Below are 71169 nucleotides of genomic sequence, written 5' to 3'. Positions count from 1 at the left end.
GTTTGTCTCTCCGTCAGAAAATCGAGAGCTCCTCTAGTCGTAGTCGCGTGTGACGTAGTTTGATCCCTTCTTCGAAGCGCCTACGATCTAGACACAATAATGAGGCGGCTTACAATCTCAAAACCATGTATAAACTATGTCTGTCATTTTAAAAACTTCAATCGTTTTTATAAGAATTTAGGACTATAAAGAAACTTATGGCACACCGTTCAGGACAAAATTTAACCAAAAATATTTATATATGTTTTGTAAATATAAAGGTGTTTTTAAAATATAAAGGCGTTTTTGAAATATAAATTACTTTTCAAAATATAAGGCGAATTCGTCTAAGACATTCGAGGCCAGTTTAAGAAATGTACTACCTACCTGGAAGGTACAAACGCACTATAGTAACACATACCTCACAGGCAGTGGCGTAGACAAGGGGGATTTCCGTGTCACCACCCCCATTAGGCCTACGTTTGACTGTACTAAATTGTCACCCCTTCTCGACCCCCTTTGACGAATTTCTGACTACGAGACTGCTTACAGCCTACAAAGATAGTTTTTTATGTTTATTTCCTGTAGCTATGTATTAGGAGACAGCAAATAAACCAAAACTTTCTCCTACAATGCAGGAAAAATGGAGTACACCCTAAATCATTTCTCCTAAGCATACCAATGGAAAAAGGACAAAACCAGAGACCCTATATTTTAAAAACACCTTTATACATTTAAAAGCGTCTTTATGTTTTAAAAACGACTTTATATTTTAAAAACAGCTTTATATTCATAAAAATACCCCCATATTTACAAAAAAAAATTTTATTGAGTTTTGTCCTGAACAGCGTGCCATAGGAACTCTTATTTATTTACATCTAAATAATCCAAAGTTATATTTTCATAAAAACACTTTAATATAGACTAAATCCAAAAATAGTTCTCAAGTACAGAAATATTTATCACACAGGCATGTAAAATGATAAAACACCTTTCAATTAAATTATTAATACTAGTTAAGTGACACCTTGTATTAAAGCTTTTAATATTTTATACATTGAGTAACTACATGTATATAACGTAATGTGATGCCTTTAGATACAATTGTAAAAAATAGCAGTAATTAATCAAATTATAGATTTTTAGTATTTTAAAGTATATTAATTATACATATTCAAAATTTACATTAACAATCAACTAGAACTTTAATTACCAATTTTATAATATAACACCTTAGATTTAAAATTTTAACATTAGCAGAAATCTATACATTCCTGTTACTTTAGTTAATTTTAAATTTGTACATATTTAAACTTTAAATAACACGCTACTAATACTTTATCACTTTCTTTATACTATATTTCATTTCTTGATCTTTTTTGAAGGAATGGCAGTGGGTATTCAGAGCCTCTTTGTATTGGGTTCATCAATTCTACTCTCAGATCTCTTCTTCATAGAAATGTTCTGAGCAAATCCTTGCATATTTCACATTTATTTTGTCTTGGGAACGTCCGCAAGCGGTTATCCATTTTTGCCTTATAATTATTTGAGATGGGAATCGATGGCATGACAAATTCTTCTTTCGGGTGCCAATTAAGGAATTATTGCACCCGAGAACCGAGCATTTTAATCCGTGCATTACTGTATTATGTTGAGTTCATGACAACTTGACAAGCCTTTATTGACAAAATTCAAAATAACCGCCTTTAAAAAATTAAAAGTTAAGCCTCGGCTATAAAATTAATGGTTTAAAATAGTCAAAAATACTATTATTATATAACTATACTATTTAACACTAGTAAAAATGTAATACTATAATGGATCTAATTTATGGGTAAACGATTAATGCTTACCTGAATTTTAATCCACAAAGGAATTTTATAAAAAGGCGGACGCGGGCTGCCGGCCGAAGAGGAATGTTTACAGTCAGCTCTCCCGCTCGGCTGTCTTCCCACCGCGGAGTTTCTGAGATACGCGACGCCTGTTTATTTTCGTTCGCTGGGATCCAGCTACGTCACTCACCGGGAAAGCACCGTGTTTTCCCCCCGTTTTCTTCTCAGCTGATATCTCTATTCCCGACCCCGCGTTATGCGCTAACCTTATAATACACAGTATTTTTACCAACCTTGGGAAAAACCTGCTCCTCCGACCGCTGACTTCGTTCACGGCCAACTTTGATTTCTCGCGCATCTCTCGCGCTACAGCGGCCATCTCATTCGTTGACGTTTCTGTGTTAACCTATGAGCAAAAGATGTGTATGACGTCAGCGCCCCTAGCGGATTATTATTTTTAGTATAGTTTTTACATTGGGGACAATATAACCACCGAGCGTGGCGCTGAACTCCTACACATTATAGTACAGTTTATAGGGGGAAAATCCTTGCTCGCGGAATTTCGACGAATGTGTTGGCCGTAGTAGCGCGAACAGCGCGTGATCAAAGTTGGCCGTGCTTCGTTGAGCAACATGACGTAGAAACCGGAAGTTAAAAAAAGCGTACAGTAAGCTCAACGCTCAGCGCTGACCTCAGCGCTGAGTCCGCTGAGTCCCGCTGAACGTAGCCACCGTCAGGCGAGTTGTGACGTCAAAATCCGGTGACGCGCCCCTCTAATCGTCCAATAAGAATCGCACTTATTTATTTCTGTCGGCTGCTGTAATATTTTGGCGTTTGTTTAAGTTTTCGCAGTTGTCATTTTTGTTCTTCGTTGGTAGTTTTTTTTAAAATAACATTGAGTCGCGCCACTAAATTCTGCGGAAATCTAAAGGTTTTAATTTTAGAATACATGGAGGCTAATGAACGTTTCGTTAGCCGTAAGTTTGATGCAAACTGTACAAACGAGGCGTACAGTACACCGCGATGTCGATTAGTCTTGTCCAAAGGCTTAATGCTTGTGGTGGACCGTACTGGAGGTGCAGTAATTTTTTTGGAATAGAAATACTGTTACTTATACATAAATATTCCAGAGTTTGGCTGACTGGAACTTCCCAAACTAGAACTAAGACAACTGAGGAAGGTCGAGCAAATGCTGGGCAGCTCTCGTTTATTGAGCGGCCTATGGGGTACATTTGGCCACTACGAAGTACCAGAAGCTGGTTTTGGGGTAAGTATTCTTTCATGAATACATTTCATGCTAACATTTCTTGGTTTTAACAACAGATAATTGAAGAAAATGGATGCGGCATTGGCTACTTTAGATCAAAGTCCCGCAGCTTCTTCAACAATGGCTCCTCCATATTCAGTCACTATCGCCCATTCTTCTCCCACTGGCTCCCATTCCCGCAGATCTCCAAGATTTAATCATAGTTCACCAGTAGCGTCTGTGAGTTCTAATCACTACCAAGGTAAAAATATTTCTCTAGCTGCACGAGGTAAGTAGAAAATCCTTTACTTTAAAAATATTTAAAATTTGGAAAAGATAATTTGGCTTAAACCGTTTAAAGGTCGCAACCAACAAAGGCAACAGGGCCATATGCGAGGGCTCACAAATTTCTTGAGAAAATAAATTCAAATCTTGATAAGCAAACTAAGATAATGGAAGATCAGTTGGAAACTTGGTGTCGTATAGCTAGTTCTCAAAAGAGAATTTGTATTGTATAAACTATTGAGTTTCATATGCTTAGTTTTAAAACAAAGTAAGTGAAAAATTCAAATTTTTATTTTGAAGAATCTTTTACAATTTCATTAATAAAGTTTTGAAAAAAGAAATAGTTGTTTTTCTGTTGCCTATACACCCTCATACTGAGAAGTTAATACTTAAAACTTACCTTAGGAATGATCTCTAGAGTTCTTGGTTGCTATATAACTTTTTTCAAAGATATCTTGAAACCATTGTATATGTGGGCATCATGAGTACGCCCGGGAAACTTGGCTTTGACATATGTACATTTTTGAATGTACATGTATATTATTTATATATATATAAATAAAGCTTACCAATTGCACATTTAAGGAATGGTTTCTTTTCCTGTTAATGTACAAATGTTCACGATAATTTGAATCTCGTGAATTTGGAGCAACATTTGCAATGTGCGTACAATCTATTGAGCAATGGCCCCCCGGAAATCTGGTCTTCTCCATAAATCTATACGCATTGTTAAATTAATAGATTAATATTTCTCTGCTATGAGAAGATTTGATAATTACCTCATCTTTGTGGCTTCCCTTTACTCAGTGGAAATTTTATCCATTTTGGGATTAAAATGCTATTTATTGCATCGGTTTCTTGATGCAGACAGCGACTGACCATTGCCTGACTGACATCAAGAAACAAATCTTGGCCAACTGCTTTCTGGTAAGCATAAAATCTAACAGCCACTAACGCCTAATGAACCATATAATTATTAAAACGCTAATAATTACGAAATTTAATTCTTAAATTCATGGCTCACCTTTGAATCTACAGGGAGATCCGTAACTCTTATGTTAGACGCGTTTGACTCTAACGTCGCTTTTAGATGCTCACAAATCTCTATTACTAAATACTTATCTAGGTGAAATAAACTTCTAAACTAATTTTCCGAAAGTTCAAAAGCTTTTGATCTATCTCTTAGAATTCTCTCCCACCCCAAACTCTTCGTTTCTTCCATTTCTGACAGACGCCAAAACTTAAAACATGCGAGCTGTAAAGCAGCCATTTTGAAAATACCGCGATTCGAAGCGAAAAATGACGTCATAACGACAAGGAAACGCGATTCCGACATCCCACGGCCAACTTTGATTTCTCGCGCTACAGCGGCCATCTCATTCGTTGACGTTTCTGTGTTAACCTATGAGCAAAAGATGTGTATGACGTCAGCGCCCCTAGCGGATTATTATTTTTAGTATAGTTTTTACATTGGGGACAATATAACCACCGAGCGTGGCGCTGAACTCCTACACATTATAGTACAGTTTAAAGGGTTAAAATCCTTGCTCGCGGAATTTCGACGAATGTGTTGGCCGTAGTAGCGCGAACAGCGCGTGATCAAAGTTGGCCGTGGACATCCCCAGCCCTGTCGTTATAATTCGCTGGCGATACGGCGATGTCGAAGTGAATTTTGAAGACAAGAATAAGGTTTTCGCCAGTCGATGTCGTTATGGCGATATTTTATCGATTCCGCCATAACGACATGGCTATCGCCAAGACAAGAATAGGCCCCCAGATATCGAAGCAGACGAACCCACTGAAACTTTTCACACTAAACTTCCCCCCCCCCCCCCCACCTCTCCCACTAGGGAATCGCATGAGACAACGCATTTCGCGTACGTTTCTACCCCCTAAAGCAGGAATAGTGTAGTCCATAGAGATAGAAAAGAAATAGAGGGAAGATTACCGCGTTAAGGCACCCCTGTTTTTGACCGGGAAAAGTCATCCCCCCCCCGCGCATGTATGAAAGCGGAGATGGGCAGAATTTGCAACGCCATCTATCGTTCTTTTGTTTGCATCAAATGACAGTTGATTTTCAAAAAGGCATAATGTATTTCATTTCACCGCGTGTCGATGGCGCCAAGTAATCTGCCCATCTAATGGCTTCCTACATTGGCGAAAAGGGGGTCGGCACTCGCGGTCAAATTCGCCAGATACAATAGTGCCTCTATTTCTTTTCTATCTCTATGGTGTAGTCAGTCATGGTTATTCAATGTGAGTTGTTTGAATAACAAGATACTGGAATCATATTTACTTTCCCTAAATTCGCTATCTAGGTGAATTAAATTTAGTAAATATAGACATAAGTATATTGTTTTTAGTAATCAGCCTGACTAGTGAGCCTCCTATCCTAATTGATTTTAGTAGTCACTGACTAGTGGGGGTATAAAAACCAGAAGGACAGCCAACCCCACCTAACGGCTAAAACTCCTGTTTTGGTGGTACAAACAAAAGCACGCGGGAGGATTTAAAAAATATCGCTAAATTAGGCTTACGTTGTAAGGTTCGGAAGTAATTTTCAGGTTAGTGATTTACATTGCATTCTTTAAAAATTGTTTTTAATTAATAAAATAAAGTTACTAATTAGATACATTTTTTAACGTAAAAGATCTTTGTGATGTTATAAATTGGATTATATTGAAATGGATGATAAAGTTGGCGAATAAGTCAGTGGCGTAAATAGCGCCCCCGCAGACCCCGCGGCGCGGGCAGCACCGTAACCAGGATTTGATTTCAGGGGGGGGGGGCACGCAATGGAAACAAATAAAAAAAATAAAAAATTGTACATACAACCATACGGCTCAGGATGGGCACGGCCCGACCGCCCCCCCCCTGGTTACGGCCCTGGGCGCGGGTCCCCCCGAGAAGTAGGGGGCCCCAAAACGTTTATGATTAAAAGTGGTGCTTTTTAAAAGGGCCCCAAGTCGTTTTTCGCGGGGGGGGGGGGGGGCGGAGTTCCTAGTTACGCCACTGGAATAAGTAGATAATAAAGCTAAACCCTAAACGACCAAACCGGTCTACCGTTGGAATTTCTGGCTATTTTATTTAATTTAATTTTTCACTCGAAGATCTGTTTGGTCCGAGTTTCGCGTCTTTTTGTTTGCTCGAAGACCTATCGGTACGAGCTCTTAGTAAGTTTTTAAATTTCTTCAATTTCGTTTAGGGTTTAGCTTTATTATCCTTTTTCATAATGGACTAATCTACTTATTCGCCAATTTTATCATCCTTTACAATGCAGTCCATAGGTAGTTCCTTTTAGAAATTTGTACCCATAGAGATAGAAAAGAAATAGAGGGAAGATTACCGCGTTAAGGCACCCCGGTTTGACCGGGAAAATTCATCCCCCCCACGCATGTATGAAAGCGGAGATAGGCAGAATTTGCAACGCCATCTATCCTTCCTTTGTTTACATGAAATGACAGTTGATTTTCCAAAAGGCATAATGTATTTCATTTCACCGCGTGTCGATGGCGCCAAGTAATCTGCCCATCTCATGGCTTCCTACATTGGCGAAAAGGGGGTCGGCACTCGCGGTCAACTTCGCCAAATACAATAGTGCCTCTATTTCTTTTCTATCTCTATGTTTGTACCACCAATTTAAAAAAAAATCGAGATAATTTAAACTCGTACCCTAGATTCTAATACTTAGAGTTTTCCCATTGACGGTTTTGTTACGAAGCGTTTACCCTTATCCGGCATGTGACCTCAGAAAAATCGGGCTCCATCGGTTGCTGCGGTAAGGCTCAAACCATGGAGCGAATTTTTTCTAAGTTCCGGCGGGAAGTGGGTAAACGCTATCGGCAATGCGCGACAGAGTTATTTCGAATCTAGTGTACGAGTTTAAATTATTTTTGGTTGGATATATAAAAAAGTACTGTATCAAAATAACGATAAGTGATATTGATTTAATGTTTAATTAATACTGATTCCATTCCTAATTTCTAAATATTAATTTAATGTTTAATTAATACTAATTACATTCCTAATTTTAAAATATTAATTTAATGTTTAATTAATACTAATTCAATTCCTAATGTTTATTTAATATTAGTTTAATTCTTAATTTTTATTTAATATTAGTTTAATTCTTAATTTTCATTTAATATTAGTTTAATTATTAATTTTTATTTAATATTAATTCTATTCTTAATTTGTATTTAATAATAATTGAATTATTAATTTTAATTTCATATTAATTCTATTCTTAATTTGTATTTAATAATAATTGAATTCTCAATTTTTATTCATATTAATTTAATTCTTGTAGAAATGTAGTAGAATCATCATGTAGGATGATTGTAGTAACCATGGAGGTATTTTCTAAAATCACCACATACAATCAATGCTATGCTGTTCCTTCGCACATGCACAGTGGCTATTATGCCAAATGTTTCAGTGTTTGCGTGCTTGCTATATAAATTCAGTCTCTGTATTAATTATTTCAAAGACTATTGGTGAATTTTTGCGCTAACGTAGATGTTGTGTATATAAAAACGAACAAAAAAAAACCAACTGGACTATAGTTATCACTAGATAACCCGTAGTGGCTATTCTTATCGCATCACTAGATCACGCGTAGTATAACTTGTGTTCCAACTAATTACAGCATGACATTTACGAGAGTAAAGGTAGTTGATTGATGATACATGAAATAGTTATTTACATGATGAATAGCGAGGTAAACATTTATAGATCGTTCGGTCGACTGCCCCGTTCCAGATCGTGCAGTCGTATTACACAACAGATGTAATGCGATGCAATGTACTTTGATGTAATGCGATGCTATGCGATGTAATGAGATGTAATTCGATGCGATGCTATGTAATGAGATGTAATGCGATGTGATGTGATTTAATGCGATGTAATGTAATGAGATTTAATGCTATGTAATGCGATTCGATGTAATTCGATGCGATGCGATGCAATGTAATTCAATGTGATGCGATGCGATGTAATGTGATGTGATGTAATGCGATGCGATGCGATGCAATGTAACGCGATGTAATATGATGTGATGTAATGCGATGCGATGCAATGCTATGCGATGTGATGTAATGCGATGCGATGCGATGTAATGTGATGTGATGCGATGCAATGCTATGGGATGTATTGTGATGTGAGGTAATGTGATATGATATAATGCGATGCGATGCAATGCTATGCGATGTAATGTGATGTGATGCGATGCAATGCTATGGGATGTAATGTGATGTGAGGTAATGTGATATGATATAATGCGATGCGATGCAATGCTATGCGATGTGATGCAATGCTATGCGATGTGATGTAATGCGATGCGATGTGATGTAACGCGATGTAATGCGATGCGATGTAATTCAACGTGATGCGATGCAATGCTATGGGATGTAATGTGATGTGATGTGATTTAATGCGATGTAATGTAATGAGATTTAATATGATGTAATTCAATGTGATGCGATGCGACGTAATGCTATGTGATGTAATGCGATGCGACATAATGCTATGTAATGTAATGCGATGCGATGTAATTCAATGTGATGCGATCAGGCCTCTCTCTACCATTGGGCTAGGTAGGGCTAAGCCCTAGGGTGCCGCGTTCGACGGGGGCGCGGCGTCTCCCCGGAGGGGCGCCGTCTGGCCCTTAATTGTTAAACACATACTATAAAAAATATATAAAAGGGCGCCTAATATAATTAGCCCAGAGGCGCCTGAAAGCTAAAGACGGCCCTGTGCGATCCGATGCGATGCAATGTAACGCGATGTAATTCAATGTGATGCGATGCGATGCAATGTAATTCAATGTGATGCGATGCGATGCAATGTAATTCAATGTGATGCAATGCGATGCGATGCGATGCGATGCAATGTAACGCGATGTAATGTGATGTGATGTAATGCGATGCGATGCGATGCAATGTAATGTAATGCGATGCGATGTAATTCAATGCGATGCGATCCGATGCGATGTAATGCGATGCGATGTAATTCAATGTGATGCGATGCGATGCGATGCAATGTAACGCGATGTAATTCAATGTTATGCGATGCAATGTAACGCGATGTAATACGATGTGATGTAATGCGATGTGATGCAATGCTATGCGATGTGATGTAATGCGATGCGATGTAATGAGATGTAATGCGATGTGATGTGATTTAATGCGATGTAATTCAATGTGATGCGATGCAATGTAATTCAATTTGATGTAATGCGATGCGATGTAATTCAATGTAATGCGATGCGATGCGATGCGATGTAACGCGATGTAATTCAATGTTATGCGATGCGATGCGATGCAATGTAACGCGATGTAATTCAATGTGATGTAATGCGATGCAATGCAATGTAACGCGATGTAATATGATGTGATGTAATGCGATGCGATGCAATGCTATGCGATGTGATGCGATGCAATGCTATGGGATGTAATGTGATGTGAGGTAAAGCGATATGATGTAATGCGATGCGATGTAATGCGATGTGATGTAATGCGATGCGATGTAATGAGATGTAATGCGATGCGATGTGATTTAATGCGATGTAATGCGATGCGATGTAACTCAATGTGATGCGATGCGATGCGATGTAACGCGATGTAATGTGATGTGATGTAATGCGATGCAATGCAATGTAACGCGATGCAATATGATGTTATGTAATGCGATGCGATGCAATGCTATGCGATGTAATGCGATGTGATGTAATGCAATGCTATGGGATCTAATGTGATGTGAGGTAATGCGATATGATGTAATGCGATGCGATGTAATGCGATGCGATGCGATGTAATGAGATGTAATGCGATGGGATGTGATTTAATGCGATGTAATGCGATGCGATGTAATTCAATGTGATGCGATACAATGTAATTCAATGTGATGCGATACAATGTAATTCAATGTGATGCGATGCGATGCTATGGGATGTATTGTGATGTGAGGTAATGTGATATGATATAATGCGATGCGATGCAATGCTATGCGATGTAATGTGATGTGATGCGATGCAATGCTATGGGATGTAATGTGATGTGAGGTAATGTGATATGATATAATGCGATGCGATGCAATGCTATGCGATGTGATGCAATGCTATGCGATGTGATGTAATGCGATGCGATGTGATGTAACGCGATGTAATGCGATGCGATGTAATTCAACGTGATGCGATGCAATGCTATGGGATGTAATGTGATGTGATGTGATTTAATGCGATGTAATGTAATGAGATTTAATATGATGTAATTCAATGTGATGCGATGCGACGTAATGCTATGTGATGTAATGCGATGCGACATAATGCTATGTAATGTAATGCGATGCGATGTAATTCAATGTGATGCGATCAGGCCTCTCTCTACCATTGGGCTAGGTAGGGCTAAGCCCTAGGGTGCCGCGTTCGACGGGGGCGCGGCGTCTCCCCGGAGGGGCGCCGTCTGGCCCTTAATTGTTAAACACATACTATAAAAAATATATAAAAGGGCACCTAATATAATTAGCCCAGAGGCGCCTGAAAGCTAAAGACGGCCCTGTGCGATCCGATGCGATGCAATGTAACGCGATGTAATTCAATGTGATGCGATGCGATGCAATGTAATTCAATGTGATGCGATGCGATGCAATGTAATTCAATGTGATGCAATGCGATGCGATGCGATGCGATGCAATGTAACGCGATGTAATGTGATGTGATGTAATGCGATGCGATGCGATGCAATGTAATGTAATGCGATGCGATGTAATTCAATGCGATGCGATCCGATGCGATGTAATGCGATGCGATGTAATTCAATGTGATGCGATGCGATGCGATGCAATGTAACGCGATGTAATTCAATGTTATGCGATGCGATGCGATGCAATGTAACGCGATGTAATACGATGTGATGTAATGCGATGTGATGCAATGCTATGCGATGTGATGTAATGCGATGCGATGTAATGAGATGTAATGCGATGTGATGTGATTTAATGCGATGTAATTCAATGTGATGCGATGCAATGTAATTCAATTTGATGTAATGCGATGCGATGTAATTCAATGTAATGCGATGCGATGCGATGCGATGTAACGCGATGTAATTCAATGTTATGCGATGCGATGCGATGCAATGTAACGCGATGTAATTCAATGTGATGTAATGCAATGTAACGCGATGTAATATGATGTGATGTAATGCGATGCGATGCAATGCTATGCGATGTAATGCGATGTGATGCGATGCAATGCTATGGGATGTAATGTGATGTGAGGTAAAGCGATATGATGTAATGCGATGCGATGTAATGCGATGTGATGTAATGCGATGCGATGTAATGAGATGTAATGCGATGCGATGTGATTTAATGCGATGTAATGCGATGCGATGTAACTCAATGTGATGCGATGCGATGCGATGTAACGCGATGTAATGTGATGTGATGTAATGCGATGCAATGCAATGTAACGCGATGCAATATGATGTTATGTAATGCGATGCGATGCAATGCTATGCGATGTAATGCGATGTGATGTAATGCAATGCTATGGGATCTAATGTGATGTGAGGTAATGCGATATGATGTAATGCGATGCGATGCAATGCGATGCGATGCGATGTAATGAGATGTAATGCGATGTGATGTGATTTAATGCGATGTAATGCGATGCGATGTAATTCAATGTGATGCGATACAATGTAATTCAATGTGATGCGATACAATGTAATTCAATGTGATGCGATGCGATGCGATGTAACGCGATGTGATGTAATGCGATGCGATGCGATGTAATGCGATGTGATGCGATGTAATCCTATGGGATGTAATGTGATGTGAGGTAATGCGATATGATGTCATGCGATGCGAGCCAATGCTATGCAATGTGATGTAATGCGATGCGATGTGATGTAACGCGATGTAATGCGATGCGATGTAATTCAATGTGATGCGATGTAATTCAATGTGATCTGATGCAATGCTATGGGATGTAATGTGATGTGAGGTAATGCGATATGATGTGATGCGATGCGATGCAATGCTTTGCGATGTAATGTGATGTGAGGTAATGCGATGTGATGTAATGCGATGCGATGTAATGAGATTTAATGCGATGTAATGTAATGAGATGTAATATGATGTAATTCGATGCGATGTAATTCGATGTGATCCGATGCGATTCGATGCGATCCGATGCGATGTGATGTAATGCGATGCAATGTAACGTAATGTAATGTACAATGATGTATTATAATGAAATATATTGTAATATCAGATCAGATATCGCAACTGATATCTGAGAGTCGGTTGGAAGCACTAGTCTAATCGAGTGTTATCTTTTTAATTTTTTTAAATAAAATCTTTTTTAAAATTTCGAGAATTTATTACTGACTTTGACCTAATATTTTGCCTATTAGAAATAGTTTAGACATAAAGTGTTGTACATCAAATTAAAGCTTATTTTAAAAGCATTTTTATGAATGTCTAAATCCAAAATCGAAGTTTGCCCTCATCATGAAATTGGCCGTCGAAAATGACCCCCCGTTGAATAAAAATCACGAAGTTTTAACTTGGTATAATAAAACGGTAATATTTAGAAAATAATAATCAATGTTTTCGAAATCAGCGCTTTATGTTACCCTAAAATCGAGAGTTTCATAGTAATCATCGAAATATTCTTCAATTTATTATTTAAAATGTTTGAGGGTTCGAAAATGAACTTTTCAAGGGTTTGAAAAGGTGACTTATTTTCGAAAGGCTCTAGTTACGCAACCGCTGCATCGATTTCACCCAAAATTTCAATTTCCCATCGGTTTTGTCCCTAGTTTAGGTGGTTTAAATTTCATTTGATTCGGCCGACCCAACTGCATACGGAATTTTGCAACTATAGCATTGTTTTCGCGTCGTCTCGTTCCGCACGGAATTCAATAGTCTGGATAATGAAGTACTCAATCATAAAGGAGCATAACTATGGCAAAATAGGTAAATATTTAATTTATTTTTTTAAATTAATGTTCTTTAGATTTATTTATTTCGTTTTTTAAAGGATGTATTCAATCCACAATATCCTAAATCAGTCTCAGGCCAAGTTGTCAAATTTTCATCTAAAAAAAAAAGATCAAAAGTTTCAGTGTAGTTTTTATTATAATCCAAAGCATGATTGAGAATATCCAGTTTCATTTGGGTCTTGGGAATTAAATTTTCTTGAATACCATTATTACATTTCTCCTCCTGCAATTAAACCAACCAAGAAAGGTTTCTCTAATGAGTGGTTTAATAATTATAATATTATAAAAAGTATAATATTACTTACATGAATAATATGTGAAATATTTCCAGAGCGTAATGTTTCGTCATTAAGTGGTTTGCAAATTGGATGGAGCGAGATGACAAACTGATCATTTTCATTTGGTTCTTTAGAGTAAGTAGTTCGAGACCAGTCCTGTTAATGTGTAATACTTTTGGAGAGACTGGATTCAATTCTGGATGGTAAATATACTAGAAAACAGTGGATATCAGAAATACATATAGATTATTCATCTCTTGCTCCTTTACCATTTAAAAAATGTAGGGAACAAACATAATATGGTGTCCTTTGACAGTATTTTCAGTTATGGTTTCCCTATTAATAGATTGAATCCATCTTTGCAATTTAAATTGATTATTACCTCTTTTTATTGGTAAAGCATAGAACTTAACATTTGTCATATGTGGTTTTCTCTGAGCTCTTGTATCGCTACGGCATTTGTTATAGCAACAAATACGAGTCATTTTGCAAAAAGGCGCAAAGAATTTAGAAATGTTTCAAAACAAACAAGACGACGCGAAAACAATGCTATAAAATGAGAATAGTTGCAAAATTCCGTCTGGTGCGAGTTCACGGCAACTGACGAAACCTATTTCACAGCTCTCCGCAACTCCTGTATATTTGATTTATTCCTCCAAGCTTCAAGAACATCCCCTGTAGCAAATCAGAGTCGGGCCAACACATTCGTCGAAATTCCGCGAGCAAGGATTTTCCCCCTATAAACTGTACTATAATGTGTAGGAGTTCAGCGCCACGCTCGGTGGTTATATTGTCCCCAATGTAAAAACTATACAAAAAATAATAATCCGCTAGGGGCGCTGACGTCATACACATCTTTTGCTCATAGGTTAACACAGAAACCTCAACGAATGAGATGGCCGCTGTAGCGCGAGAGATGCGCGAGAAATCAAAGTTGGCCGTGGGCCGACGTAGGCTTTTGTACTTAAATGGTAAAGTCGGCCGGCCGTCGGCGAGATAGACTTTTGAAGGTCCAAATGTCCTAGGGGTAAATGAATCCCATACGACATGTTATGGTCAAAAAAGCACGCAAAGAAGGCTGTGTGCCCAAGACATGTACCGGTAGTGTCGCGCGCTAAAACGTCATTTCAAAATCCGTCAATTTAAAACTGCCATTGACATTGCCTGCTATTTTAAAAGTTGGGCCTATTTCAGGCCTAGGCTTAAATATTTTCAAAGCGAACCTAAAAATAAATCTTATTTATTTTCTTCACAATGGCATTTAAATATTCCTTATAATACGTAAATATGAAAACAAAACTAAAAGTTCAAAAAATCTTACCACTATTATTAAATGGACGCTTCAATAAAAAATACCTGGTTTGTACTCCCCTCTCCAAATTCATCTGGGAAGGAGCTATTTCCGGTCGGTCGGTTAAACGGTTAGAATGGCTAGCCAAAAAGTCATATTTAAGCCAATAGGCGCTTAAATAAAACATCTTCCCAGAAATAGCCAAGAAGTAATATTTCCGACAGCCAGGACTCATAAGTTACTATTTATATAGTGCTTGTTGAAGTATTAGAAAGCTGGAAACTTTTCTCGAACATAACATCGGTTTTTTTGCTAGGCCTTAAAATGCAAAAAAAGTTACCTGGTTACAAGGAAACACTTGTTGCATACCGTACTGCAAAAGTAATACGTTTAGTTCTAAAGGAATTAGTTTTCATCTTTTTCCGAAAGATATTTTTATACGAAATGAATTAACTCTGCCTCCATGAGAAGCCTTAAAATTGCCCGGTAATATAAAAATATTCCGTATAAGTTTAATTACTTATACCATTAGAGGACGATAATAATAATAATATTATCTTCTTATACTTAGTTTTAGTAACATTATATATTTCACCTTAAAATTTATTATCGAAAATTAACATTAGTATGTTCCTTATACACGTGAGTCGACGCATTTCTTATCTGACGCAAAATTCTCATGAGGGCAAAAACGCGTCTCCAATTGACTTATATATGACTTTTTGGCTTGCCATTCTGGCCGTTTAACCGACCGACCGGAAATAGTTCCTTCCCAGATGAATTTGGAGAGGGGAGTAAAAACCGAGTATCTTTTATTGACGCGTTTTTGCCCTCATGAGAATTTTGCGTCAGGAAAGAAACGCGTCGGCTCACATGTATAAGGAACATACTAATGTTAATTTTCGTAAAGATATTTTAAGGTAAAATATATAATGTTACTAAAACTAAGTACAAGAAGATAATATTATTATTATTATCATCCTCTTATGGTATAAATAATTAAAATTATATGTAATATTTTTATAATACCGGGCAATTTTAAAGCTTCCCATGGAGCAAAGATAATATAACTACGTACCCTAGATTGGAAATCAAGCTCCTTGCACGTAACGCAGGCTCTTACCAGAGATCCTGGCAGTTATAGAGATGTGAAACTCCCTATACCCTAAGTAAACCAGTTTTTTTCAAATTTTTGCCGATCGCAGCGACGCCTGTACGTGGGGAGTAATCGCAGAGATCCTAGCATTGTTACCGTTTTTTACAATTTTTGCGTCTCTCGGCTTGAAACGGGCGCTTCCTTCCGGCCGAAGGGCGGCGCTGATGTTTGCATTTTTTGTCAGGTTTTCGGTGGAGTTTCGCATCTCTATAACTGCCAGGATCTCTGCTCTTACTGAGTTCCCGGCGGAAGTCGGAAAAAACTGCCTCCGTGGAGCTGGCAGGGCTACCGACATAAATTATAGTTAAAACCAAGAATGTATTTATTTATACTCAGGGAGAATTAATATGTTGAGACTACCGACGGACACGTTGAGGCCCTAATCGCGTCACGCTAGGGGGGGGGGGGGAGGAGGCGGTCTTATATTTTGCGTCCTCGCAGCAGCGTTAATCGCGTCGAAAAACGTAATTTGTAAGAACCAATGAGATTGCGGTATTATTAGATTTTATTAAAGCGGAGGAGCATACCGGGGGCCCCAACGGGTGGAATTGGAGAAACGCTAAAAATAATCTCGACATATTCATTCTCCTCGAGTATAAATAAATACATTCTTGTTAAAACGTAAAGTTTTAGTGAAAATTGCGCCGTGGTTTTTGACTAGCGGTTTTCAAGATATCAGATATTTTTGCGGTATATTGTTTTAAAACAATAATGGATCCTGCCTGTAGCTCTAAAAATGTTTCTAAACGAAAGAAAACTAAAGGTGAGTAATATAATTTTGGGTTATCTATTGAAATTACTTATTTCTCACCCTGCTATGGAGCCCGATTTTTCCGACTTCCGGCGCGAACTCAGTAAAAGCCTCACGAGAAAACCATAGAAATAGAAATTAGACTAGAAGCACGATTGGATTGGGCGGGGACGTACCAGCTAGAAGGCTGCCATCAGAGTGGAATCGCGATAGTCGCGCCATCTCATAGAAACAATTTAAACTAAATAAGTAAATATGGTCACGTGGAATAACATAAAACAGATCGTAGGCAACGCATTAAAAACTTTTTTTTATTTATCTGACATTATATTAAATTATTTAAACAGCTTTAGGAAAATCATGAATATCTCAAGAATCTACTATATCTACTTTGCGCAATCATTGTAAGTCTGAAATACCACAAATCATCACAGTTAAACTAAATTTTAATTATTTCAGTGTGGTTTAAAATATGCCTACATGAGATTCCAAAATCTTGGTTTCAGTGTCTTTTAAACTATCATCAGTATTAGCATATGTAACATAATTACTCATAAGTGTGCCAAAAGGAACGTCTTCTCAATGAGACCTTGTTCACAGGATATGACGTGATTGACGTCACTTTCCAATCGATGACGGCTTTTTCGTCATTAAAACCAGGTCTGTCGGGAAGGGAAGGAAGTTAAAACCGGTTTTGCGCGTAGTTCGTTCGTAATTTCTTTGGTGGCTGTGAAACAAGGTCTCATTGAAATTTTTAATACAGATATGTTATATAGAGGCATACTTATGAGTAATTATGTTACATATGGTATTAGTCAAGTCAAATTGAGTGGTTTCCGGTAGTTCACTTTTTCCGTAAGTTTTCTGAAATAACCTCTGATAAATAGGGAAACTAACTAACAATTACTAAAATCAATAAATTGGCATACTCTAAAAGATGTAAATATGCTTTGTTCTGGAATAGATATTTTTGCTAGCTCTTTTAAATTCTTGTTTTAATAAAGAAATTATTCATATTTCAGTTAGTTTTTTATTTCAGAATGTATAGGGTAATTTTTACTTGTGTAGGTACAGCATTTGCTTTCAAATGGTGCCTTCCATTTTGAAAGTAAATTACATCTGGCAGAAAATGTTTACTACACACAAAGTCATATGAAGTAATTGAAGATGGAGTCCAATTTTCGCGATTTACCGCTAAAACCCATTTTCCTAGTATTTCAGCATTTCTCAGATTAAATCTTAGTGTAAAAAAATCTCTTATTCCGAGATTATTATAAAATATTTACTTTAATATTACATGCATATGAAATGATAATTTTATTTATTTCCCATATCTTTCTTTACAATGTGAAAAAGCGCAGTTTGTAACAATTTTTGTGGATATGCTTTTAGACGCAAAAGTTTAAACACGAAAAGACCGCCACTGCGCACGACGTGATGCGCAGTGGATCGCCTTTTTTTCCCTCTTCGAAATTCGCGTCGTAGCCATGGCGACAATGTTTAATGCGTTTGTCAGATGGCGCGTACATCGCGATTCCACTCTAATGTCAGCCTTCTAGCTTGCCTGTTTCCGTTGGGATTGGCGGAAAGGGCAGTGCTTCTAGTCTAATTTCTATTTCTATGGAGAAAACGGGCTATCGAGAAACGCCGAGATATCGAATCTAGGGTACGTAGTTATATTATCTTTGCATGGAGGCAGAGTTAATTCATTTCGTATACTAGGACGTCTCAAAACCCGGAGCCGGCATTCTCGACAAAGACTTGAGCGGAGCGTGGGCGCTACGATAATCGTGAATTATTAGTCCAATCTTTTTTATAATTTATAATAAGTCCACTCTTTATTAATAGTGGAAAAAATAGAAAAAGAATACGGGCGAAAAGCAAAACTCGCTAACTTTCAATGCGCGAAGGAATACCGAAAAATAATACGGTACGCGAAAAGCAAAACTCGAAAGAATAGCGAAAAATAATGCGGTAAAGAATACGGGTGAAAAGCCAAACTCGCTAACTTTCAATACGCGAAAGAATACGGTACGCGAAAAGCAAAACTCGAAAGAATAGCGAAAAATAATATGGTAAAGAATACGGGCGAAATGCAAAACTCGCTAACTTTCTATGCGGGAAACAGTACCGAAAACTAATACGGTAAAGAATACGGGCGAAAAGCAAAACTCGCTAACTTTCAATGCGCGAAAGAATACCGAAAAATAATATGGTAAAGAATACGGGCGGAAAGCAAAATTCGCTCACTTTCAATGATCGAAAGAATACGGAAAAATAATACGGTATAAAATATTTGTTGGCCCGAGACTAATTACCAGCTGCGGGAGGGCGAAAACGAAGAGGGACAACTGGAACGGGTTCAATAGAGAGCGAGAGACCGAGAGCGAGGGGGCAGAAAACTGGGGGGCGGTCGTCTACCGCGAATTTCCCTCTCTCTTCTTCGTCTCGTTCAGAGTCCCTTTCTTTTCTCCCCCAAGTGCGGCACACACACATACCCACACACACACACACACACACACACACACACATACACACACACACACACACACACACACAGCCAACTTTCCCATTGAAGTCACGACAGTGGGAGCTCCACTCACTCGCTTCGCTCATTTGCTCCGCTCAAAAATTATCTTTTGGAAAAAGATGAAAACTCATTCATTTGGAACTAAACATATTACTTTAGCAGTACGGTATGCAACAAGTGGTTCCTTTTAACCAGGTAACCTTGTTGGCATGTTAAGGCTTAGCAAAAAACCGATGTTACGTTCGAGAAAGTTTCCAGCTTTCTAATATATCAACAAGCACTATATAAATAATAACTTATGAGTCCTGGCTGTCGGAAATATTACTTCTTGGCAATTTCTGGGAAGATGTTTTATTTAAGCGCCTATTAAAATCCAAAAACCTCGGAGAAGTTAGCACCGTTACGCCACCTAGACTTTGAACATCAAGCGTCACGGAGCTCATCTTTTTTTCCTTAATCATCGGATTGTATATAATCCTATAGAAATCTCATAGGTACTTGGTACTATAAATTTACTATTTACCTATGAGATTTCTATGTACAAACCTCACAGTCACTGAACGCAGCCCATAACAATAAAGAAGAAAATGTAGAGTTTTGAAAGCTTCCCTCTTCTTCGGGAGGGGGGGGGGACAGATCGCGAAGAGGGAAGAAATCGATTTTTCGTGCAGACTGCACTGCACTGCAGACTAAGCAGAGCTTTCAGTGGCAGCGGTCGAGAGGTATGCACTCTCTGGATTTTCTGGAATAACGGTTTTCAAGTGCAATCAGCTCATATTTAATTTTATTTCCTGTTTTTATTATTATGTGCGATAATCATAATCCGATAATTGTAGTTCGCAACGGAATTTTGGACGTTAGTAGTTTCTTCTAAAAATTCTTTAAGCCAAGGGTTAAATATTTTTGAAATTTGAATTACTGAATTAGAAGTTTAGAACTGTTAGAGTGGTTAAAGCATGCGAAAACTCATAAGATGAATGTATCTTTATTGCTGCTTATCCTGCAGGTTTTCTAGCGTGGGCTTAGCCTCTCTAATAAATTCGATGGAACTAATATTTTCAATAATTTTTTTAATATTAATGCAGAGACTTGGAAGAAAGAAGAAATCAAAAAGGCTAATTGATCAGGTAAAAGAATGTTCAATAAGAATAAAACGAAAAGCATACATAGATAGATTAGGAAGAAAAAGGGATATTTCTGAAAGTATGTTATAAAAAAAGTGACGCTTATAGAAAAGTCTTCTAATGTATCTTTGTTATTAAGATTCTGGATCAACAACAAATATCAAAATTATTGGAGATTTGTTACCAATTGAAATATGTCTTTCCAAAAATATATCGGATAATTTATTTGACTACAACTCAGAAAATGAAACACTGGATCCAAACTATGTCATTAAGGTTGAGCCTCCCAGTGTGCCCATTTCCCCAAATCATTCATTGTCAAGTGATTTTAATCCGTCTCCATGGCCATCTCCAACATTTCATCCCCCAGCTGCTACACCTGAAACGAATAACTCTAGTCTATTCAAATCATCTGAATCATCATCGACTATAACAAACATCACTTTAGCACCCAATGTGCCACCAACAAGTAGTGAGGTTCTTTTTATGCCAAAAACATTAAATACCAGTCCTAGAAATCAATCCTTGTCGACTATTGTTCCTATACCTTGCAAGTCTCCCCAAAAAATAGCAACAGTATTACCAACTCAAATAATCAATGTCAATACAATTAGTGTCAGTGATAAGTCCCAACCTCAAGTGTCAACCCAAGAATACAGCAGTGACGATGAAATCCAAATAATTGGTGAATTTATATACACTGGCCAAAAAAAAACATCAAATCACAATTTCCAATACATTCATTTTAGTGGTACTAGCCATTCTGCTAATAATAATCCAGTTTTAAGGCCCACAAAGTTAGAAAAAGTAGATTGTTCGAGCGATATTCCTGAAAAGGTCAACAGTGCAATAGGAATGGAAATTGCTAGAAAAAATAACATCTTACGTATGTCAGATGATGACATCAATGTAAATGTTGCATTTACTAAGAACCAGAACATAGTTATAAAAAAATGTGATATTTTTAAGCCTTTAAAAGTATACTGCAGTATTTTTAATTTTAAACCAGAGGATACGAAAAGAATGAGTTTCAAATTAACAAAAATGTTCTGTTAATTTTCTAATGCTGTATTCAAAAGTGGGCTTAAAATAATTTTATCAGTTATTTTAAGATTTTTTCTCAACCATGTGTATTATTTTTCTATGGTTAAATGTGTCTAAAATCTATCCTTAATTAAGCTACCACAGAATCTACACAGGTAGAAGTAGCTTATCAAAAACTGAATTGTAATTGGTACTTTTTTTATTTTTGTAATAGTTTTTAAGAAAATAATAGTGCTTTATATTTTATCCAAATAATTGTTTCTTAAATTTCTGTTCACAAACGCATTTGAGTAATTGGCTCTGTATCGTTTTTTAGGTAAAGGGTAAATGTGTGTAAAGTCAGTAAAGTGCGAAATTTACGGTTGACTCTACGTAGTCTAGATTATCTTTGGGCCGAGTGAGGGGTGGGGGGGAAAGAAAAGCATGCTCGATTTTCTTTCTTTTTTGCCACCGAACTTTGGTCCCTTTAACACCATGTATAACATCGGTTACTTGCAAGGTTACTGGATATTTTACTTGTATTTTTAATAAAATATTTTGTTTTCAACGAAGTCGAAATTCATAATATAATGGATAACAAAATACAGCCAATTTTAGTATATTTACTCATTTCAGGAGTGGGAGTTAATGGGGCTCCAAAGTTCGGTGGCAAAATGTGTGTAAAGTTAGTAAAGTGCGAAATTTACGGTTGACTCTGCCCGCCTCATCAAGGCATTGGCGACCCCGAGTTTTGGCGATTGGTTACGGGCTGATGTTGACTGAATCCTTGATTATATTGTCACCTGGTATTTTTATATTTTTTGTATTTTAGTTCAGTTTTCCTATGGTAGGTCGGCGCTACATGTCAATTCGACGACAGCTATACTTCAAGGTTGGTAAAATACTGCGTATAATAGCCTATACTTTACTGTTACTTTCGTATATGGTACGCATTAATACTATGGCCTGGGGTGGAGTGGTGTTGTTATTTGAGCAGTTACTATATCTTGTTTTTAGCGCATGCGTTGCCAGTAACTCGTAATCCTAATGGCGCGAAATTTTGAACTTGAAATCGACGATTGTTTACGGCTAGCTTAATCTAATCGTGTGAAATTGTTTTAATTAATTTATTTAAATAATTATATTTTAACCGATAAAATTGTCTATTATTTTTATCGACGTATAAAAGTAATAGGCCCAAGAATAGATAATTTTAGTCGTTGAAATTTAACTCTTTTTTTTTAATATTAAAATATACCATATCTCGAATACCATGGTAATAAATGAAACATCATAATGGGTAATCCATAGATAATCTTATAATTTCCGACTCAATACACCACTTAGGCTTTACGTGCAGCGCTCGCGGCGGCAAGTTCGAGAAACTCTAGTACGGGAATGTGTATTGCGGGAAGCTTAAGGTTGGTGTCTAAGGCTTTAAGCCGACACCATTTTGGTTTTTTCAAAAAAATGCCTGACGTGAGAGAAAACATTTAGGGGCCTTAGACAATCACCAAATCCCAAGGCTTAGAAAACCAAAGATAATATAATGAAAGGAGTGGCAGCTCCCCTGCTCTACAAGCACAAATGGCGATGTTGCTCCAAAATTTCAAATTTGTAGAGAAGTACAGAGGAGTTTCCGGTTACCGTCGCGCCACCTATTAATTATAGAAAATACAATTGAAGATGGTTTTTCACATTGTGATTTTTTAGTGAAGTTTAATTTTTCTTTAATTTAACAATTACCCCCGTTTAATTTGCTTATAGTTTATTATATTAAGACCATAATTCTGGTGCAGATAAGTTGAATTGCTACGGTGTTATATGATGGATATTTTAGATTTTTTAAGCGGTGTCATTGCTAAGCCTTGATTATATTTGTAAATTATATAATTCGAATTTAAATTGAATATTAGTTTATTTTTAAATTAAATTGATTAATGATTCAAATTTAAAATGGTACGAAAACGGTGTATGTATGGACCGTGCGTTTCAGTGGAAAAGCCCAAAAGTAACTTTGTTGAATTGAAGTTCATAAAATTTCCTTCACCAAAAACTGAACATGAAAAATGTGAAAGATGGGTAAAAGCGTGTGGCCGAAAAGATTTCAACATATCAAATGTGAAAGGATCAACATACATTTGCAGTAAACATTTCAACAACTTCACTGGGCCTACCGAAGATAACCCAGATCCTATTCCCTTGTTAGAAGTTTTAACCCCTGATTTACTGCCATTATTTTTCACAAGTTCCAGTAAAACAAGGAGGGAAACCGTTTAAACATTTAACCCACGATTTATTCTTTTTATAATTGAAACCTGAAGTCCTCCATTTATTTGTGTCTAATACACAATCTGTAAAACTGGTACTCGCCATAGAAAAATAGGTTTAAACTAAACTTAAATTTCTTTAAATACCTAAGCCTTGGTCAAATTAAATTTTCTGAATTACTCTAGACTTGGATAAAGGATATTCCTTTATCCAAGCTCTAGAGCAGCGGTTCCCAAAAGGTGTTCCGCGGAACCCTGGGGTTCCGCGAAAGGGTCAAAGGTGTTCCGAGAATTCACAGCGCGGCCATCTTTGTTTGTGTCAAGAGTCTTTTATGATAAGTAAAAAAATGAGTTGGGGTTCCGCCAGAATTAGGTGGATAATTTAGGGTTCCATGGCAAAAACAAATTGGGAACCGCTGCTCTTTTTTTTTTGAGATACACACAGATCGGTGTCGACCCGAGGCTTTAGACACCAGCACACACACAATAACTGATTAATCAGGGCGAGATATGTGTAACGGCCACGCCAACGGGGGGAACCGCTGCTCTAGAGCGCAACACGCACAAATGAGGGAAAAAAAATTAATAGCCAATTCCCGTACTATAGCTTCACTTTATAGGCTATAGATGGCGCTCGTGTATTTTGCGCATGCGCAGAAGATAATTCCGAATCGGTGTATTATTCAAGACAAAACGCATTTATCTATACGGATAAATTAATACGGTGATTTTCTTTTCTGAATTTTATTCAGATAACGATATTTATACCTAATTACCAATAACCGCTATTTTGTTTATTGTATCAAAAATACTAATATAATATTTAAACAATTTCATTCCTTTTACATTTCAGTGGTTGACTTTGAAATGAATTAAGGAAGACGGGACTGGTGGAGTCGGGCCAGGGCGGGGCAGGGTGTCGCCCCGGTGCTTTTTTCAAAGGCAGGGCCCCACCCCGCCTTGGTTTTTCCATTTTGCCTGCCTCTTTTTTCAACTTGCCAGGGCGCGCCTTGCTTCTATTTCGTATATAATTTTTCTGGAATAAAGGGTGTTGTGAATTTATGATAAATTTTGCCCGCAGAAAAATACCATAACAATAATTATTTCAAATCGTTACCTAGGTACCGCCAGCTTCTATCATGCTAAAAATCGAAGTTGGATGTACATTTATAGCGGCTGGTACAGCCAACTTCGATTACGCGTGAAATCGAAGTTGGCTGTACCCAGGTAGCGCCCCGGTTCTTTTTATTTTAGGACTACACCACTGCGGGTCAACAATTATATGTATATTGAAATTAACATTTTATACGATAAATATGGTCTAAAAAACTCACTAAGCAATACACGACCGGTCCTAAGACATTTAAAATAGTAAGGAGGCGGTCTTATTTTTTGCGTCCTCGCAGCAGCGTTAATCGCGTCGAAAAACGTAATTTTTAAGAACCAATGAGATTGCAGTATTATTTGATTTTATTAAAGCGGAGGATCATACCGGGGGGCCTAACGAGTGGAACTTTTTTTTTTTTTTTTTTTTGAGATACACACACAGCGGTGTCGACCCGAGGCCTTAGACACCAGCACACACACACAATAACTGATTAATCAGGGCGAGATATGTGTAACGGCCACGCCAACGGGGGGATACGTGGGGACAGGGGTGGGGACACCCTTGGCGGAAGTATTCCGACCACCCGTTAGGGGATTGGTGGTCGTCCTCACACGGCCATCCACAAACTCTGCCTCCCGGACGCCTGGGATTACAGGAGTGAGCCACTACTCCCGGCTAACGAGTGGAACTGGAGAAACGCTAAAAATAATCTCGACATATTCATTCTCCCTGAGTATAAATAAATACATTCTTGGTTAGACGTACTAAAACAATGCACAATTAAATATAACCCTATTTACGGTACAAGTTTATCAGTTAAATATAATACGAAGCCAATTTTAATGAAAGAAATATCTACAGAGGGTATTTGTATTTTTCTCGCTTACGAAATACTTGCCGCATCTTTAACGCTCGTTTTATTTCAAATTAAACATCTTAATCAGTCGAGAAAACGTTTAAAATAAATTACGAAGTAATGACGACCCAGTTTCAAACCAGACCAACATAAGTGTAAGCGCACGATGTATACAACTCGATAAAAATATACGACTGAAAAAACGAAATAAAATACAAATAAGACGAAAGATTTAAAATTAAAAAACTGATCCTAATAAAACGTGAAAATACCCTCCACGTCACGCACATTCGAAGTACGCATAAGTAAGGTTATACTATATCCAGTTTAAAATATTAGAGTATCAAAAAATAAAAATAACGAATAGAAAAATACACAATAACAACGCAATCCATCAGACTTCAGAATCATAATAATTCATAGAAATATATCATAACGCAGTCAAGCAATAAATTAGTTCAAATACTTAGAAATCAAGCAATAGAAAATATAATTTCAAGAAGCGCAACACCTTACCATTCACAAATACGATTTTTCACGTTATTATAATGAAACCGGATAAGCTTTTGGCATGACTTACGCTCTTAAAGGTTTTTGCGGGAAAATGGAAATAAACTTAAAAAAATAGTAGATACAAATATAAGACAGAAAAAACCAACAATACCAAAGATTAGACAAAAAAGAACGTAATCTCGATCAGTTAAAAAACACAACAAAAAAGCTTATCCGAAAAAATAAACATACTGACAATTAAAGAGTTTAACAATGAGGCTCTTTCCATGAGCGCACCCAGAGCGACCTTTCGGTGTCGACGCATCTGAACGGTCATGGAAACGGGTTAGTGCGATAAAAGTTGTCGACCTTCTTGGCACGACAAAGAGGTGTTCCGGGGAGAAAATAATCGCTCCTTTTTGTTTCTTGGAAACGGTCATCGCATCGTTCTCACTACATTTTGGGTGTTTCTCTCCTTATTCCTTCTATACTCGGTGTGCCTCTTAGCCAATTTCCGAATTGAAAAACAACTGGTAAATCTAGTGCTTCTAATTTCTATCTGAACATATCAATCCGTTATCTTTTTCTCACATGATCAGGTACAATCTGAATTATATATCCAAACTGCTTCACTAATTTCACCGTCAAATTTACATTTATATGAACGTATAAATTTGTGGCGTAAGCGTAAGTAAAATTAGTTTGGATGAAATAAATCGGAAATTGATACTAAGACGAATACCGTGTACGACTGTCACTTGGAAGTCATTGAAGTGCTACAAAATCGGTGTGTTAGGTTATGCCTAAACAAACCATGGAACTACCCAACCAAACTTTTATATGAAGAACTAAATGTAGTACCTCTAAAACAATTATTCTCTAAATCTATATTATTATTTTATTTTAATACAATGGTAAGCGACACTAATCAAAATGCCAATAATACATACCTCAGGTCGACAAGATTTAATACTCAACTAAAAAGAAAAGTCCCGCTATGTAAAAAAACTAAAACTCAAAGAAATGCTGAATTTTTAGGACCAACCCTATATAACAACTTGGATATTAAATTTAGAAACTTAGATACCATAGAAATATTTCATAGAGCTATAAACGAACTTTTTAAATCTTCCCAATACATAAGCTTAACTGCAAATTTAACTGTATAAGTGTAACTAATCCACGTACTTCCTCATATGAATTAGTTACCGATCGCTATGACTTGATTTAAATATATATTATATATAATCATTTGTTATAAAACCCCTCCTAAAAACAAGCATCGTGCTTAGTTGGGAGGGGTCACGCGCGAATTAATTTTGTACTGTAATTATTGAACAAAATTGTGTGAGATTATTGAATAAAAAAAAATGGTGGAAAGTCCCTGCCATTGGATGTTGAGAGGTTGCATAACACTCAGCACTCGGTCCGTTACAAAGTCATTAATAAGTTAGAGATAAAACGCCCGTACAAACACAACAGATTCAACATCCACAACCATCATAACACAAACACCACAAACTCAACACCCACAACCGTCATAACACGAACCAAGGATTCTATATGTGTAAGAGGATATGTGGCGTGATATAAAACCTGACGGTGATTGAGGCCGGTCATGAGCAGTTGATTCAAGGCAGATTTAAATTTTTGAAGTCCCTCAAGCAGGCCCGTAGCCACGGAGGGCATTCGGGGGCAATGCCCCCTCAAAAATAAATGTTGCCCCCTCAAATGAAATTTTTATTTGCCCCCACCTGCCCCCTCAATTTAATCCATTCCCTCTCAAAGAATATTCTCTGCCCCTTCATCTTGATTAGTTTTTTAAACTTCTTTTCGTTGAAATTTTCCTTTTGGACCACTGGTCTTTGTCTAAGGTTTAGATCGTTATTTATAGGAAACTGTTTCTTAATGAAATACAAGTTGTAGAATGGTCTGCTTCAGAAAGCAAGGTTTATTTTATGTTGAACACCAAAAACATTTCAGGGCGCCACTTATGTTAATTTTCGAAATTAGGTAACGAAAAAAATGTGCCCCCTCACAATAACGACAGAGTATTTAAGTATGGGTATGCTAAGAAAAGAGCGGAAGCTAGAATTTTATAATAGGGACACGAGATAAAAAATGTTTTAATACGTTTTTCCCAAAATGCCCGACAAAATTACGTGGTTATTACTCTCAGGTGACTTGTCGTTACCACCCGAAAATTTGTGGTTTGAGTAGGAGTTTTAACTCTACAGTAGACACATTGTAGATGTTTTAGCAGTTGGCATTATGAGCAGACCACAACGCCAACTGCCGCTGTATCTCGAAATCGAGTTGGCGTTATGAGCAGACCATAACGCCAACTGCCGCTGTATCTCGAAATCGAGTTGGCTTTATGAGCAGACCACAACGCCAACTGCCGCTGTATCTCGAAATCGAGTTGGCGATATGAGCAGACCACAACGCCAACTGCCGCTGTATCTCGAAATCGAGTTGGCGTTATGAGCATCCCATAACGCCAACGGCCCATAACACCAAATGGAATCATTACACCCAGTATCTGTATTCACCTTGCATTACACCAGCCACGGCCGTCTCGAGATCTGCTTCGCGCTCATGAGCGCGAATCAGATCTCGAGACGGCCGTGCACCAGCAGTTGGGGTTATGGGCCGTTAGCGTTATGGTCGTTGGCGTTATGGGAATTTTTAGTTGGGGTAATGGGGAGTTGGCGTTATGGGAATTTTTAGTTTGGGTAATGGGTGTTATGTTTTGTTTTGCTAATCTAGTTTTTTACATATGCTTTGTTTTAACAAAACCTAAAAGAGGTCTATTTTATTTGTATATAAACTCATTCGCTTGGTTCTAATAAAACACATTCAAGTTGCATCTAAACCTTCTTATATTGTGGTCACGGCCCACTGCGCATGCGCTCGCGTTCTCTCGCCCCATAGCGGCCCGCTCAAAGAATTTCAAATCCATGTATTGGCGCGAATCAAAAGTTTAGCGATTAGTGTCATCGTCGTCCGCCGGGAGCGCTTCGTCCCAACCCTAAAAACGCGTCTTTTTACAACCGATTTAACATCATACTCTATGGTGGGAAACTCAACAACTGATGAGTACGTGCTGCTAAAAAGTACCTAAATATTCTTAAAGCTAATTTTTTTCATTTTTATTTTGTAATTGAAAGTTATATTTCCATTTATAACTTAAAAATTAGGTTATAATTCAGTTTTTTTCAAATTGTTTAGCAAGAAAGTTAACCCTAGTTAGTTTTATTTACAACTTTTACCTTGTCTTGTAGCCATTTTTCCATACATATAACCAGAAATACATGAATTTCTGATATAACTATATAATTTTCATTATCTTCTAAAGAAAATAAAATGTTTATTTAGGTGGAATTTGTTCATTTTTATTATAAACATGTTCTAAGATTTACATTGTTTGAAACCCTTTTAAGAATAAGTTCCAATATATTTATATGGTTTCGAATTTCATTTATTAATAAGTCAATGGATTCACTAGATTATACAAACTATTGAAACGTAATGATACAGTTTACAGGTAATTAGAAATTAAATAATTTTTATTCAACAATTTAGTTACCCTTACATAACTAGATTAAAATGCTTTTGCGTTCCTTATTGCAAATCTAAGAAAGTGATGAAATTTTGTGAGAAAGATGGCTGAAAATCATATCACATCACGTGATAATTACAAAATAAATGACACATCAGCATCAAGTGTAGTATGCAGTTTACACTTTAGTGACACAGATAAAGGTACAGAATTCATCTTTAACAGACAATTGTGGGGCTTGACATTTTCAAAGAACCTGTAAACAATTTGGTTATAAATGCACTGGCGTCTCTAGACCCTTGGGGGTGGGATATACTGACCTGAAATTAAAAATTAGTAGTCCCTCAAAAATGTAAATAATGTTTAGTCATTTTCTTGCCTCTTAAAATCAAGTAACCAAATTCAAACAAATAGATTTATTGATTAAACGAATCAAATTTCGAATTGGGATTTACTACTCTCCGCTCCTTGATTTATATAACTATCAGACAGAGGTGGTTTAAAATATCCAAAGCAGAAGTTTGTTTGATTATCTCAATTGTTTTGACCTTCATATAGGGAGCGATTCCATATTTACGAGAAACTCCTGGAATTTGTAACAATTTGCCGAAGCTTTCTAAATGTCCTCTTTTACAGTGTGATTGCAATGACACTCATGCTTCAACTTCTGCAAAATTTATCTGTGACAAAATAATTCCACCTTTAGTTGATAATATAACACGGTTTAATTTCAGCTTGTTACGAGAAACTTAAAGAACTTAGTTTTAAGCCTCAAACGATAAAGTTTCTCCAAATGTGAAACGTCCAATACAACATTTACGGCAGTCATTCCTGGAAACAGATAAATAATAACTTTGTTTAAACTTCTCCATATTATGGATTGTAAATATTTAAATAATAACTTACTTTCCATTTCCCAGTTATTAAAATATTTGCTATTGGCTTAGCTACAAGCGTTAATTGTGATTATCCAAGCAGTCTTTTTCATCGACGTGTTGTCAACTGTAACAGCTGACTCAGTAGCGAGAGCATCTAACATCTGGTGATTTTAAAATATTATTTTCGGCGGGAAAAACAAACGTAAAAATTTTAAAAAAGTGATTAAAACGTATAAAAAGAGTTGATTTACCTTTCATTTCCTTGAAAATGCCTATTAATTCTTAATCTTTTTCATAATAAATCAAAAAACAACATATCTCCGTAGGATTCAATGTTAAAGAGGGGTCAGATTATAGCGCTCCAGCCTACGTAGCGGCCACAAATGGCATTCTCTATTTTGGGCTGATTTAGCGGGCCGCTATGGGGCGAGAGAACGCGAGCGCATGCGCAGTGGGCCGTGTTGTGGTACACTAAGCCAGGACATAACAATGGGGAGTTGGCGTTATGATCCTTACCCGTGAAACTTCAGGTTACAGTTTCATTTGTGTTCTTTCAAGTTTCAACTCTTTAAAAAAAAAGTTTCATTACGGAATTCTTGGCAGAGATTCTGAGATTGGAATGGCGATTCCCAACATTGTACAATTAAAGATAGACTTAAGAAATAATAAAATTTGTGTTTCCACCGAAGAAATAAAAAGTGAGTTAATCTAATGTTGATTTCAAAATGAGTATTTATAATAATTGGGTGATTAAGTGATAATTTATAATAATTTATTTTAATTTAGTTATAGAAGCACATGGAAATAAACTTAAAATCATTATTGAAAATACCCATGAGAAGGTCACTGAGTCTATAACTTTGCAGTTTAATGATAAAATTGTCTCAATACCAGAAACTAGTCAAACTACACAACATCCACCATCCCAACAGAGTTTTGGAGAGACTTCCTCTGAAGAACAAAATTTAAGTGACAAATTGGAAAAGAGAATGCGAAGGGTTCTAAAACAGCATCCAAATGGATTATGCATTGATACGTTCTTAGATGAATACGTAGTAAATACTTATTTGTTCATATTGTGGCCCTTTTTTTGCTAGTGATAACTGCATAAATATTTCTTTTAACAGAGGATCAATCATGAAATATTGAATTTAAAAGAGATCGGTTATTATGACATCGCCGAATTGGTGGACCAAAATCCAAACATTTTTGGAATTAGTCGTTCTGATGATGCCAAAAAAAGTGAAATCATCTATGATGCCCGATCTCTAAGACCAGATTTTATCAGTTACACCCCAAAGAAAACTAAGGACATCCCAAAGGATGTAATTTGTAATATAAAGTCTATTCTCGAAAGCTACCCTAATGGCTTATCTGTACAAGAGTTTGAAGCGAGCTACAAGGTTATAATACATTAAAAATATATTTATTAAACTTAATATTTTGTCTGACTCTTAAAAGCCTTTTTTAGATTAACTGTAAAAGCGAATTACAGTGGCGGGATTTTGGTTTTAGCACTAACGAAGACTTTTATCTGAAACTTTCGGAATATATTGGATTGGTCATAACAATATCACGTGGTGAAAAGCATTTGCAAATAGAAGACCAAAAATCAAAATTTGTTCCTCCAAGTACCATTTTATGCGATAACGAGGTATGGCTAAAAAATGCCTAATAACATAATTGAATATTATAACGGATGGCGGTCCCCTTCCCTGTGATACCACAACGTAATATACAGAGACAGTGAACTTCCACCAGCTATATTCGAGATTAACCCTCGGTTAATCAACGTGCGTGACTGAACATAAATCTAAGTCTTTGGTAGTGTAGGTGGAAGAATCAATTTTACCAATAAATATATTAAACAATTTATTTCCTATTTAATAAATTCTTAAATAACAAAATCAAATAAGAATTATAATAATTAATTTCAATTAAGTCCTTTTTCTCACCAAATACTCCATGTCCCCGCGCCTCTGTTAAAATCTTTTGCTCTCAATTTCCACGCTTCTCTTCTGCGTTTAAAACTCAAAGTCCCTTTTATATATTAGGGAAATCCAATATAAAAAATAAACTAATAAAAAAACTATGTTCTTTTGCGGCTGCGGCGGCGACATCTGGTAGGAGCGGTTTCTTAACTTCGATTGCAACGGATGGCGGGAATTTTAAGCTCCATCCGTTGTATTCCTCCCAATTGGAAGAAAGAAATCATAGGAAGGTTCGCTTGTAAGGGAACACAAAAAGAAAAAACTTTGGTAGTTCTTTTATATCACTTTCGTTAATCTGATGGATTTATATTGCTACGAGCTCTTTGACGAACCATTGGAAGGTCCGACGTAGCATAAGGGCAATGCTTTTGTATGTGTCCTCGAAAAAGGCATCTTTTACATCGGGCTTGAGAGTAGTCCTTAGTGGGGTCTTGATTCATCCCATAGACGAGTTTTGTGCTTTGCGGTACTTCCTTCTCGAGGACTGGTTCCAAAGAGGCCTGACTGACGGGCGTTGGAAGTGATGTACTGGGTAACCTTCGGAACGCTGTAAATTCAGTGACTTCTTTCCTAGTGGCCGTTGCTGGCCAAACGGTGGTCATGCCATTTTGATGTAATTGCACTTTTATGGGTAAAGATTCTTCCTTGGTGTCGATGACATCGTAAGTGAGCAAAATTTCGTCGAAATCGGTAACGGAGTCGTCATTGAGGTCAAAAGGTTCCTCGTCAGAAATATAAATTAATAATACGTCCTGGTTAGATTCGTTTGAAGTAAAGTCTATTAGATCCTCGAAGATGGCCGGAGGAGTGGTTAGATCAACAAGTGGGGATCCGTCTAAAAGTGACCTGGTACTTTGGTTCATCTCAGTATGGTCATAGTAGGGAATCGTGTTAACAGAAGATGGAACTAGTACATTATGGAAAGTTGTCTGTGTAGCGACGGTCTGCGTTCCTTGAGGTGTGTATACAACTGGTTCAATAGAAGCTCGATGGTGCGTTTCGGTTGAGAAGGCTTGAAAAAATCGTAGGCCACCAGTCGTCACGAGGCATACAGGGCAAGGGCAAAATAGCAATTGAAATATTCCCAAAGCGTGGGCGCCGAACAGAAAGGCGATGTCAGCTCCTGGAATGATGGCAATCTCCTGAAATTTCGCTGTTTGTCCCTCTAGAACTATTTGTACATCTTTAGCACTTCCTAAGAACTGGTCGGCAGGGAAATCGGGAAAACGGTGGAAAAAAGAGCAAAGAAGGCCCTCCGACGGAGGGTGTACTTCTATGTCTAATTTCACAACTGCTGCTGAAGTTAATATTTCCACAGGAATACCGATATCCAGGAAAGCGGGCATTCTCGTAGTACGGTCACCGACCTTTAAGAGCACTTGGTGCGTCGCACATAGTGTCTGGAAGGAAGGAAACATAATAATTAAAACTAGTCTGTCTTGATCTTAGCCTCTCTTAGACGTTCCCAAGGGGGTTTTGAAATGGCAATACGGCGAAACGAGAAATTGTCCACCGATAAGTCGATGGTGGGGTGCTCTTTCAGAAATCGTGATACTTCTGGTCTCGAACGAAGCCGTTTAGACGAGCCAGGGGGGTAATAATAGATATCTACACTCGGACCGGAAGCGCGAACGGTAGCTCGGGAGCACAATTCTCTAATCCATCCAGAACGGAATGGTTTTTCAAGAATTTCCTGGTCTTCATCCGTCATATTTTGGTCTGTTGTTAGTAGGGGATTGGTATCTAATGGTATAGTCTCGGAGACTATTTCGTTATGGGTTTCGTCATAGTTATTTTGAACGTCAGCCAAAGTCGTTTCCATTAACTCGTCGTTAGCGACGGGACCTAATTCAACTTCCGGCTGAAGTGGGGGGACTGAATGATCACAGAGTTCGTCAACTTCCAATGGAAGAGAGGAAACAGCGGGATCATGATAGACCTCTTGGGCTGGAACGTATTGCGGGCGGGCTGACGTTGAGGGAGCTTCGAGATCGAGGCGATCCTCCTCCCCCTCAACAAGGCGAGATAACGAATCAGAAGGAGCAGCCGCTAGTCCGGCGTGAAAATCGTCGGCGGTAGGGGCAGGGCGAGGTGGGGTTGAAGATGGTGAAGCAGGGATCAAAGAGGCGTCGGTAATATACAATTTTAATTGGGCGATGTTGCGTTTGCCTCGGGGTTCACCAGTGACGGCGTCGACAAGGTCATAGACGAGGGGTGAGAATTTCTGGATGATTCGGAGAGGGCCTTCCCACTTCGGAGTTAGTTTGGCAGCATGATACAGCGCGCCCTGGGAAAGTTCGTGGGTTGCGGCCCACACAAGAGTCCCAACTTCATATTCAATGGCATCACGACGAATATCATAATATCGGCGCTGATGTTCTTGAGCTTTACACATTAATTGCTTAGCATGTGCGAGATCTTCACGTAGTTGTTGGAAGGAACGGTCGTGGTTGTCTAAAATAGGATCAGGGGAGCCATCGACGGTCCATGGCATTCGAGGCTCTCTACCAGTGTTTAAATAAAAAGGGGAATGGCCGGTACTGGAATGCGGCGCGGTATTCATAGCGAATTGCAGAAACGGTAGGTGAGCGTCCCATAACCGATGGTTATTGCCCACGTACATTGAGATCATTTCGCCAATGACACGATTTTGACGTTCAGTTAAGTTCGACTGGGGATGGTAAATAGTTGTATGTTTGGGGCGAATTTTTAGAAGGTGACAAGTGTCGGCCCACAATGTGGATATAAATTGACGTCCCTGGTCACTGAAGATTTTTCGCGGCGCACCCCAACGGAGCACGAAGTCACGTAACTGTTTACAGCAAACTTCGGCCGTAATCCGACGTATAGGCACAAGTTCGACGTACTTTGTAAAATAGTCAACGAATACAAGGAGAAAACGATTTTGTTTTTGACTAAGGGGTAAGGGACCCATAATATCTACACCTATCATATCAAATGGTTCCACGGAAGTGGTAGATTGCATTAATCCGGGCACTCTACTGTTTCGGGCTTTATGCTGTTGACAAATAAGACAATTCTTTACAAAGTTTTGCACATCCGAACGGAGTGTAGGCCAAAAATAACGATGGCGTAGCTTCAGGATAGTTTTATCACGACCTCTATGGGCTGATGTTGGATGGTCATGTAACAGTCGAAGAGCGTCTTGCCGAAGACATTGGGGAAGATATATTTTCTGGGGTTGATTTTCAAAGGCCTTACGGTAAAGGATTGAATCGATAATTGCGAATTTAGAAAGAGCCTTTGGATCATTGTTATTTAACTGATTTCGAATAGCTACGCACTCAGGGTCTTGTGTTTGAGTATGACTAACGTCATTGAGTGAGAAAGTATAAAACATAGAATGAGGGGCAGGTGGTAATACTAAACTGTCCTCATCATCTATCTGTGTAGTAGAACGAAGCTCCATCGGAGCTAAGTTTAGAGGGGCTCGAGATAATGCATCTGCCACAACATTCTCGACACCTTTCTTGTAAACTATTTGGAAATTAAAAGTTTGTAAGAACATAGCCCAACGGACTAACCGCGCGTTGGGGTCCTTCACATTAAAAAGCCACTGCAATGATTTGTGGTCGGTTATAACTGTAAAAGGTTTAGATTCCAAATACGGACGGAACCTTTTGATGGCCCAGTGAATCGCCAAGCATTCTTTCTCGGTCGTAGTATATTTCCGTTCGGCGTCATTTAAAAGACGACTTGCGTACGCTAAGGGAACTTCGACATTATCTTGCATTTGGGATAGCATACATCCTAGCCCAAGATCACTAGAATCCGTTGTAACAATACAAGATTCACTAGGTTCAAATGTAGCCAAGGGACCAGCTTTATACAGTGATTCCTTAAGAAGTTCAAAGGAGCGTTGTTGTTCATCCTCCCAACGGAAGGGAACGTCCTTTCTTTTTAACCTATGCAAGGGTTCGGCTAATAAGGAAAATTTCGGTATAAACCTAGAATGCCAGCCCATGAGTCCCAGGAATCTTTGTAGTTGTTTAATATTAGTCGGCCTAGGAAATTTTTCTATGGCTTCGAACCGTGATCGATCAACATGAATGCCTGTGTCATTGACAATATGCCCAAGTATCTTAGCTTCTTTTAAAGCAAACTGACATTTTTCAACTTTAATAGTGAGACCGGCGTTTCGAAGTTGACCTAACGCGTATTCTATAGCTTTAATATGATCTTCCCAAGTTTCTGACACTATTAGAATATCATCAAGATAGACACAGAGATCAAATTCCTTACCATCGCGGAATAGTTCATCGACTAATCGTTGGAAGGTACTAGGGGCGTTCATAAGACCAAAGGGTAAAACGTTAAATTCGTATTTACCAGAGCTTGTGACGAATGCGGTCTTAGGGATGCTATTAGGGTGCATTTGGATCTGCCAATATCCCGAGCGGAGATCTAAGGCCGTAATGAATCGACCCTTTTTCATTCGGGTTAACATATCCTCGATATGAGGTAGAGGATAAGGATCTTTTACTGTAATTTTATTGAGACGACGATAATCGACACAAAATCTAACTTTATTTCCTCTATTAGGCTGGTATACTAACACGACCGGGCTAGACCAAGGACTTAGAGACGGTCGGATAATGTTACAACGTAACATTTCCTTAACATGATCTTCGATTAGTTTGTTTTTTTCGTCGCTTACTCTATAGGGACGGCTTTTTATTGGTAATTTATTTTCCGTTTTAATCTCATGAAAAACGAGGTTAGTCCGTCCCTCTTTTTCACTAAAAACTTCAGGGTAATTAAAGAATAAGGAGCGAAGCTCCTGAGCTCGACGGACGGAGAGATTTGACTTTTGAATAACCTGGTCTATTATTTCAACATTTATAGGGGTAGGTTTGTTTCTAGAGTTTTCGGTACTAAAAGGAACTCTGGCTTTATTTATTAGACAAGTGTTATTTTTAAAATCTAACATAGCTGAGTGTTGAGATAAAAAATCATGTCCTAAAATGAAATCGCACAATAGTGAGGGCACTATATGAAATTCATGACTAAAATAAACATTGCCGATTTTGAAAGGTATAATTTCAGAACCTCGCGTAAACGTATATTTCCCATCTCCCAACATAATACACTCGACTTGGTCGCCGTCCTGTTGTAAATTAGAGGGTAATTGGTCGGGGCTGTGGAGTTTATGCCACTGAGCGAGACTTATGAAGGAGACGTCCGCTCCAGAGTCAAGCCTAGTCACATATTCCCCGTGACTGTATTGTATTTTAATCCCAACGGGATTTTGACGATGTCTGTTTATTAGACCTAATTGGTACGGGAACTTATTCTGGGTTGCGCCCCCTGATCGGACCGACGCGTTCCCTCTTCGCGGCCCGGCTCGGCGTTTCCCGAACGTGGCGTTGGGCAATCCCTTGAATAATGGCCAATACCCGTACAATTAAAACATTTAACCTGGTTTGCTTGATAATTTCTGGCTGTATTCTCCAACGGAGAACCAGACGGAGTGGTTCTCGGCGGGAATTGGTTTCGAGAATTGTTAGACCTTGATGATTGAAAAGTGCGAGGAGTTCCGAAAGATCTTGGAGAAGGTGAAAAACGATTTTGTCCCGAATCAGGATGATAATTATTAAATTTTATGCCATTATGAGAACGTGGTTGGAATGGGCGAGAAGTATTATTCGATCGGAAGGAATTAAAAGCGCTAGAACTATTAGGATTCGAACGAAATGTTTGAGGGTGAGGGGTTGATGGTTTTTTTTGATCTTTGAGAGTACGTTCGAGAGCTTCGCACCGAGTTCGCAAAGCGGCTAGGTTATTTGAGGTAAACCCTAGAAGATGCGCACGAAGCTCGGGTTTAACATTATTCTTAATAATGACGGCTAACTCGGCGTCTGTTTCGGGAGTCATTAATCCGTTATTTAATTTAAACACTCTAGTTATAAAATCCGTGACGGGTTCATCATCTTTCTGGCTAACTTGTCGTAACTCGTTTAAAAGATGACGTTCGGTTTCATATGGTAAATAGTGGGCTCTAATAGCCTGTATAAAATCGAGTAGGGTAGTATTATCGACATCAGGATATATTACTTGTCTATACCATGCTAACGCACCTCCTTTTAGCATTAAGGGCATGTAATTCAAAATGGTAGCGTCAGCTAATTGATAGACTCTACGAAAATCGTCGACCGCAGTTAAAAATTCTCGTAAATTTTCCCCATTTTTACCGGAAAAGGATAATTCTTTCGGGGGTCGCGGTGGGCATTGAGCGGCTGTAAAAGCCTGAGCCATTGCGGCCGCAAAATCGTGCATATTAAATTGTGCCATTCCGTGTAGGTCAGGGCGAACAATTAGTTCAGGCTAACTAACAAAATTAACTTAAATGATTCTTCCACAGACAATAGCAATAAAATAAAGCAATATATTTTTAGAAAGACAGGGGATTTCGAGCCCCAGTTCGGGCGCCAGTATAACGGATGGCGGTCCCCTTCCCTGTGATACCACAACGTAATATACAGAGACAGTGAACTTCCACCAGCTATATTCGAGATTAACCCTCGGTTAATCAACGTGCGTGACTGAACATAAATCTAAGTCTTTGGTAGTGTAGGTGGAAGAATCAATTTTACCAATAAATATATTAAACAATTTATTTCCTATTTAATAAATTCTTAAATAACAAAATCAAATAAGAATTATAATAATTAATTTCAATTAAGTCCTTTTTCTCACCAAATACTCCATGTCCCCGCGCCTCTGTTAAAATCTTTTGCTCTCAATTTCCACGCTTCTCTTCTGCGTTTAAAACTCAAAGTCCCTTTTATATATTAGGGAAATCCAATATAAAAAATAAACTAATAAAAAAACTATGTTCTTTTGCGGCTGCGGCGGCGACATCTGGTAGGAGCGGTTTCTTAACTTCGATTGCAACGGATGGCGGGAATTTTAAGCTCCATCCGTTGTAATATGTATTTAGTATTTTCCCCTTATTTTAGCTTATTGTATCTCCTGTTGTTGGTGTAAATGTGCCAGAAGATGCAGCCACTTGCAAAGATAAATACATTCAACAAACAATTCTGAGTCACGAGGATATAGACGATTTTTTCAAAGTTTTTGTCTCAGAAGTTTGCAATCCAGGGTTATTTTTTATACAGCGTCTTGGGGAACAATATGCTAATGCTCTAGAACATTTAATGGATAACCTTGAGTATTATTTATCAATGTATGATTTAAACATAGAAACTTCTACTAGCATTTATTCCTCTTATTCAGGAAATTCTACCAAAGTTACCTTGTATCTCAAATTTACAAGATTCCCCACCATGAGTTTAAGGTGCATTTACCCTGCGCCGCATTGTATGAGGAAGATTGGCATCGCGCTATTATTGTTGGCCTGCAGCCTCAAGATGAAATTGTCGAAGTATAACCATTTCCTGTATAAATGAAAAACTTTCACTTAAATTCTTTCGTTTAAAGGTCTTTTACGTTGATTATGGAACAAGGGGCCTAGTTTCTAAAGATCACATTCGTTTTATTCCTAAAAAGTTTATGATGTTACCATCACAGGCTATTAAGTGCCGACTGGGTCTAGTGAAACCTTTCAATATGGTAAATAAATATACAAAACAATTTTTTTAATTTTAGAAATCTGATATTGTTAAGATTTTCTGTAGCAGTGTGGTTGGACTATTGCCTCTGCCAAACGTCTGTTAGAGTTAACCAGGCTTAAAGATCTGCAATGCATATTTCTGCACACACTTGGCCTTGATGTAATATTTTTACTTCCCCTTCCTCTTCGTGAGTTTAATTATATCAAATATTTTATTATCAGTATAAGAAAGGTCTGGAAATTGTGATAATTGACACAACTGGCGAGGATGACATTCATATCAATGATTTAATGATTCAGGAAGGCCACGCCCAGAAATGTCAAGAGGATATTAATTTGGTAATTTCAAACTAAATTTGAACCTCTCAGACTAGATAAGGTTAAGTTATTGCCACCCTTTTTGGTAGATTCCCAATTTTGAAAAAGCTGACGCAGCTTCAATCATGAGTTCTGCAAGTGCTGTAGTTGAGGAATTTGAGCAAAAGCCAAAACAAAAGGTTGTAGAATCAGAGAAAGTGTCAAATAGACTCAACCAGACGTTTCCAGAATCAGTGCAAAGGCCAAAGGCAAAGTCACCCGCAAGTGGGTTTGTCAACAGTGAAACACTTAATGTGGACATATTGCAACGCATCCTTGAATTGAAGCGCAACAAGTCTCCTAAATGTTAATTTGGTAATTTCTAACTAAATTTGAACCTCTCAGGCTAGACAAAGTTAATCTATTGCCACCCTTTTTGGTAGATTCACAATTTTCTTATTTAAATATTTTGCAGTTATGATGGAAGAGAAATCTCAATCTGATGAGAGTAAGACTTTGGCAGATCTATTTATAAATAGTTCACCAAAACTATGAAAAAAATGACAATTTATAATCCAATGAACAGTAATAATGCTAATAATAAGTGACTGTTCAGTTTCTAATACTTTTTTATTTTTTATATTTCTCAATAAACAAGTTTGTATTACAAATCCAATTCATACAATCTTCTCCATTTTAACCCAAAAAAATCAACCTTTTCAGACCCCTTGGGTTTGTGGTCGGGTCCCGTTATGTTAACAATTTTCAACCCAAAATTTGCATTCACACGTATCCTCGGAAAAATTCGGAGCACCCCCGCAACGATTATATCGCGTTGTGTAAACAGTCACCATTGTACATGCAAGCGTTTGAGATGGCTGAAAAGGTTCACTGACCAGTTTGGTAGCAATTCTTTACGCATTTCAGGTACCTTGAGTGTGCGTCTTTAAGTAAAAACCAATCTTTTTTTTAACGCCAAATGTAATTGCTATTGTTTTTGTCTGGAATCATCTTTCGTCTCCCCCCCCTATGGAAAGAGGATCACATGTGGATTTGGACTGGCCAAAGTGACAAATACCTACTCTCCGTATTTACTCCTGGTAAGACGTGTCTTTTGGTACATTAGACGGTTGTATGTGCCACCTACCGTTTGAGAGTAAAACGAAAAATTAAGAAATTTACAAGATGGTGCGGGGCTCATATAACCGAATTTATTCCCCATAATCAACACCACCACTACTTCCAATAACCTCTGGAATAGACGCTTCAATAAAACATCTTCAAGGAAATCGCCAAGTAATATATCCCAAAGCCAGGACCCCGCAAGTTATTATTATTATTAATGAAAGGGGAGAAGGGCTAAAGACATGCCCATTCGTGGACTTCGACCAGTGGTCCATTGTGCAACCCCAAACCTTAGCTTCTATTATTAATCCAAGATATAATAGAGTAATATCGGTGTTACATAACTTGGAGTAACTATAAAAAAAACTGCAGTCAGAAAGGTGACCATAACCGAAAGCTACAGGGCCGTCCAGTAACTTTTGCCCCGGGCTCTAAATTCCGTATGGATTTTCCGTACAGATGGTAGCAATATTGGCCCGTGGTTATGTCAAAATATGTATTTTTCAAAAATAATACAATTTCAATGATTTTGCTTAGGTTGGATAGTTACCAATCAGAATCAAGAATATTGCTAGCGGCCATTGATTATAAGTTACAAAGTGACGCGCGTGATTTGAAGTTGAGTGATACGTTGCTTGCTCCCTAATTATCTTCGTTTTAGTGTTATTTAGTGAGGTTTTTGTAATTTATTTGTTGAGAAAGTTTCCTGATACGTCCATTTTTCTTTTACTCTGAACAAAAAGGTGTTTTTCTTGGTTTTAAAAAAGTTTTCGATAGTTCTGTTAGTTAGGCTTAGCGGAGTTACCGCTGTAGCGAAGGAAGAGCGGCCCGTGCCAAAAGCACGGGCTAAGAGGCGCCATCCTGCAGTGGTAGGGTATTGGGCTTAGTCTTAGGTTGTTGTTGTCTTTATATCTTGCAAATAAAGGGCGAAAATGAATTCGAGTAAAGCGGACGTAACAAATGAGGACTTGTGCTATCTATGCAAAGAGGAAGATGCTCCTAAAAATAAGGGCACGGGGAAACCGAATACATGGATTGATTGTAGGCTTTGTAAGCAGTGGTTTCATGTGGAATGTGTGGAGCTGCGCATAGGGGATGCCCGTCGGCTAAAGGATATGTGGGAATGCAGTAACTGTTTCAAGAAGGATTGCTCGGTATATAGTCAAGGGCCCTTAGTGGCTATTCGATCGGTGGCAACCCGTTCCCTAAGCCAAAGTCAGCTTAGTCAAAGTCTAGTGAAGGAGCAGTTGCAAGAGCTACCATCTGCGATTCACTCCGATATTGTGGTTGGAACTAGCGGCGATCTGATTTTGGGTGGAACTAAAGATACTCTTGCTCTGGGGGCTATGTTCTCTAGTCTGGAGTCTTTGATTGTCTCAAAGTTTTCCATCATGGAAGAGCGGTTGACGGATGTACAATCTATCTTTTTCTGTGAACTGGATAGACGTGATTTGGTTAACAGAGAACGTTTCGAAACCATGGAAAAACGACAGACTGACCAGGAGGACTATATCAGCGGTCTAAAACTACAGGTGGAAGCTGTTGCAACTACAATGCAGGAACGTGAAAACGAATCCAAGGCAATGCGTGACTCGATTTCGGCTCTCTCGGGACAAGTTGATACGCTAAAGGGTCAGACTATGAAATTTAAAGACTCTGACACTGCTCTTGTGATGTTGTGGATGATCTAGCTACTAATTTAGTCGCCTTTGGTGTGGCATTTGATGATCTGGACTCACCTAGTGGTGCTGAAAATTGGCTTCGGAAAAATTTGGGGATTGATGAAACTGTTCATTTCAGTGTCAAATCGTGTCAACGCTTTGGTAGAAGAGAGGATAAAAAAGACAAACCGGTGTTGATCTGCTTGGACAGTGCTGAAAGTAGAAAGTCCATACTTCTTGTCGCCAATAGGTTGAGAAACCATCAAGTACCGGAGTATAGTCGCGTTAGACTAGCGCCCGATCGCTCTAGGGAGGAAAGAACATTCTCCGAATTTCAGAGGTGGCGAAAAAACCGTTTCCAAACTAACAGAGCTGTCGGCAACCTCAAGGATGGTGATGGAAAAAACTTGACTCCTGGCCTGCCTTCGGGGAATAAGGTTTAGGAATTCACGGGATCCCGATTTCCAATGTGGGATGCCGTTTGGCTACCCGAAGGGGAATTAGTAAAAAATATAGACGTGTCCGATCTCTTTTGGCAAATAGTGTAAATAGTTCTTTAAAATTTGGTTTTCTTAATATGCAGGGTGCTTCCATACAAAAGTGGATGGAAATCGATTCAATTTTTAGTAACAAACAATTAAATTTTTTGTGCCTTTCTGAGACTATTTGCGGGAGGGGAACCTTCCTCCTCCATTTAAGGGTCTCACATGGTTCGGTTTGAATCGTAAGGGTCGTGAGAAAAAAGGTAGAGGGTTGGCAGTTCTGTGCCGAGCTAGTGAATCGTGTAATCTTGTTATGTCTTGTTCAGAGCATATTTGGTTCTCTCATGAACGGTTCCCGGATCTTGTCATAGCTCTAGTGTATTGTGCTACGGGTAAATGTAGTGGAGTTTACAATCATAAAATCTACGACTGTTTAGCTAAGGATATTGAAGGGAGCCGAAAGAGAAAACTTAGGTAGTTGTGAGAATATGACTTCCGCAGTAAAGACGAGATTTTTTTGGGACTTTTCCGATTTGGAGAAGATGGCGGAATATATGTGGAAAATGGAAAATTGGGCGTCATCGTCAGGTGATCAGTGTTCGTATAACGAATTCGTTGACGCAGTTAGATCGGTCATGTCCGAAACGTTACCTCGCCGGAGAAGTAAAGAGTGTCATAATAGACAAGATGCGTGTCTTAAAAGCTGGTGGGATTCTGAGGTTAAGTTGGCAATACTTAAGCGAAAGACGGCGTGTAGAATTCATCGTAAGGCGTTGGCTCAAAAGGAAGATACGGCAAGCACGAAGGTGAAATGGGAATCTTATATGAAGGCTAAACTTGAGTGCAAAATGTTGATTGAGATAAAAACAGGGGTTATTAATAAAAAGGTCGAGAAAGACATTATGACTGCTGGAAAAGATCGCGGTAAAAAGTTTTGGAAATACTTAAAAAGGCTACGAAAGGCAGTACGTAAATCAAAGACGCCTACGAGTATTAAAGGTGAAAATGGTTCTATCTTATCGGAACGGGAGGAAATTGTCAATCGCATCCGCGACTACATCCTGGACCTCGAAAGCGAGTTATTGATGAAATCGGCGCCGACAAGTCACTTAGAAAGGGCCGAAGTTGATCGAAGCCTGATTTCGATTGATATCGTGGAAGGACCTTTCTCAAAGGAGGAATTGGAATTAGTATTGCGAAATTTGCGTTCGGGAAAGGCAGCCGGTCCTGCCGAAATCAGGTTTAGGAATTCACGAAACCCCGATTTCCAATGTGGGATGCCGTTTGGCTACCCGAAAGACACGCAGGGGAATTCGTAAAAAATATAGACGTGTCCGATCTCTTTTGGCAAATAGTGTAAATAGTTCTTTAAAATTTGGTTTTCTTAATATGCAGGGGGCTTCCATACAAAAGTGGATGGAAATCGATTCAATTTTTAGTAACAAACAATTAAATTTTTTGTGCCTTTCTGAGACTCATTTGCGGGAGGGGAACCTTCCTCCTCCATTAAAGGGTCTCACATGGTTCGGTTTGAATCGTAAGGGTCGTGAGAAGAAAGGTGGAGGGTTGGGAGTTCTGTGCCGAGCTAGTGAATCTTGTAAACTTGTTAAGTCTTGTTCAGAGCATATTTGGTTTTCTCATGAACGGTTCCCGGATCTTGTCATAGCTCTAGTGTATTGTGCTACGGGTAAATGTAGTGGAGTTTACAATCATAAAATCTACGACTGTTTAGCTAAGGATATTGAGGAATTTCGGGCTAATGGTGTTCTTAGTTTTTGCATCGGCGGAGATATGAATGAACATCTTACTGAATTTGATGGTTCGGATTGCTATAACGGTAATCTTTTGAGAGAATTTGCAGAAGAACAAAGTTTTACCATAGGGAATTTGTTAGACAATTGTGTTGGTCGCACTACTAGAAGTAGTAGGAACAGTAAGTCTACCATAGACTACGTCCTCTTTAGTGCTAACGTTGTCGATAATGTTATGTCGATGGAAATTGACGAATCTGGATCAGATAGCCTTGGTAGTGACCATAACTTGGTTTCCGTTTCACTTCAGCCTCGTTCCAACTTAAAAGCAAACAACGATCAACCAAAAACTGATTCAGTTCCTGACGGTGTACCAGTGAAGACATTCTGGGACTTCGATAACGAGACAACTCTAAAGGCTTACAGTGACGAAATGGAAGAGTGGGCGTCTACGCTAACTGCTCAACCCTCGTATGGTGATTTTGTGGAGGCTATGGAAGCAGCAGCGCGGAAAAACTTAATAAAAAAATAACCTAGTGTCATTTTGAAGAAAGGTATTGTGCCAAAGAAATGGTGGGATAAGGAAATTGCTGATGCCATTCGTGCCAGGAAAAGAGCGTGTAAGGATCATAGACAGGCGAAATCTCAGGGCTGCACGGTGGAAGTGGTGCTTACAAAGTGGGTCTATTATCTACAGAAGAAAAATGAAGCTAAAGAATTGATAAGAAAAAATATCCAACTTGTTAATAAACGTATTGAGAATGATATTATCAAGGCTGGCAAAGCGCAGGGGAAAAAGTTCTGGAGGTATATTTCTAAAATGCGACGTTTATCCTCCCAATCTGATTCTGGATTAAAGGGTTTTCGGTCTAAGTCTGGTATTCTTCTGTATGAAAAATCCGTCATGCAAGCCCGAATTCAAGAATATATAGCCGACATGGAGGCAACGCTATTGAGTCGTCCTACTGTGACGGATAGCCAAGCGCACTCCGTGGTGAAAGTTCCAACTGTAACTCCAGCCGAACGCCTTAATGAACCATTCTTACTACCGGAGTTTTTGGCCGTTATTAAAAAATTACAACGGGGTAAAGCAGCTGGGATGGATGACCTCTACGGGGAACTAGTTCTGGCTCTTGGTTCTTCAGCTCTTCAATGTCTGTTGTCCATCTATAATGAATTCCGAAAGTCTGGCGATATTCCTAGTAGTTGGAAGGAGTGTCGAGTCAGCTTGATTCACAAGGGAAAAGGGAAGCCCGAAGATGATTTGGATTCCTATAGGCCGATAGCCGTTACTTCTATTATGTATAAGGTGTACGCAATTTTGTGGAAGGAACGTCTTGCTATTTATATGGAGTTGAATGGTTTTTTAAACGAGGCGCAATATGGGTTTCGACATGGTCGACGAATTGCTGATAATTTGTTCGTGTTAACACAACTTATTGAACTTTACCAATTAAAGAAGCGGCCGCTTTATTGCGGTTTCCTGGATCTACAGAAGGCCTATGATAGTGTTAGGTTACCCCAACTTTGGATGGCCTTGAAGAACATGGGAGTTGATTCTGATACGATAGACAGCATTGAGCGCTTGTATGCAGGAAGTAGTTGTGTCTATAAAGCGCAAGGAGTTAACACCACTCCTATGAAGACTTCTGTCGGCCTTCGTCAGGGTTGTCCGTTGTCCCCCCTACTGTTTGTTATCTACATAAATGGATTGGCTGATCGCCTGGAGTGGTCCCCTCATGGTGCTTTTGTGAACGGGAAATATGGACGTCGTTTGAGCTGCTTGCTCTTCGCAGATGATGTTCTCTTGTTGGCGGATTCAGCGGGAGGCCTTCAGGAATTGTTGAATACTTGCACCTCTTTTGCGGAAGAGTGTGGATTGCGCTTTGGGAGTGATAAGTCTAAGGTTTTGATCTTTGGTTCAGAGGGTGGAAGCGATACGTTCACTTTGCATGGAGCTAAAATTGAGGTCGCTACAGAGTACACGTACCTAGGAATTATTTTTTCTTCAAACGGAAATGGATATTCGGAAGCCTATGAACGGAAGTTGGTGTCTAAGGCGACGAGTCTCCGATGGGCAGTGAAAAATTTGGCGAAAAATTCTTATAACAACTACTCTGTTGGGCGCACTTTATGGAAGTCGGTGGCGGTTCCCGCCCTTACGTATGCAATGAGGTGATGGCACTCTCGAAAACTTCCATTCCAGCGCTGGACTATGCACAAAGAGAAGCCGGTAGGAGTGCTTTGTCTGCGGGTCCCTGTACTCCGAATGCTGCTATTAAAGGGGAGCTTGGTTGGAGCACTATGCGTGAGCGTGAGGCGGTCAGCAAATTGAAGTACTTGGGTCGGCTGATGTTGATGCCAAGCCACATGTTTCCTGGTATCGTGTTTCGGGCCTTGCGTCAAGAAAATGTTAGTACAGGTTTTTTTCGGCGGCTAGAACATCTTGACAAAATTTACGGTATTGGCACTAAAAGGAGTGAGGCTACGAACGAACATCAATGGGCCACTATTGTAACAAAGGACGTGCGGGAATCTGCAAGCAAACTGTGGAAGACTGAAATAAGAGAGAAGCGTAGCCTCTGCCTATATCAGTTGAAAAGTGTTCCAGCTCCAGAGCCCTTTTACGACGGATCGTGGCAGAGTGGCCTACTTTTTGATGCCCGTTGTGGTGCTTTGTTAACTGGTCAACGACAGGCCCAACTTTTCGGTGACTTGCCGGCATGCAAACTATGTAACCATGAGGTCGAAGACCTAAGTCACATCCTTCTGTCGTGTCCAGCTTTGGAGAACCATCCGGGAGTGTCGGAATGGCGGATGGATCACTTACACCTCCCTACAGAGGTGCTTATAGGCTTCGGTAATACTGGTTCAGATGTCCATCAGGTCAAATGGATTCTTGGGTTGTGGAAGAAGGCCAAGGACGCTTGGCGTCGTTTGAATAATAATTAATAATTAATCGGTTTCCTTCGCTCTTATAGTATTATCAGAAATACATGTATTTCTGGTATTATATATCTGTATTTTTATTTATATGCTTATTTTGAATTGGGTTTTTGGCGAGTTTTATTTCTGCTTTAAAATTCTGGATTGGGTCTTTGGTATTTCCTGGATTATATTCGATGCTGGTTTTGTGTATGTATTTTGTATTTTTTTCGACTGTTTGTGAGTGAGCCGCCCTGTTCCAAAAGGGTTGTCAGTAAATAAATCTTAAATCTTAAATCTTACTGATTTGGCGCGTGATTTGAAGTTGAGTGATACGTTGCTTGCTCCCTAATTTTCTTCGTTTTAGTGTTATTTACTGAGGTTTTTGTAATTTCTTTATTGAGAGAGTTTCCTGATACGTTCATTTTTCTTTTACTCTGAGCAATAAGGTGTTGTTCTTGGTTTTAAAAACGTTTTCGATAGTTCTGTTAGTTAGGCTTAGCGGAGTGACCGCTGTAGCGAAGGAAGAGCGGCCCGTGCCAAAAGCACGGGCTAAGAGGCGCCATCCTGCAGTGGTAGTGTATTAGGCTTAGTCTTAGGTTGTTGTTGTTTTTAAACCTTGCAATAAAGGGCGAAAATGGATTCGAGTGAAGCGGACGTGACTAATGAGGACTTGTGCTATCTATGCAAGGAGGAAGATTCTCCTAAAAATAAATACACGGGGAAACCGAATACATGGATTGATTGTAGGCTTTGTAAGCAGTGGTTTCATGTGGAATATGTGGAGCTGCGCATAGGGGATGCCCATCGGCTAAAGGATATGTGGGAATGCAGTAACTGTTTTAAGAAGGATTGCTCGATATCTAGTCAAGGGCCCCTCGTGACTATTCGAACGGTGGCAACCCGTTCCCTAAGCCAAGGTCAGCTTAGTCAAAGTCTAGTGAAGGAGCAGTTGCAAGAGCTACCATCTGCGAGTAACTCCGGGATTGTGGTTGGAACTAGCGGTGATCTGATTTTGGGTAGAACTAAAGATACTCTTGCTCTGGGGGCTATGTTCTCTAGTCTGGAGTCTTTGATTGTCTCAAAGTTTTTCATCATGGAAGAGCGGTTGACGGATGTTCAAACTATCTTTTTGTGTGAACTGGATAGACGTGATTTGGTTAACAGAGAACGTTTCGAAACCATGGAAAAACGACAGACTGACCAGGAGGACTATATCAGCGGTCTAAAATTACAGGTGGAAGCTGTTGCAACTACAATGCAGGAACGTGAAAACGAATCCAAGGCAATGCGTGACTCGATTTCGGCTCTCTCGGGACAAGTTGAGACGCTAAAGGGTCAGACTATGAAATTTGAAGACTACTCTTGTTTCCAAGGAAAGTGATGTTGTGGATGATCTAGCTACTAACTTAGTGGCCTTTGGTGTGGCATTTGATGATCTGGACTCACCTAGTGGCGCGGAAAATTGGCTTCGGAAAAATTTGGGGATTGATGAAACTGTTCATTTCAGTGTCAAATCGTGTCAACGCTTTGATAGAAGAGAGGATAAAAAAGACAAACCGGTGTTGATTTGCTTGGACACTGCTGAAAGTAGAAATTCCATACTTCTTGTCGCCAATAGGTTGAGAAATCATCAAGTGCCGGAGTATAGTCGCGTTAGACTAGCGCCCGATCGCTCTAGGGAGGAAAGAACATTCTCCGAATTTCAGAGGTGGCGAAAAAACCGTTTCCAAACTAACAGAGCTGTCGGCAACCTCAAGGATGGTGATGGAAAAAACTTGACTCCTGGCCTGCCTTCGGGGAATAAGGTTTAGGAATTCACGGGATCCCGATTTCCAATGTGGGATGCCGTTTGGCTACCCGAAGGGGAATTAGTAAAAAATATAGACGTGTCCGATCTCTTTTGGCAAATAGTGTAAATAGTTCTTTAAAATTTGGTTTTCTTAATATGCAGGGTGCTTCCATACAAAAGTGGATGGAAATCGATTCAATTTTTAGTAACAAACAATTAAATTTTTTGTGCCTTTCTGAGACTATTTGCGGGAGGGGAACCTTCCTCCTCCATTTAAGGGTCTCACATGGTTCGGTTTGAATCGTAAGGGTCGTGAGAAAAAAGGTAGAGGGTTGGCAGTTCTGTGCCGAGCTAGTGAATCGTGTAATCTTGTTATGTCTTGTTCAGAGCATATTTGGTTCTCTCATGAACGGTTCCCGGATCTTGTCATAGCTCTAGTGTATTGTGCTACGGGTAAATGTAGTGGAGTTTACAATCATAAAATCTACGACTGTTTAGCTAAGGATATTGAAGGGAGCCGAAAGAGAAAACTTAGGTAGTTGTGAGAATATGACTTCCGCAGTAAAGACGAGATTTTTTTGGGACTTTTCCGATTTGGAGAAGATGGCGGAATATATGTGGAAAATGGAAAATTGGGCGTCATCGTCAGGTGATCAGTGTTCGTATAACGAATTCGTTGACGCAGTTAGATCGGTCATGTCCGAAACGTTACCTCGCCGGAGAAGTAAAGAGTGTCATAATAGACAAGATGCGTGTCTTAAAAGCTGGTGGGATTCTGAGGTTAAGTTGGCAATACTTAAGCGAAAGACGGCGTGTAGAATTCATCGTAAGGCGTTGGCTCAAAAGGAAGATACGGCAAGCACGAAGGTGAAATGGGAATCTTATATGAAGGCTAAACTTGAGTGCAAAATGTTGATTGAGATAAAAACAGGGGTTATTAATAAAAAGGTCGAGAAAGACATTATGACTGCTGGAAAAGATCGCGGTAAAAAGTTTTGGAAATACTTAAAAAGGCTACGAAAGGCAGTACGTAAATCAAAGACGCCTACGAGTATTAAAGGTGAAAATGGTTCTATCTTATCGGAACGGGAGGAAATTGTCAATCGCATCCGCGACTACATCCTGGACCTCGAAAGCGAGTTATTGATGAAATCGGCGCCGACAAGTCACTTAGAAAGGGCCGAAGTTGATCGAAGCCTGATTTCGATTGATATCGTGGAAGGACCTTTCTCAAAGGAGGAATTGGAATTAGTATTGCGAAATTTGCGTTCGGGAAAGGCAGCCGGTCCTGCCGAAATCAGGTTTAGGAATTCACGAAACCCCGATTTCCAATGTGGGATGCCGTTTGGCTACCCGAAAGACACGCAGGGGAATTCGTAAAAAATATAGACGTGTCCGATCTCTTTTGGCAAATAGTGTAAATAGTTCTTTAAAATTTGGTTTTCTTAATATGCAGGGGGCTTCCATACAAAAGTGGATGGAAATCGATTCAATTTTTAGTAACAAACAATTAAATTTTTTGTGCCTTTCTGAGACTCATTTGCGGGAGGGGAACCTTCCTCCTCCATTAAAGGGTCTCACATGGTTCGGTTTGAATCGTAAGGGTCGTGAGAAGAAAGGTGGAGGGTTGGGAGTTCTGTGCCGAGCTAGTGAATCTTGTAAACTTGTTAAGTCTTGTTCAGAGCATATTTGGTTTTCTCATGAACGGTTCCCGGATCTTGTCATAGCTCTAGTGTATTGTGCTACGGGTAAATGTAGTGGAGTTTACAATCATAAAATCTACGACTGTTTAGCTAAGGATATTGAGGAATTTCGGGCTAATGGTGTTCTTAGTTTTTGCATCGGCGGAGATATGAATGAACATCTTACTGAATTTGATGGTTCGGATTGCTATAACGGTAATCTTTTGAGAGAATTTGCAGAAGAACAAAGTTTTACCATAGGGAATTTGTTAGACAATTGTGTTGGTCGCACTACTAGAAGTAGTAGGAACAGTAAGTCTACCATAGACTACGTCCTCTTTAGTGCTAACGTTGTCGATAATGTTATGTCGATGGAAATTGACGAATCTGGATCAGATAGCCTTGGTAGTGACCATAACTTGGTTTCCGTTTCACTTCAGCCTCGTTCCAACTTAAAAGCAAACAACGATCAACCAAAAACTGATTCAGTTCCTGACGGTGTACCAGTGAAGACATTCTGGGACTTCGATAACGAGACAACTCTAAAGGCTTACAGTGACGAAATGGAAGAGTGGGCGTCTACGCTAACTGCTCAACCCTCGTATGGTGATTTTGTGGAGGCTATGGAAGCAGCAGCGCGGAAAAACTTAATAAAAAAATAACCTAGTGTCATTTTGAAGAAAGGTATTGTGCCAAAGAAATGGTGGGATAAGGAAATTGCTGATGCCATTCGTGCCAGGAAAAGAGCGTGTAAGGATCATAGACAGGCGAAATCTCAGGGCTGCACGGTGGAAGTGGTGCTTACAAAGTGGGTCTATTATCTACAGAAGAAAAATGAAGCTAAAGAATTGATAAGAAAAAATATCCAACTTGTTAATAAACGTATTGAGAATGATATTATCAAGGCTGGCAAAGCGCAGGGGAAAAAGTTCTGGAGGTATATTTCTAAAATGCGACGTTTATCCTCCCAATCTGATTCTGGATTAAAGGGTTTTCGGTCTAAGTCTGGTATTCTTCTGTATGAAAAATCCGTCATGCAAGCCCGAATTCAAGAATATATAGCCGACATGGAGGCAACGCTATTGAGTCGTCCTACTGTGACGGATAGCCAAGCGCACTCCGTGGTGAAAGTTCCAACTGTAACTCCAGCCGAACGCCTTAATGAACCATTCTTACTACCGGAGTTTTTGGCCGTTATTAAAAAATTACAACGGGGTAAAGCAGCTGGGATGGATGACCTCTACGGGGAACTAGTTCTGGCTCTTGGTTCTTCAGCTCTTCAATGTCTGTTGTCCATCTATAATGAATTCCGAAAGTCTGGCGATATTCCTAGTAGTTGGAAGGAGTGTCGAGTCAGCTTGATTCACAAGGGAAAAGGGAAGCCCGAAGATGATTTGGATTCCTATAGGCCGATAGCCGTTACTTCTATTATGTATAAGGTGTACGCAATTTTGTGGAAGGAACGTCTTGCTATTTATATGGAGTTGAATGGTTTTTTAAACGAGGCGCAATATGGGTTTCGACATGGTCGACGAATTGCTGATAATTTGTTCGTGTTAACACAACTTATTGAACTTTACCAATTAAAGAAGCGGCCGCTTTATTGCGGTTTCCTGGATCTACAGAAGGCCTATGATAGTGTTAGGTTACCCCAACTTTGGATGGCCTTGAAGAACATGGGAGTTGATTCTGATACGATAGACAGCATTGAGCGCTTGTATGCAGGAAGTAGTTGTGTCTATAAAGCGCAAGGAGTTAACACCACTCCTATGAAGACTTCTGTCGGCCTTCGTCAGGGTTGTCCGTTGTCCCCCCTACTGTTTGTTATCTACATAAATGGATTGGCTGATCGCCTGGAGTGGTCCCCTCATGGTGCTTTTGTGAACGGGAAATATGGACGTCGTTTGAGCTGCTTGCTCTTCGCAGATGATGTTCTCTTGTTGGCGGATTCAGCGGGAGGCCTTCAGGAATTGTTGAATACTTGCACCTCTTTTGCGGAAGAGTGTGGATTGCGCTTTGGGAGTGATAAGTCTAAGGTTTTGATCTTTGGTTCAGAGGGTGGAAGCGATACGTTCACTTTGCATGGAGCTAAAATTGAGGTCGCTACAGAGTACACGTACCTAGGAATTATTTTTTCTTCAAACGGAAATGGATATTCGGAAGCCTATGAACGGAAGTTGGTGTCTAAGGCGACGAGTCTCCGATGGGCAGTGAAAAATTTGGCGAAAAATTCTTATAACAACTACTCTGTTGGGCGCACTTTATGGAAGTCGGTGGCGGTTCCCGCCCTTACGTATGCAATGAGGTGATGGCACTCTCGAAAACTTCCATTCCAGCGCTGGACTATGCACAAAGAGAAGCCGGTAGGAGTGCTTTGTCTGCGGGTCCCTGTACTCCGAATGCTGCTATTAAAGGGGAGCTTGGTTGGAGCACTATGCGTGAGCGTGAGGCGGTCAGCAAATTGAAGTACTTGGGTCGGCTGATGTTGATGCCAAGCCACATGTTTCCTGGTATCGTGTTTCGGGCCTTGCGTCAAGAAAATGTTAGTACAGGTTTTTTTCGGCGGCTAGAACATCTTGACAAAATTTACGGTATTGGCACTAAAAGGAGTGAGGCTACGAACGAACATCAATGGGCCACTATTGTAACAAAGGACGTGCGGGAATCTGCAAGCAAACTGTGGAAGACTGAAATAAGAGAGAAGCGTAGCCTCTGCCTATATCAGTTGAAAAGTGTTCCAGCTCCAGAGCCCTTTTACGACGGATCGTGGCAGAGTGGCCTACTTTTTGATGCCCGTTGTGGTGCTTTGTTAACTGGTCAACGACAGGCCCAACTTTTCGGTGACTTGCCGGCATGCAAACTATGTAACCATGAGGTCGAAGACCTAAGTCACATCCTTCTGTCGTGTCCAGCTTTGGAGAACCATCCGGGAGTGTCGGAATGGCGGATGGATCACTTACACCTCCCTACAGAGGTGCTTATAGGCTTCGGTAATACTGGTTCAGATGTCCATCAGGTCAAATGGATTCTTGGGTTGTGGAAGAAGGCCAAGGACGCTTGGCGTCGTTTGAATAATAATTAATAATTAATCGGTTTCCTTCGCTCTTATAGTATTATCAGAAATACATGTATTTCTGGTATTATATATCTGTATTTTTATTTATATGCTTATTTTGAATTGGGTTTTTGGCGAGTTTTATTTCTGCTTTAAAATTCTGGATTGGGTCTTTGGTATTTCCTGGATTATATTCGATGCTGGTTTTGTGTATGTATTTTGTATTTTTTTCGACTGTTTGTGAGTGAGCCGCCCTGTTCCAAAAGGGTTGTCAGTAAATAAATCTTAAATCTTAAATCTTACTGATTTGGCGCGTGATTTGAAGTTGAGTGATACGTTGCTTGCTCCCTAATTTTCTTCGTTTTAGTGTTATTTACTGAGGTTTTTGTAATTTCTTTATTGAGAGAGTTTCCTGATACGTTCATTTTTCTTTTACTCTGAGCAATAAGGTGTTGTTCTTGGTTTTAAAAACGTTTTCGATAGTTCTGTTAGTTAGGCTTAGCGGAGTGACCGCTGTAGCGAAGGAAGAGCGGCCCGTGCCAAAAGCACGGGCTAAGAGGCGCCATCCTGCAGTGGTAGTGTATTAGGCTTAGTCTTAGGTTGTTGTTGTTTTTAAACCTTGCAATAAAGGGCGAAAATGGATTCGAGTGAAGCGGACGTGACTAATGAGGACTTGTGCTATCTATGCAAGGAGGAAGATTCTCCTAAAAATAAATACACGGGGAAACCGAATACATGGATTGATTGTAGGCTTTGTAAGCAGTGGTTTCATGTGGAATATGTGGAGCTGCGCATAGGGGATGCCCATCGGCTAAAGGATATGTGGGAATGCAGTAACTGTTTTAAGAAGGATTGCTCGATATCTAGTCAAGGGCCCCTCGTGACTATTCGAACGGTGGCAACCCGTTCCCTAAGCCAAGGTCAGCTTAGTCAAAGTCTAGTGAAGGAGCAGTTGCAAGAGCTACCATCTGCGAGTAACTCCGGGATTGTGGTTGGAACTAGCGGTGATCTGATTTTGGGTAGAACTAAAGATACTCTTGCTCTGGGGGCTATGTTCTCTAGTCTGGAGTCTTTGATTGTCTCAAAGTTTTTCATCATGGAAGAGCGGTTGACGGATGTTCAAACTATCTTTTTGTGTGAACTGGATAGACGTGATTTGGTTAACAGAGAACGTTTCGAAACCATGGAAAAACGACAGACTGACCAGGAGGACTATATCAGCGGTCTAAAATTACAGGTGGAAGCTGTTGCAACTACAATGCAGGAACGTGAAAACGAATCCAAGGCAATGCGTGACTCGATTTCGGCTCTCTCGGGACAAGTTGAGACGCTAAAGGGTCAGACTATGAAATTTGAAGACTACTCTTGTTTCCAAGGAAAGTGATGTTGTGGATGATCTAGCTACTAACTTAGTGGCCTTTGGTGTGGCATTTGATGATCTGGACTCACCTAGTGGCGCGGAAAATTGGCTTCGGAAAAATTTGGGGATTGATGAAACTGTTCATTTCAGTGTCAAATCGTGTCAACGCTTTGATAGAAGAGAGGATAAAAAAGACAAACCGGTGTTGATTTGCTTGGACACTGCTGAAAGTAGAAATTCCATACTTCTTGTCGCCAATAGGTTGAGAAATCATCAAGTGCCGGAGTATAGTCGCGTTAGACTAGCGCCCGATCGCTCTAGGGAGGAAAGAACATTCTCCGAATTTCAGAGGTGGCGAAAAAACCGTTTCCAAACTAACAGAGCTGTCGGCAACCTCAAGGATGGTGATGGAAAAAACTTGACTCCTGGCCTGCCTTCGGGGAATAAGGTTTAGGAATTCACGGGATCCCGATTTCCAATGTGGGATGCCGTTTGGCTACCCGAAGGGGAATTAGTAAAAAATATAGACGTGTCCGATCTCTTTTGGCAAATAGTGTAAATAGTTCTTTAAAATTTGGTTTTCTTAATATGCAGGGTGCTTCCATACAAAAGTGGATGGAAATCGATTCAATTTTTAGTAACAAACAATTAAATTTTTTGTGCCTTTCTGAGACTATTTGCGGGAGGGGAACCTTCCTCCTCCATTTAAGGGTCTCACATGGTTCGGTTTGAATCGTAAGGGTCGTGAGAAAAAAGGTAGAGGGTTGGCAGTTCTGTGCCGAGCTAGTGAATCGTGTAATCTTGTTATGTCTTGTTCAGAGCATATTTGGTTCTCTCATGAACGGTTCCCGGATCTTGTCATAGCTCTAGTGTATTGTGCTACGGGTAAATGTAGTGGAGTTTACAATCATAAAATCTACGACTGTTTAGCTAAGGATATTGAAGGGAGCCGAAAGAGAAAACTTAGGTAGTTGTGAGAATATGACTTCCGCAGTAAAGACGAGATTTTTTTGGGACTTTTCCGATTTGGAGAAGATGGCGGAATATATGTGGAAAATGGAAAATTGGGCGTCATCGTCAGGTGATCAGTGTTCGTATAACGAATTCGTTGACGCAGTTAGATCGGTCATGTCCGAAACGTTACCTCGCCGGAGAAGTAAAGAGTGTCATAATAGACAAGATGCGTGTCTTAAAAGCTGGTGGGATTCTGAGGTTAAGTTGGCAATACTTAAGCGAAAGACGGCGTGTAGAATTCATCGTAAGGCGTTGGCTCAAAAGGAAGATACGGCAAGCACGAAGGTGAAATGGGAATCTTATATGAAGGCTAAACTTGAGTGCAAAATGTTGATTGAGATAAAAACAGGGGTTATTAATAAAAAGGTCGAGAAAGACATTATGACTGCTGGAAAAGATCGCGGTAAAAAGTTTTGGAAATACTTAAAAAGGCTACGAAAGGCAGTACGTAAATCAAAGACGCCTACGAGTATTAAAGGTGAAAATGGTTCTATCTTATCGGAACGGGAGGAAATTGTCAATCGCATCCGCGACTACATCCTGGACCTCGAAAGCGAGTTATTGATGAAATCGGCGCCGACAAGTCACTTAGAAAGGGCCGAAGTTGATCGAAGCCTGATTTCGATTGATATCGTGGAAGGACCTTTCTCAAAGGAGGAATTGGAATTAGTATTGCGAAATTTGCGTTCGGGAAAGGCAGCCGGTCCTGCCGAAATCAGGTTTAGGAATTCACGAAACCCCGATTTCCAATGTGGGATGCCGTTTGGCTACCCGAAAGACACGCAGGGGAATTCGTAAAAAATATAGACGTGTCCGATCTCTTTTGGCAAATAGTGTAAATAGTTCTTTAAAATTTGGTTTTCTTAATATGCAGGGGGCTTCCATACAAAAGTGGATGGAAATCGATTCAATTTTTAGTAACAAACAATTAAATTTTTTGTGCCTTTCTGAGACTCATTTGCGGGAGGGGAACCTTCCTCCTCCATTAAAGGGTCTCACATGGTTCGGTTTGAATCGTAAGGGTCGTGAGAAGAAAGGTGGAGGGTTGGGAGTTCTGTGCCGAGCTAGTGAATCTTGTAAACTTGTTAAGTCTTGTTCAGAGCATATTTGGTTTTCTCATGAACGGTTCCCGGATCTTGTCATAGCTCTAGTGTATTGTGCTACGGGTAAATGTAGTGGAGTTTACAATCATAAAATCTACGACTGTTTAGCTAAGGATATTGAGGAATTTCGGGCTAATGGTGTTCTTAGTTTTTGCATCGGCGGAGATATGAATGAACATCTTACTGAATTTGATGGTTCGGATTGCTATAACGGTAATCTTTTGAGAGAATTTGCAGAAGAACAAAGTTTTACCATAGGGAATTTGTTAGACAATTGTGTTGGTCGCACTACTAGAAGTAGTAGGAACAGTAAGTCTACCATAGACTACGTCCTCTTTAGTGCTAACGTTGTCGATAATGTTATGTCGATGGAAATTGACGAATCTGGATCAGATAGCCTTGGTAGTGACCATAACTTGGTTTCCGTTTCACTTCAGCCTCGTTCCAACTTAAAAGCAAACAACGATCAACCAAAAACTGATTCAGTTCCTGACGGTGTACCAGTGAAGACATTCTGGGACTTCGATAACGAGACAACTCTAAAGGCTTACAGTGACGAAATGGAAGAGTGGGCGTCTACGCTAACTGCTCAACCCTCGTATGGTGATTTTGTGGAGGCTATGGAAGCAGCAGCGCGGAAAAACTTAATAAAAAAATAACCTAGTGTCATTTTGAAGAAAGGTATTGTGCCAAAGAAATGGTGGGATAAGGAAATTGCTGATGCCATTCGTGCCAGGAAAAGAGCGTGTAAGGATCATAGACAGGCGAAATCTCAGGGCTGCACGGTGGAAGTGGTGCTTACAAAGTGGGTCTATTATCTACAGAAGAAAAATGAAGCTAAAGAATTGATAAGAAAAAATATCCAACTTGTTAATAAACGTATTGAGAATGATATTATCAAGGCTGGCAAAGCGCAGGGGAAAAAGTTCTGGAGGTATATTTCTAAAATGCGACGTTTATCCTCCCAATCTGATTCTGGATTAAAGGGTTTTCGGTCTAAGTCTGGTATTCTTCTGTATGAAAAATCCGTCATGCAAGCCCGAATTCAAGAATATATAGCCGACATGGAGGCAACGCTATTGAGTCGTCCTACTGTGACGGATAGCCAAGCGCACTCCGTGGTGAAAGTTCCAACTGTAACTCCAGCCGAACGCCTTAATGAACCATTCTTACTACCGGAGTTTTTGGCCGTTATTAAAAAATTACAACGGGGTAAAGCAGCTGGGATGGATGACCTCTACGGGGAACTAGTTCTGGCTCTTGGTTCTTCAGCTCTTCAATGTCTGTTGTCCATCTATAATGAATTCCGAAAGTCTGGCGATATTCCTAGTAGTTGGAAGGAGTGTCGAGTCAGCTTGATTCACAAGGGAAAAGGGAAGCCCGAAGATGATTTGGATTCCTATAGGCCGATAGCCGTTACTTCTATTATGTATAAGGTGTACGCAATTTTGTGGAAGGAACGTCTTGCTATTTATATGGAGTTGAATGGTTTTTTAAACGAGGCGCAATATGGGTTTCGACATGGTCGACGAATTGCTGATAATTTGTTCGTGTTAACACAACTTATTGAACTTTACCAATTAAAGAAGCGGCCGCTTTATTGCGGTTTCCTGGATCTACAGAAGGCCTATGATAGTGTTAGGTTACCCCAACTTTGGATGGCCTTGAAGAACATGGGAGTTGATTCTGATACGATAGACAGCATTGAGCGCTTGTATGCAGGAAGTAGTTGTGTCTATAAAGCGCAAGGAGTTAACACCACTCCTATGAAGACTTCTGTCGGCCTTCGTCAGGGTTGTCCGTTGTCCCCCCTACTGTTTGTTATCTACATAAATGGATTGGCTGATCGCCTGGAGTGGTCCCCTCATGGTGCTTTTGTGAACGGGAAATATGGACGTCGTTTGAGCTGCTTGCTCTTCGCAGATGATGTTCTCTTGTTGGCGGATTCAGCGGGAGGCCTTCAGGAATTGTTGAATACTTGCACCTCTTTTGCGGAAGAGTGTGGATTGCGCTTTGGGAGTGATAAGTCTAAGGTTTTGATCTTTGGTTCAGAGGGTGGAAGCGATACGTTCACTTTGCATGGAGCTAAAATTGAGGTCGCTACAGAGTACACGTACCTAGGAATTATTTTTTCTTCAAACGGAAATGGATATTCGGAAGCCTATGAACGGAAGTTGGTGTCTAAGGCGACGAGTCTCCGATGGGCAGTGAAAAATTTGGCGAAAAATTCTTATAACAACTACTCTGTTGGGCGCACTTTATGGAAGTCGGTGGCGGTTCCCGCCCTTACGTATGCAATGAGGTGATGGCACTCTCGAAAACTTCCATTCCAGCGCTGGACTATGCACAAAGAGAAGCCGGTAGGAGTGCTTTGTCTGCGGGTCCCTGTACTCCGAATGCTGCTATTAAAGGGGAGCTTGGTTGGAGCACTATGCGTGAGCGTGAGGCGGTCAGCAAATTGAAGTACTTGGGTCGGCTGATGTTGATGCCAAGCCACATGTTTCCTGGTATCGTGTTTCGGGCCTTGCGTCAAGAAAATGTTAGTACAGGTTTTTTTCGGCGGCTAGAACATCTTGACAAAATTTACGGTATTGGCACTAAAAGGAGTGAGGCTACGAACGAACATCAATGGGCCACTATTGTAACAAAGGACGTGCGGGAATCTGCAAGCAAACTGTGGAAGACTGAAATAAGAGAGAAGCGTAGCCTCTGCCTATATCAGTTGAAAAGTGTTCCAGCTCCAGAGCCCTTTTACGACGGATCGTGGCAGAGTGGCCTACTTTTTGATGCCCGTTGTGGTGCTTTGTTAACTGGTCAACGACAGGCCCAACTTTTCGGTGACTTGCCGGCATGCAAACTATGTAACCATGAGGTCGAAGACCTAAGTCACATCCTTCTGTCGTGTCCAGCTTTGGAGAACCATCCGGGAGTGTCGGAATGGCGGATGGATCACTTACACCTCCCTACAGAGGTGCTTATAGGCTTCGGTAATACTGGTTCAGATGTCCATCAGGTCAAATGGATTCTTGGGTTGTGGAAGAAGGCCAAGGACGCTTGGCGTCGTTTGAATAATAATTAATAATTAATCGGTTTCCTTCGCTCTTATAGTATTATCAGAAATACATGTATTTCTGGTATTATATATCTGTATTTTTATTTATATGCTTATTTTGAATTGGGTTTTTGGCGAGTTTTATTTCTGCTTTAAAATTCTGGATTGGGTCTTTGGTATTTCCTGGATTATATTCGATGCTGGTTTTGTGTATGTATTTTGTATTTTTTTCGACTGTTTGTGAGTGAGCCGCCCTGTTCCAAAAGGGTTGTCAGTAAATAAATCTTAAATCTTAAATCTTACTGATTTGGCGCGTGATTTGAAGTTGAGTGATACGTTGCTTGCTCCCTAATTTTCTTCGTTTTAGTGTTATTTACTGAGGTTTTTGTAATTTCTTTATTGAGAGAGTTTCCTGATACGTTCATTTTTCTTTTACTCTGAGCAATAAGGTGTTGTTCTTGGTTTTAAAAACGTTTTCGATAGTTCTGTTAGTTAGGCTTAGCGGAGTGACCGCTGTAGCGAAGGAAGAGCGGCCCGTGCCAAAAGCACGGGCTAAGAGGCGCCATCCTGCAGTGGTAGTGTATTAGGCTTAGTCTTAGGTTGTTGTTGTTTTTAAACCTTGCAATAAAGGGCGAAAATGGATTCGAGTGAAGCGGACGTGACTAATGAGGACTTGTGCTATCTATGCAAGGAGGAAGATTCTCCTAAAAATAAATACACGGGGAAACCGAATACATGGATTGATTGTAGGCTTTGTAAGCAGTGGTTTCATGTGGAATATGTGGAGCTGCGCATAGGGGATGCCCATCGGCTAAAGGATATGTGGGAATGCAGTAACTGTTTTAAGAAGGATTGCTCGATATCTAGTCAAGGGCCCCTCGTGACTATTCGAACGGTGGCAACCCGTTCCCTAAGCCAAGGTCAGCTTAGTCAAAGTCTAGTGAAGGAGCAGTTGCAAGAGCTACCATCTGCGAGTAACTCCGGGATTGTGGTTGGAACTAGCGGTGATCTGATTTTGGGTAGAACTAAAGATACTCTTGCTCTGGGGGCTATGTTCTCTAGTCTGGAGTCTTTGATTGTCTCAAAGTTTTTCATCATGGAAGAGCGGTTGACGGATGTTCAAACTATCTTTTTGTGTGAACTGGATAGACGTGATTTGGTTAACAGAGAACGTTTCGAAACCATGGAAAAACGACAGACTGACCAGGAGGACTATATCAGCGGTCTAAAATTACAGGTGGAAGCTGTTGCAACTACAATGCAGGAACGTGAAAACGAATCCAAGGCAATGCGTGACTCGATTTCGGCTCTCTCGGGACAAGTTGAGACGCTAAAGGGTCAGACTATGAAATTTGAAGACTACTCTTGTTTCCAAGGAAAGTGATGTTGTGGATGATCTAGCTACTAACTTAGTGGCCTTTGGTGTGGCATTTGATGATCTGGACTCACCTAGTGGCGCGGAAAATTGGCTTCGGAAAAATTTGGGGATTGATGAAACTGTTCATTTCAGTGTCAAATCGTGTCAACGCTTTGATAGAAGAGAGGATAAAAAAGACAAACCGGTGTTGATTTGCTTGGACACTGCTGAAAGTAGAAATTCCATACTTCTTGTCGCCAATAGGTTGAGAAATCATCAAGTGCCGGAGTATAGTCGCGTTAGACTAGCGCCCGATCGCTCTAGGGAGGAAAGAACATTCTCCGAATTTCAGAGGTGGCGAAAAAACCGTTTCCAAACTAACAGAGCTGTCGGCAACCTCAAGGATGGTGATGGAAAAAACTTGACTCCTGGCCTGCCTTCGGGGAATAAGGTTTAGGAATTCACGGGATCCCGATTTCCAATGTGGGATGCCGTTTGGCTACCCGAAGGGGAATTAGTAAAAAATATAGACGTGTCCGATCTCTTTTGGCAAATAGTGTAAATAGTTCTTTAAAATTTGGTTTTCTTAATATGCAGGGTGCTTCCATACAAAAGTGGATGGAAATCGATTCAATTTTTAGTAACAAACAATTAAATTTTTTGTGCCTTTCTGAGACTATTTGCGGGAGGGGAACCTTCCTCCTCCATTTAAGGGTCTCACATGGTTCGGTTTGAATCGTAAGGGTCGTGAGAAAAAAGGTAGAGGGTTGGCAGTTCTGTGCCGAGCTAGTGAATCGTGTAATCTTGTTATGTCTTGTTCAGAGCATATTTGGTTCTCTCATGAACGGTTCCCGGATCTTGTCATAGCTCTAGTGTATTGTGCTACGGGTAAATGTAGTGGAGTTTACAATCATAAAATCTACGACTGTTTAGCTAAGGATATTGAAGGGAGCCGAAAGAGAAAACTTAGGTAGTTGTGAGAATATGACTTCCGCAGTAAAGACGAGATTTTTTTGGGACTTTTCCGATTTGGAGAAGATGGCGGAATATATGTGGAAAATGGAAAATTGGGCGTCATCGTCAGGTGATCAGTGTTCGTATAACGAATTCGTTGACGCAGTTAGATCGGTCATGTCCGAAACGTTACCTCGCCGGAGAAGTAAAGAGTGTCATAATAGACAAGATGCGTGTCTTAAAAGCTGGTGGGATTCTGAGGTTAAGTTGGCAATACTTAAGCGAAAGACGGCGTGTAGAATTCATCGTAAGGCGTTGGCTCAAAAGGAAGATACGGCAAGCACGAAGGTGAAATGGGAATCTTATATGAAGGCTAAACTTGAGTGCAAAATGTTGATTGAGATAAAAACAGGGGTTATTAATAAAAAGGTCGAGAAAGACATTATGACTGCTGGAAAAGATCGCGGTAAAAAGTTTTGGAAATACTTAAAAAGGCTACGAAAGGCAGTACGTAAATCAAAGACGCCTACGAGTATTAAAGGTGAAAATGGTTCTATCTTATCGGAACGGGAGGAAATTGTCAATCGCATCCGCGACTACATCCTGGACCTCGAAAGCGAGTTATTGATGAAATCGGCGCCGACAAGTCACTTAGAAAGGGCCGAAGTTGATCGAAGCCTGATTTCGATTGATATCGTGGAAGGACCTTTCTCAAAGGAGGAATTGGAATTAGTATTGCGAAATTTGCGTTCGGGAAAGGCAGCCGGTCCTGCCGAAATTTACGCGGAATGCCTGAAAACACTGGGTCCTAATGCTAGACACTGCTTGTTGCGAATCCTTAATGCCTTCCGTAGAGATCGGGTTATAATAATAATAATAATAATAATCAGCTAGGCTAATACCCAAGGCACCACCTTAGGCCTAAGTCGTCAAGCGACTTTTGAAGCCTTTAGTTCAGGTGGCCTTATTCCAGAAGTTTGGACCGTAGCGCGCGTGACGTTGATCTATAAAGGTAAAGATAAGCCAGAAGATGAACTGAACTCGTACAGGCCGATAGCAGTCACATCCGTGCTGTACAAGATTTACGCAATGTTGGTACGAGAGCGGCTGAATGCGGAACTTGAAAATAGTATTTCTTTGCACGAAGCGCAGGGCGGTTTTCGAAAAGATCGTCGGATAGCCAACAACTTATTCGTTCTGACTCAACTAATAGAAATTAGCCGACACAGGAAACTAAATCTTTACTTGGCATTTCTGGATATCACCAAGGCCTATGATAGTGTCGATAGAAATCGACTATGGAAGAGCCTCGAAACTAAAGGTGTAACTAAGGACAGCGTAGAATTAATCCAGAGTTTGTACAGTAGTTGCACCTATACATACACCCTGGATGATATTACCACAGAACCGGTCAAGAGTAGAATAGGGCTTCGTCAAGGATGCCCTTTGTCTCCTTTACTGTTTGTAGTGTTTCTTGACGAGCTTGCGTTAAAGTTATCCACCCTTAAAGTCGGTGCTAGAATTCCAAATTATGATGACGTGGACAGACCGGTGGACGGCGGAATGACTGTGTTGCGTAATTCGTTTATACCGTGTTTGATGTATGCTGATGATATAGTTCTGTTAGCGAATTCGGGCCAGGATCTTCAGTCACTTCTGGACGTATGCACGAAATTCGCCGAAGAAAAAGGTCTTTCCTTTAGTTTGGAAAAGTCGAACGTAATGCCTATATTGATGGAATCGCCCGCTTTGAATTGCGATTTTTTTCTTCAGGAAAGTAAAATGGACGTTGTTAACTCTTATAAATACCTAGGTATTGAGTTATGTTCTAGTCAGAACTACCTTGAAAAGTGGGAAAACACATTGGTGGCTAAAGCAAATAAACTTCGGTGGATGGTCCGAAATTTGGCTGAAACCTCCTATAATTCCTATTGGGTTGCGCGTACACTGTGGAAGATGGTTGCTGTCCCTGCGCTAACTTATGCCAATGAAATTTTAGATGTTCCGAAATCCGTGATGGATTCTTTGGAATATGCCCAATGCGAAGTGGGACGCTACGCTTTGAGCGCGGGACAAATGGCGGCGCACGCGGCTATTAAGGGTGAAATGGGTTGGAGCCTGATGATCGAGAGAGAGGCGTCTAGCAAATTGAAATATATTGGTCGTTTGAAATTTATGGCCCAAAGTCGTCTCGCGAAGAAGGTGTACGAAGTAACACGCAATTTGAGTAATTTTAGCACCCGTTTCACGAGAAAAGTAGCGGTTCTTGATCGAGGCTACGGAGTTGATACGGAGAGACATATAGCGACAACGGAGGTCCAATGGAATAGTTACGTTGACACAGATGTTCGCAGACACGCGCAGTCTAAATGGCAGAATAGAGTAGCGGGACACGGGTCCCTACAGATTCATAAAGCCAAAGCTAAACCTAGTCCGGAAGATTTCTACGACGGCAGCTTCTGCAGTGGACTCTTATTCCAAGCTCGGACGGGCGCTCTATTGACAGGCGAACGTTGCGAACAACTGTTTGGCTGTTCGCCGAAATGTGTACAGTCTGGAGTGGGTAAGGAGACCCTTGAACACGTTTTACTTCAATGTCCGGCCATGGAGGTTTTTGAGGAAATTCAAGATTGGAGAGAGTCGTCTTTTCATTTGCCCATGGATGCCCTTCTTGGTTTCACGATAACTAACTGGAACCCATCACTTCTGAAGCATCTACTGAATAAATGGCACTGGAAGAAACGTGAGATCTTGCAGGGGAAGTGACAAAATCCACAATCTCTTCTTTACCCTTTTGTGACCGCTTAATTTTTTTTATTGTGTGAATTCTATAACTATATATCTCAATTAATATGTAATAATATTTTGTATATTCATGATAACTGATTGTGCTCCCCAAAGCGGTGCCGCCCTGATCTAAAAGGGTGCGTATTGTACGCAAATCAAATAAACTATTCATTCATTCACTCGCCTCACTGGTCTAAATGCTGTATAATTATCTTAGAGTTCCAACTAGTCTAGATATTATGGAATCAACCCTTGGTGCGAATAGTTTAACCTAAAAATGACCAAATAATTTGGTCAAATCGAATAATGACGAATGGTTCCGAACGGTTCAACAAGAGGTTTTTGTCTGCGAATAGTTTGCATTTGGGTAGTTCTAGAATTTTTTTGCCGAATAGTGCGCATGGGGACTTGTTGAACGGTTCATAACTCACGAATAGTTTTCAGCTAATATAACTACGTACCCTAGATTCGAAATCTCGGTGTTTCTCGATAGCCCGTTTTCTCGTGAGGTTTTTACTGAGTTCGCGCCGGAAGTCGGAAAAATCGGGCTCCATAGCAGGGTGAGAAATAAGTAATTTCAATAGATAACCCAAAATTATATTACTCACCTTTAGTTTTCTTTCGTTTAGATTTTTTTAGAGCTACAGGCATGATCCATTATTGTTTTAAAACAATATAACGCAAAAATATCTGGTATCTTGAAAACCGCAAGTCAAAAACCACGGCGCAATTTTCACTAAAACTTTTTAACTAGATGTCGGTAGTCGTGCCAGCAGCGGCTCTATGGAGGCAATTTTTTCCGACTTCCGCCGGGAACTCAGTAAGAGCCTGCATTCTTTTACGAACCTTGAGCCTGCATTACGTGCAAGGAGCTTGATTTCCAATCTAGGGTACGTAGTTATATTATCTTTGATTGTATGAAGCAAAAACCTATTCTTATATTGATTCATTGACGGAGATGGTGTTTGACGCCAAAAAGAATTATATGGTTACTAAACACTTAATATTATAACACTTTTTATATTTAAGTTAGATGCTATGTACTTTTTTCATTTCAGGGTAATATTTCTGATCCAAAACTAATGGATGAGACCGATCCTCGTTATATTTGTAAACTTATAAGTTTACAAGAACAAATCCCGTTTAGAAAAGACGTTTTAGCCAACCATAAATCTAGATTTTAATTTGAGGCATGAAGTTGTAAAGTACAATGATTAAAATATTTTACAGGCGTGATGATTGTTTTAACAATATTATTTACTAGCTGGGTAAGACACTCAAGAACTCAGGTGTACATTTGCTATTGGAACTCTTATGAACTCTAGAGAACTCTCAAGAACTCTCCTCGAACTCCCTCAAACTCTCGAGAACTCTCCCGAACTCACCAATGAACTCTCTGGACAGGGTTGGCAAAAAATCGGATTTTTTCGGAAAAAATCAAAAAATCCGATTTATACGATAATTATCGGATTTTTTGATAATTATCCGATCATTTGATAATTATCCGATTATTTGGATAAATATCGGATTTTTTTGATAATTATGAATATTTGGAATTTAAGTTGTAAAATTTAACGATGATTCCGATGAATTAACAACATTGCCTTTTCAAGTTTCGAAACAATTTCAAATTTAAAATTTTAAAATTTGATAAAATACATTTTGGATAGTTGTAAACATTACATAAATGCGAGCATAAATGTCATAAATACTTAATACTGCTCTATATTGCTTTCAATATTATGAAATTAAACTTTAAAAACTGTTTTCAGAGATTTTAATTTAATTCGATAATTATCATGATTTTTTCATCGGATAATTATGTCTCTGGAACTCACCCTTGAACTCTCAAGAACTCTCGAGAACTCTCCCGAACTCTCGAGAACTCTTCCGAACCAGTGCCCCGCTAGCAGTAGGCACAAGTAGGCACGTGCCTATGTTAAACAATTTTAGGCCTATTTTAGGGGCCTCTAAAAGTTTAAAAAAATTGCCTCTGGGGCCTCCAAATGTAATTTTTAAATTTTATTTATTTTTAAAAATTGGTCATCTAGCCCCCTAAAAAAAGAAATCCCATTCAATTCCATTTTCCAAGAGTCCTAAATGGCCCTAACAAAACGTTCCCTTTTGAACCACCTATACTCGAAATCAATATTACTTGAGTACACAAACAAAGGCAGCGAACTCTGTGGTTTCTGCTTTTGGTAGTGTACTCTGTTAACATTGATATAGAGTATATGACAAAAGACTGGCCCGGGACGGGGAAGTCCGTCGTGCAAGGAAAACAGCAACCAACACAATAAACATAAGCTAAATTTCTAGGAATTCTACAAAAGGGGGCATAAAGTGAGAAACTGGATTTCTTTAATACGACTTAATTAAACCGTTGCAACGCTTAAACGAAGGGAAATCCCAGCGGAGCTGAAGTCGAAGCGTAAAGCATCGTACCAGTCACTACTTTGAATAGAGAGCGTCCTGGGGATTAGGTTTTTTTCTTTTTTATACTTTGTCCCTTTTGCGAAATCACGTGATATCAGTGACCACTGATCGTAGAGAAAGGACCTAGACCTTCGGTGGTCGGACTTGTCCCAGATAACGCGCGTTTCTTCATTTCGTTTTCTGCTCCTGAACAAACAGGTCTCAATTTCGATTCTCTCCAAGTCAAATTTTTTCTAAGTCTCTTCCGAGACAAACTTTGCCAATACAGCCTTTTTAAAGGCTATTTAGCTGTTTTAAGCTAATTTTTAAACAGCCTTTTTCAAGGATAATTAGATATTCTAGCTAAATTATTCAAAAAGCCCTTTTCAAGGCCAATTAGCTATTCTAGCTAAATTATTCAAAAAGCCCTTTTCAAGGCCAATTAGCTATTCTAGCTAAATTATTCAAAAAGCCTTTTTCAAGGCCAACTAGCTATTCTAGCTAAATTATTCAAAAAGCCTTTTTCAAGGCTAATTAGCTATTCTAGCTAAATTATTCAAAAAGCCTTTTTCAAGGCTAATTAGCTATTCTAGAAAAAAATTTCAAACCGCTTTTTTCAGGGCTTTGATATAGCTGGTATTATTAAAAAGTCTGTTTGAAGACTACATAGCTTTAACTAAGCTTTATTTTCTTAAACCTTTTTAAGGTTATTTCGCTTTTAGTATATAATAGTAGCATTTTCAAATATGAGTACCAGAAAATTTTTATCTGGGTCCCAAAAATGAGAAAAATGGAAAAGGGAAGATAGTTTCCTTAGTAATCAGAAAGGTGCAATGGCACGTTTTTTGAAATCGTCGGCGCAAAGCCATAACTATAGTTCTGAGAAAAACCTAGTCAAAGAATTGGGAAAGGGTTTAGAATCCTTGGAGACTGATAACAGTCACTGTTTTAGTAATACTGCTGAAGTTCTTCCAAACGTCAGTACTGATATGGAAATGGAACTGACTCATGAAGGAGAAATTGCAGAAGTAATTGCAAACCCCAACTCTAACCATGCACAAAATACATCAAACAACGTGTCCAATTCAAAATAAATGGGCTTACACGCGTTGAATAACTTGGATATTAGTCTAGATAAAGATTGCCTTCCAGTTCAGCCTAAACTAAATCCTTTTCCTAAAAGATTAATTGGCGGTAAAAATCGAGGTTTCAATTCTTCTTGGTATGACTGCATTTCTAAAGGGATTTTCGGATTGGAAAAACATGGGGACACAATTCGAAGAACACTTCACTTCCAACAAATCTTCTCACCAACTAGCCTACAAAATGTACTTAGACTACATGGAATCCAAATCCCGTGGATCAATAGTTTGCCAGGTTAACGACCACCATAGACTAGACGTTATTAGAAACAGAGAGGTCTTATCTACACACGTGGAAGTGATTATTTTATGTGCCCAACAAGATTTAGCACTTCAGGGGAACACTTACACATCCGCCGACAATATTGGGAATAGGGGAAACTTTATTGCAATATTAGATATTTAAAAAAATGTCATGATTTAAAAGCAAGTTTAGTGAGAAAAATTAATGTTCAAGAGGTCAACTACTATAGGGTAGTTTGGGCGCTTGCTCAACGTGTTTAGCTCCGGGGGTCCGAATTAAAACGTAAAAATTAGATTACTTTGAAATTTAAAATTGTCAAAATTATTTTAAGCACTAAACAAGAGGCTGTTTTACACATCAATATTAATTTAATAAGTTAAAACACAACAATAAAACAGTTCAGCTTGAAATAGTGCGAAACTAGACAATGGTCACTGTAGTCACGATTCTTCTACACAGGTTAGATCTCTTGTACCTCGGATGGCGGGCCCTAAATCGCTGCAGAGAAAATCGGGGAATAATAGGGCTCGACACGCCATCTGTCGTTAAGCTGCTGAACTACAACTATTTTATTACAAATTACCGAAATCGGCGAATTTCACACATTGGAAGAGCACGTTGCGTCGAGTGGTTATTGTTTTCAGATAATTATGTGTACGACGAGCATTTTTTAGGTAATTATTTTTTTTCTTATTATATCAAACATTTAATATAA

General features: G+C 39.5%; 5 protein-coding genes and 2 long non-coding RNA genes across 9 annotated transcripts; 6 read left to right on the top strand and 1 right to left on the bottom strand.

Moving 5' to 3' along the window:
* The first annotated feature begins 1258 nt into the window (after positions 1-1258).
* Positions 1259-3609, top strand: LOC149945436 (uncharacterized). Of its 2 annotated transcripts, XR_016480886.1 has the most exons (4): positions 1259-2887; positions 2942-3078; positions 3135-3319; positions 3419-3609. It is a non-coding gene; the product is annotated as an uncharacterized LOC149945436 (long non-coding RNA). The 2 variants fall into 2 exon arrangements; XR_016480885.1 differs by having other exon boundaries at positions 2942-3319.
* A 16448-nt stretch (positions 3610-20057) lies between these two features.
* Positions 20058-22077, top strand: LOC149945435 (uncharacterized). The gene is made up of 3 exons (XM_090174874.1): positions 20058-20214; positions 20444-20561; positions 20622-22077. The coding sequence occupies exons 1-3, from the start codon at positions 20164-20166 to the stop codon at positions 21536-21538; spliced, it is 1086 nt and encodes a 361-aa protein (XP_090031000.1). The 5' UTR covers positions 20058-20163; the 3' UTR covers positions 21539-22077.
* An 8266-nt stretch (positions 22078-30343) lies between these two features.
* On the bottom strand, positions 30344-31132 carry LOC149945434 (uncharacterized). Its single transcript, XR_016480994.1, has 3 exons — positions 30923-31132; positions 30700-30832; positions 30344-30624 (listed from the first exon to the last, which is right to left on the bottom strand). It is a non-coding gene; the product is annotated as an uncharacterized LOC149945434 (long non-coding RNA).
* LOC149945433 (tudor domain-containing protein 5-like) lies at positions 31125-41180 on the top strand. Of its 2 annotated transcripts, none has more exons than XM_090175665.1 (11): positions 31125-31369; positions 31458-31726; positions 31799-32074; positions 32143-32325; positions 39643-39854; positions 39920-40067; positions 40124-40255; positions 40324-40416; positions 40479-40595; positions 40664-40928; positions 41029-41180. In XM_090175665.1, exons 1-10 carry the CDS (start codon positions 31177-31179, stop codon positions 40922-40924), a joined length of 1884 nt encoding a protein of 627 aa, XP_090031791.1. In that variant the 5' UTR covers positions 31125-31176; the 3' UTR covers positions 40925-40928; positions 41029-41180. The 2 variants fall into 2 exon arrangements, with proteins under 2 accessions (XP_090031791.1, XP_090031790.1); XM_090175664.1 differs by having other exon boundaries at positions 31126-31369; positions 40321-40416; positions 41029-41179.
* A 4030-nt stretch (positions 41181-45210) lies between these two features.
* LOC149945432 (uncharacterized) lies at positions 45211-47751 on the top strand. The gene is made up of 2 exons (XM_090176556.1): positions 45211-46048; positions 46127-47751. The coding sequence occupies exons 1-2, from the start codon at positions 45211-45213 to the stop codon at positions 47749-47751; spliced, it is 2463 nt and encodes an 820-aa protein (XP_090032682.1).
* A 3988-nt stretch (positions 47752-51739) lies between these two features.
* LOC149945431 (uncharacterized) lies at positions 51740-54280 on the top strand. Its single transcript, XM_090176555.1, has 2 exons — positions 51740-52577; positions 52656-54280. Exons 1-2 carry the CDS (start codon positions 51740-51742, stop codon positions 54278-54280), a joined length of 2463 nt encoding a protein of 820 aa, XP_090032681.1.
* A 3988-nt stretch (positions 54281-58268) lies between these two features.
* Positions 58269-60809, top strand: LOC149945430 (uncharacterized). The gene is made up of 2 exons (XM_090176554.1): positions 58269-59106; positions 59185-60809. The coding sequence occupies exons 1-2, from the start codon at positions 58269-58271 to the stop codon at positions 60807-60809; spliced, it is 2463 nt and encodes an 820-aa protein (XP_090032680.1).
* Positions 60810-71169: the final 10360 nt, after the last annotated feature.

Source organism: Leiobunum rupestre, chromosome 5 (genome assembly GCF_980474605.1).
Source record: "Leiobunum rupestre chromosome 5, qqLeiRupe1.1.hap1, whole genome shotgun sequence".
Taxonomy (NCBI): Eukaryota; Metazoa; Arthropoda; class Arachnida; order Opiliones; family Sclerosomatidae; genus Leiobunum; species Leiobunum rupestre.
The sequence above is the reverse complement of the archived record's forward strand: the minus strand, read 5'-3'. Positions and strand labels throughout refer to the sequence as shown.

Bases quoted from the DNA above. Each gene is read 5' to 3' on its own strand.
- LOC149945435 (XM_090174874.1), top strand. From the start codon at position 20,164: ATGTGCGATAATCATAATCCGATAATTGTAGTTCGCAACGGAATTTTG. The intron at 20,215-20,443 runs GTTAGTAGTTTC...ATATTAATGCAG, and splicing joins TTCGCAACGGAATTTTGGAC to AGACTTGGAAGAAAGAAGAA. The intron at 20,562-20,621 runs GTATGTTATAAA...TTTGTTATTAAG, and splicing joins AAAAAGGGATATTTCTGAAA to ATTCTGGATCAACAACAAAT.
- LOC149945433 (XM_090175664.1), top strand. From the start codon at position 31,177: ATGATCCTTACCCGTGAAACTTCAGGTTACAGTTTCATTTGTGTTCTT. The intron at 31,727-31,798 runs GTAAATACTTAT...TTCTTTTAACAG, and splicing joins CGTTCTTAGATGAATACGTA to AGGATCAATCATGAAATATT. The intron at 32,326-39,642 runs GTATGGCTAAAA...CCCTTATTTTAG, and splicing joins CCATTTTATGCGATAACGAG to CTTATTGTATCTCCTGTTGT.
- LOC149945432 (XM_090176556.1), top strand. From the start codon at position 45,211: ATGCAGGGGGCTTCCATACAAAAGTGGATGGAAATCGATTCAATTTTT. The intron at 46,049-46,126 runs GTGATTTTGTGG...TTTTGAAGAAAG, and splicing joins AACTGCTCAACCCTCGTATG to GTATTGTGCCAAAGAAATGG.
- LOC149945431 (XM_090176555.1), top strand. From the start codon at position 51,740: ATGCAGGGGGCTTCCATACAAAAGTGGATGGAAATCGATTCAATTTTT. The intron at 52,578-52,655 runs GTGATTTTGTGG...TTTTGAAGAAAG, and splicing joins AACTGCTCAACCCTCGTATG to GTATTGTGCCAAAGAAATGG.
- LOC149945430 (XM_090176554.1), top strand. From the start codon at position 58,269: ATGCAGGGGGCTTCCATACAAAAGTGGATGGAAATCGATTCAATTTTT. The intron at 59,107-59,184 runs GTGATTTTGTGG...TTTTGAAGAAAG, and splicing joins AACTGCTCAACCCTCGTATG to GTATTGTGCCAAAGAAATGG.